Genomic DNA, 72089 nt, shown 5'->3' on the forward strand with positions numbered 1-72089 from the left:
TATAACTACATTGGAGAAGCTACTGTTTAGTAGTTAAATGATTTTTTTTTTTTTAAGTAGAGTTGTCATTCTAATTTCTTCTTTTTGTTGTACATTAACAAAAGTATTTGAATAAAGTGCGCTTTACTTCAAAATGGGTAGTTTGGCTGATCAAATTGCATCCAAAAATTATTTTTTTCTTATTTTAAAGGCAGATGCTGAGAATTGAGTTTATGCTACCTCCTTCGCATATTTTGAGGGGGGGGTCCTGGTCTGGTCCATAATATCAACCATTTTTTGATGTCATGTCATGTGAATCAAATTGTCTGTAGGAGTATAGCAGTGATGCTTTATTCTCAGCAAGAGGCAGAGATCGATCATCAACTTGGCACTTCCAGTTGAAGATGTTTGCAAATCCTTCAAATGTTTTCTATTTTTACACAAGTGCTTGACCTATTTCACATGCAATTTCAGAGATCTAACCACACCTGGTTTGGCCATGTGTGTATATTTCAAACCTACAACCATCTCATGCACACAAAATGATTGTGCTAGTTTTCTTCTGATAGTTAAGCACACATTTCAACGTGCAATGGTGTCATAAGCATAGTCTTTTCTCTGGCCATATATTAAAACTTACTGCATAGTTGCCACATTTGAGCCAGGGTATTTTCAATGCCCGAAATAACCTCATGGCAGAAAGCAGGTGCTGGGAGGTTGTGTTATGCTCAGCTATTTAACTGGAACCAAACTGAAGGCAACTTTGGCTTGTTGAAACAGATGCAACTTCACTTTATGAATGTTTGATAGTTTACATCATTCTTGCTGAAAGTGTCAAACGTGCAGGGGTGATATTCAAATGCTCTACATAATGGTATTAATGAAAAATGTATGATGCTACTGCTGTAAATTAGCCCAAGTTAGAGTAAACTTTATTGACATACAATACAATTCAAAACGAATAATAGGTCTCAAGGATTGGAGGAGGAGGGAGCAATGCCTTGTGTTCTATAACATGACAAAATGCTACAAAAAGGTCATCCAAATCCGAGAACTATACAGAGCCAACCCCGAGAATGATCCTGTCTTCACATTAATCACGTGGTATTGTTCATGAGCTACAGTGACAGAAATGATTTTGAACAGTGGTTTAAGTTAATTAAGGGCATAGAGAACTGGACCTGTAACTATCTGTTTGAGATAAATTGAAGCAACAGAATAAAGAGAATACAGGTGTGAGGCTATAAAGCCTCATCAGAGGGTTACACTAGCATGTTTACCCTCTGTCTGAAGGCAGACAAGAGCTGGACTAGCTAAAGCCAAAACACATTTAAAAAAGATTGGCGATCAGAGATAATGGGAACTGCAGATGCTGGAGAATCCAAAATAACAAAGTGTGGAGCTAGATGAACACAGCAGGCCAAGCAGCATCTTAGGAGCACATTCTGCTTGGCCTGCTGTGTTCATCCAGGTCCACACTTTGTTATCTTAAGAAAGACTGAGGTGCTCTGAGGGGAAAGGTCAGACTTTAACAGAATGAAATCCACGAGGCTCAAAAGACCGCTTCATTCAATCCTATTCTGCCATGCACGAAGCAAGATTGGAGTGAAGACCTAAATGCTTGAAATGTACAGTGAAGTCTGATAAAAGACTCCAAATGAAACAATCATGTCCAGTCAAATATCAAATAGCCTGCTGTAAATTCCTAACTTTAACTTGAGATTTGCAATTATTTTGTTGAAACTGCATAATAAAAATAAAGTCCCAATTTCACAATCAGCCATGAAACAACAATACTAGCCACCGAACTTAAAAAAAAAGTTGCCCGCAAAAATTGACAGTGGGTAACCCCCATATTGATGTTACGTTAATTCCAATATCAACTGAATGAAATTTCTGGCATCCTCCAGTGATGCCATAAAGCAATCTAAGCACACAAGCACACACTGATAATGTTTCACCTTCTTGTGATTTTCTAGAACGTGAAATAAAATACACATACGATTAAGGTATAACCTGAAACATCAAAACTTTAAACAATATAAAGCTCTGAAGAGTATTTAAAAAAAAAAGTGGAACTCTACAAATATAAAATAGGCTGTATTTCAGGGCTAGAGAGATGATTCAGCAATAAATATAGATATTTTGAATCCACTTGTTCAGACATGTCAAGACCCACCTCTGGAACAAGCAGGATTTGAACTCAGGCTTCAGGGCCATGAGCACTGTGTCATGAGAGCCCTCAGCAAAATTATAAACCTAGTATGCTGTTAAAAGTCCAATCGCCCCTCTTTAACAAGGCATAACTTTTTCCAAGGGTTTTATACCAGGGCCAGTAGCAAAGACCGCAATAATTTGTGTAATTTCAAAAACATTCATGTTATGCGTTCACTCCTTGGAGGAGCTGACTGATTAATTTATTGTTGTCACTGTGAAAATTGCCAGTTTGCATGCTATACAAGCAGATCGTACCATCCAAAGTGCATCAAAGTGCAGAATACAGTATTACAGCTGCAGAGAAAGAAAAATCAAAATTAACATTTGAGAAGTCCATTCAAAAGTCTGATAACAGTTGGGAAGAAGCTACTGTTGAATCTGTTTGTATGTGAATTCAGAGTTTTATATCTTCTGCCCGACCATGGGAGAGTCTTTGATCGTGTTGGTTGCTTTCCGAACGCAGTGGCAAGTACAGTGGAGTCAATGTATGGAAGTCTGATTTGTGTGAATGACTGGGCTGTGGGTTTGCAACTCTCTAGGCTTTGTTTTGCAAACTTGGGAACAGCAGTTGCCACACCACACTGATACATTCAGACAGGATGCTTTCTATGGTACATCTATAAAAATTGGTCAGAGTTCTGTGGACATGCCAAATTTCATTAGCCTCCTGAGGAAGTAGGGATGTTGTTATGCTTTCTTGATCATCGCATCAATGTGGGCAGACCAGGACAGATTGTGAATGATCTCCACTCCCAGGAACTTGATGTTGTCAACCATCTACACCCTCAGCTCCACTGATGCAGACTGGAAGGCCCTCCATTCCACTTCCTGAGGTCAATAGCCAGCTCATTCACTTTGGTTGGTTTCTACATTTAACTGTGATTGTGCATATACTAGCTTTTACAGTTATGACAATGGTAAATAATAATAGCTTCATTGTTTACAACTGCAAAATTCAGGTTCACATTTCATTGAAAAGAAAATTAAGTATGGTTTCTTGTACCTGAAGGGCATTGTAATATTATACATCACAGCACAAGTGATCTTAGTATAACAGTGCATTTTAGATGTCAAAAGTATATTTAACCCTATGCTTAAAAAAGTTAGCCAGGCCTTCTTCAGCTAATAAATGCGTGTTCAGCATAATACTCGTAAAAATAGTTGGCCTCAGTTTGTATGCTCAGATATATACATTATGGTTACATCTGCCTTCGAAGTGAGTACTTAAGATCACCCATGCAACAGTTGCAGGGACAAATCACAAGACGACAAAGATCAAGGTGACACTAGCCTGGTCAAATATTAACGTCTCTGGCAATTTTCAACAATAAAACTATTCTGAAAATCATGTTCTCCAGTGGGGTTTTTATGAATGTCCATAAAATAGATTGATTTTTGAGGACACAGGGAATTCGCAGATAAATAACTCATGCACTAAGTATCCAGTTGATCTATGCAAAGAATGTGGCTGATGAACTCTTGTGGCACAGCCGTAGCACTCCTACCTCTGGACTAGAAGGCTCAAGTCCCAACGCTTCAGTGGTATCATGTCTGAACAAGTTGATTACCAATATCAAGGATGTCATTTGTTAATGTGGGGCATGTTCTAACCCCACACACACTTGACGAGATAAAGAGAAACCTGTTAAGAAGTAACATTCAAAATGTAGCGAGGGCTCTGTCATTCACAGCTCAACATTTGGATGTGTATTTTGACATGCCATACATGGATCACATTCACACCAGGTGAAATTGGTGACAAGCTAAATGGAGTGAAACAAACTTCTGTTTTCACAGAGAGTAAAATTAGGCATTCTGCTCTGCATGACTTATTCCTTCGTTTTTGGTACAAAAGCATGGAATGTTATTAATGTACGAACTACGATTAGATCAAAAATGTCAAATATCCTATTCAAGAGATGAAAGTGATGCTGAATAATCCTGGAAGGATGATTACAGAACTAAAAATACAATTTCTAATCCAGAGTTGGACCCTCAAAGATATCATAGTCAATGTAATCCAAGAATCAACTCAAACGAAATCTTTGCACTAGATGTCTAAGACAATAATTATACCATTTTTATAATGTACTGATCATGGTTCAAACTAGTCTCATGAAATTATATCATTAATTAAAAAGTGACACTTTGGTGTTCATTCTTTATTTCCATTTCAAAATGGTAATCACCTACACTAAAAATGGCTCAAATTTTATTCTTGAGTGTAAGTCAGCCCCTGAATCACGGTTTCAAAATATTGCCTTAGATGTCATGATCTCCATTAAATCCACAATTACATTTATAGCACCTCTGACATATTGAGACATTCAAAGACATTTCATTGCAGCATTGTTAAACAAAATGTGATGGTGAACCACATTGGATATTAAGGCGGCTGTTCAAAATGTTAATTAAAAAGGTAGGTTTTAAGGAATACATTAAAAAAGAAACAAGGAGATGGGGAATTTTTGGGAGGGTATACCAAAACTTTAAGCATGCAAGTTAAAGAAATAGCCATCAATAGTGCAGCATTGTGCAGGGAGGCAGACTAGGAGAACTGCAGAGATCTTGCAGCATTATAGGATTTGGAATCATGACAGGGGTAGAGAGAGAGAGAGAGAGTGAAGGAATTGGAAAACAAGGAAGAAACTATTGATAATGCTCAAACGGGACCTGATGCAAGTCAGCTTTACAAGAACAATGATGATTAAACATTACTTAGTTATGTGTTAAACTCATTAAAACAAACACTGCCAATTGTATCCTAAGTTTATGGAAGATGGAAGATCAGTAATTGCTGACAAAATCATGGTATTAGTAGAGGAGGCAGTCATGCCCCTTACATGTGGTCCAATGCCAACTCTTCAATGGAAGACATCATTTAATGGGGCGGCACGGTGGCTCAGTGGTTAGCACTGCAGCCTCACAGCGCCAGGGACCCGGGTTCGATTCCGGGCGACTGTCTGTGTGGAGTTTTCACATTCTCCCCATGTCTGCATGAGTTTCCTCCGGGTGCTCCGGTTTCCTCCCACAGTCCGAAGATTTCAAGCTAGGTGCACTGGACATGCTAAATTGCCCGTAGTGTTCAGGGTTATGGGGTTATTGGGGGATGGGCCTGGATGGGATGCTTCAAAGGGCGGTGTGGACTTGTTTGGCCGAAGGGCCTGTTTCCACACTGTAGGGAATCTAACCTAATATCCTGAAGTATATTGAATAGGTAGTATTACCTTATGAATATCCAGTTGGAGAACAAAAGGGTCAAGTTACACAGACAATAGTGTTAAGCATAATCCTAAACTAAAGATTACATTTAAAGATCTAAACTGATGCTATGTCCATTCTCTCGAGCTGATATAAATGTTCCAAACTTCCTTGTTGTACAAGAGCAGGGGGAGTTATACCTCAATAAATATGTGTAAAAATGTTATAGATGAGGACAAGTGAATTTACATTGGAGAACAGATAAATAGCAAAGAAACTAGTGAATATATTGATCTCCCAGAAACAATCGGCCATTCAACTAAACAGTGCGTGACTGCAGAGTCAAATGAAATCAGTGCTATTTTAACAAGAAAGTAATAATGAAGAAATCAGCTGGATCAAGGATTGATAAATCTCCTGGATGAGTTGAACTTTATCCCCAACTGTTGAAGGCAGTAACAACAGAGATAATGGATGTATGTGTGGTCATGATTCAGAATTCAACAGATTCTACCTAGCTTCCTGCTAACTGGTAAGTAACAAATATAACCACATTATTTAAGGAAAGCAGAAGAGCAGAGAACTAGAACCCGGTCAACTTGACATCTGTAGTAGGAAAAATGGCAAGGGTCCATGATAAGTGTTAGGTTAATTGAATGTTTAGTTGAATGGCCAAAAAGGGCAGAGACAATACAGATTTGTGAAAAGGAAATCATGCTCAACAATCTTTGTGGAGTTTTCTGACTATGTTACTTGTAACATTGGTAACAGTGGATGTGGCATTTTTGAAAATTCAGAATGCTTTTGATAAGGTACCACACAGTAGGTTAGTAAGTATAAATTAGAACGCATGAGATTGGGGCAGTATACAAAGATGGATTGAGAATTGGGTTGAAGACAAGATGCAGAAAGTAGGGATAAACTGATAACTCTCATGATTACAGACTGTTACTAGCAGGGTACCATAAGTGTCAGGGCAAGGTGTGCAATTGTTCAAAATCTGTACAGATAATTTAGAAAGGGTATCCAATTTTACTTTTTCTAAATTTACTAATTACATCAATGAATGGAAATATGTGTTGTCAGGAGGGCGCAAGGGCTACAAGGGACTTGAACAGGTGAAGTGAAGGGGCTGAAACATGGCAGATGGAATGGAATGCAAGTCTGTATGCAATTATTCATTTTAGTCAAAAATAAATAGAAAGCAGAATATTTCTTAAAACGGGGAAGAGGTTGGGAGGTGCGGTTGTCCAAACAGACCTGAGTATCCTTGTTCACAACTCTTTGAAAGCTAGCATGAATGTGCAGCAAGCAATTAGGAAGGCAAAGTTGTGTTGGCATTTATTTCAAAGGAATTTCTGTCCATAAATAAAGATAACTTGCTGTAGTTTTATAAAATCTTAGTGAGATCTCACTTGGATTATTGAGCACAGTTTTGATCTTCTTATCCAAGGAAGGGTGTACTTGCCACTGGATAATCAGAGTCCGAATTATGACCTACAAGCCACATTTATGGCTCACCAGAGCCAAATTTAGACTATTTATATGGCTACCATAATTAATTACATAACCTTACCCATGAAAGATCATAGACCAGGAAAAGAAATTACGTAAAGTGGAAGTCTATTGCTTTCTTTTTATTGCCTTCATGTTTTATTTGAAGCTGGAGTTTCAACTAAAAGTGGAAGGTTTTGCAAAGATCTGCTCCACCAACAGTGTTCAAATTCGTCCCATCCCTTTGGAAGAAGAATTTGCTGCTTCCTTCTTGTTTTTTGGGTTGAAAAGGGCATGTCAATCAAGTGAGCAAACGTTGCCATATAACAGCTAGTTCAAGATTAGCACTGGAACAGACCTTGCAAAATTGGCTGTTAGCTAACAATGGTAAAGGCAACATGGAGGAGTTATTTGCAGAATGGAAACAAAATGCAAGCAATAAAGAGGAGATAATGGGAAGATATGACAAATTTAAATATAAGGATAGCTTAGTGCCTGCTTCTTGCAAATATATTACTGCTTCATGGGAATATTGCGATTCTGTCTGGAAAGAGAAGAGGGGCAGCTCATAGGGCAACCTGGATGAATGAAACTGGGGGCTTGTCTGTTTTAGCACGCAGGAAGGGAGAAGAAAAATTAAGCAGTAGGATTTACATTTTAGTAGCTTTGAGAAACTAAACAGAATGATTTTCTGCACTTGATGGAAATATTTTGAAAGACAAACCAAATTCATAAATTATGTTTGTCACAAAGCATTAGAATGCACAAATGCAGTCTATCATTTAAATGATAGCATGAATATAAAACTGCAACAACTTTTTACTGATGGAATATTCCAAGTATGAAGCGTTATCTTTGAAACTCAGAATGCGTCAACTTGGCATGTGCAATGCAATGATTAGAAGCTATTTTCCAATTTTTAGATTATAGCTTTGTTGGGCAAGCCAAGATTAGCACCAACTGTTGCACATACTGAAAACCTTTACTTCATGCAAGAGATGTTGGGGATAAACTACTTCTAAATTTTCACACAATTAGTTCAGAAGAAACATTTATTAAATATTCACAATGGAGAGTGCACTCTGTCATTAATTTAAACTCATTCCTAACAAAGGAACAGTTATAATCATCAAATATGGAGGAGGCATTTCAGCTCAGCTTTTCATCACAATGCACCACAATGTGTTTCTCTCTGTGTTGGTACAGTTAATTGGAGATTAGTTATAGTCCAGAAATTCAGGAAAAAGGGATGGACTTGTCTATTAAGTTATGGGGACAGGCTAATAATGCTGAAGAGCAAGAGGGCCAGCAGTTCTGAGGCTGCCATCCTCATGCTTCATTAAGCCAAGTTTCTGCTATAGTAGTGAACTCCTGTTATCTACCATTGTCCTCAGCTTATTGGCTTTATTTGCTATACTCCACATGTACTTTTTAAACCGAAGCAGCACAAAGTTCTGTCGTGGCCCTACTGAGGAAGGTATAGTTATACCTACTCAATCTGGAAAAAAAAATGCTGATTAAAGTAGCCATGAATTAACAAGCTACCACTTCTGCCAGAGCTTATGCACACTGAATTAAGTCTGCAATAAAACTGAACATCTCTTAACTTAAAGCATAATGATTCCTTAATTGCTAAATTAAAGCACAGTCTAGACCTTAGACAAAACATTATCCCTTAAAACTCATACTCAGCAGCTGCCAGAGCAAAACAAGACACTAAGGAAGGCCTCAATTTATTCACAGATTCTCCTTTAACAATGCTATAAGTAACTTCCCCAAAAATCTTCAGATCTTGTCAAAACATGTTTTCTCTCTCATCAACCTTCCCAAATTTGTCAATTTTATTATACATGTACAATCATCATACCTTGATAACAGATTTGAACATTTTCTCTACTACTGATGTCAAACTGTGTAGATCTCTATTCTCCCTCTTCCTCATTTCTTAAATAGTCAAGTTGCGTTTGCTATTTTCCAGCCTTCAGCAACCTTTTGAGAACTTATGAATTCTGAAAAATTATCACCAATGCATAAACTACCTCTCCAGCCACCTCTTTTAATAGTCTGGTATCAAGCTCATCTGTTCCAGGGAAATTTAACAAACTTCAATCCAGTCAACTTTAGTTTCTCAGTTTCACTAGGTCCCTAGCCTTTGAGAGATTTTCTATATCATCTTTATGAAAACTGATACAATATAACTCTTTAGCTTCCCTGCCATTTTTCTGTTCTCCACCTCCAGGTCTCCAGTCCCCATCTGTAATGGGCTCACGTTTGTTCCAACCCCATTAGCATCCATTGAATCAGAGTCACGTCAGAAAAATCTTTGGACAAAAATCCTCAGACACCACAGATTTGCACAGAAAAGGTCAAGCACAAAGATTACAGGCATATGTATTTTAATTATCAATCCACAATCTTTAATCCAAATATTTTTAATGAAACCATTGTGAAAATGGAAATAGCATGATATCAGAACATAAGCCATTTAAAAATACCATATTGATAGCTCGTTTCATTATTTATCTTCAATTGTAGAATACTGAAGACGACAGGAAGCATAAGGGTAAAGGAGGATGTAAACTAACATCCAAGAGAAAACAGAAATCAATATGAACCCCAAACTATTTAGATTATTTTTAAAACGTGCCTTGTTAAAGAATGGTGATACAAATATACTTAATTATGGCCAAAGTGAGTAATCCAGCCAAGTTTTTCATATAGTGCGAAAATAAGTTGTTACATTATTGTTAAAATATTAGATTGCCTCAATAAAGTGAATCCAAGCAACAAGTGTCTGATGAGATCTAAAGGGTGCCACAAAACAAGTTGAATTCCTTCACTCCAATGCAAAGACATAAAAAGGCCAGATATAACTGCCTCATAAACAATGTTACAGAAAAACAGCCCAAACTGACACAAACTATATACAGCGTGAAAAAAAGCTGGAGCTTGCAAGAGAAGTTTCTATTCAAGTACTAATTTGTCAAGTGCTGCCACCTTCTCCCCACATCTTTCTACAACATAAAAGACTTGGAGGCAACATACAAAATAATCAATTTTCCTTCCCATGACTGCTTAGAAGCCATCGATAAAAACGTCATTACATCCACATTGAAAACCACAACAGTTTTTCCACTGATAGGATACAGTGAAAGATTCATTGTTACTTGTTGGCACTTACAGTAAATTCCACAAGTTCAAAATAGAGCTATTCTTCACAGTTCTACAAAATACTGAATCCCTGAACCCCATTACGTAGGAAGAGACATTCTGCAAAACAGTTACTTAGTCACACACTGATCAATGCATTTCTGATGTTTGTGATTTTTTTTCAAATATCAAAAAATGGAACACTCAAAATGAAAAATAAATTGCCGCTGAACTCACTCACTGCACATAACCATTATGAAGTAGCTATTTGCATCCACTTTGTGTACACACAGAGAGCCAGTAACCAAATATTCCAGTGTAAATTATGTCTACTTTAGTAGTGGGGAATCATTTTTCCAATTCCACGGAAGGGCACGCTCTCATCACCCTGACAGAATTATAAAATTTATCTGTCTATTCAATATGGGCAGTCACTCTTAATTATGTACAGAAACAGATGATTCAAATCACAACAGAAAAGCAGCATTTTTTTTACAAAAATTAAAGAGGGACATTTCTCCCATTTCAATTTTTCAAGGGTTTGACATAAAGGTGAAGATAGGCTGATTGTAGTCAAGTTTGGCACAAATTTGATCGAGCAGAGCTCCTCATTACTATGGCTTGGAATACAGACTACATTGCCTCAGGTTTAAATATGTATGTCAGTTAAACACTTTCAGTCGTTCATTTTCTTCCTTTAAGGTCACATATTCTCCCAACAATTCTTCACTGACTTTTAAGTGCTTAAATACTGCTTCACCAATTGCATGCTGAAAACAAAACAATCCAAGTTAGTAAACAGCTGCTCCATGTTCCAGAGGCTTTTCATACAAATGTACCTTGTCTATATTAAATGATTGAATAGTTACTCAATAGCTCATAGGACAAACGTCATTCCAAAAATGATCAATATAAGAAGAGTCCTATGAAGAGTTCTGCAAAGGTAAACTGAAGCTAGATAGAGTTTTTACATCAATATCAGCCACTTGATGGAAAGGTAATTATCAAGTTTTACAACAAACACACTTAAATCTCTACAGAAATAGTTCTCAGGTTCTAACAGATTGTATAGCTTTGGTTTCCTTTACTGGCTGATCCAGGAAGCAAGTTCATGAATGTAAGCTATTTAAATGAAAATTATCTGGACTCAGCATTTTGAAAACAATAAAGATCATTGTGGAATTCCTCATGCCAGGTCAGGGGCACAGAAGATGTACAGCTAAATCTACTGGGCTTCGAACAATTTTCAGACCACTGGAGTCCTCATCCAGCTCATAGCTATAGGATGAATTCAGGCATGTCTTCTATGAGAAAAAACAAAAAAGAACTGCAGATGCTAGAAACCAGAAACAAAAACAGAAATTGCTCGAAAATCTCAGCAAGTCTGACAATATCTGTGGAGAAAAACCAAAATCATTGTTTCAAGTCCAGTGGCTCTTCTTCAGAACTTAAAAATGAAGTGAACTCTTTTGGAAGATGCGTGACCCAGAAATATTCAGTCATTCTTACAGCTGACAAATGCAATGCCAAATCTTGTTCTATGGAGTCTACAAATTTCACCTTTGTTTTGCAGATTTACCGCAAATTTGGAGAATACACTGATCAGCTTGGAACAGATTGAAAGGAAGAAATTTAAAATTTAAAGCACATGTTTAAGTTTACAGAATTGTTCATTCACATAGCCAGTCATTTCATTGAAATTATTTCACAGACAATGCATCTTTTTTCTTCACACCTTACCTTGAGGTCTCTTTTTCTGCGGTGTATGCCTGATACATAATTTTCATACACCCTCCTCTAAGTCAGACAATTCCTTTAACATAGGCCCTTTCTGCAAATGTTTGTTCCAATATAACCAGTTCCAACTGCGTTTTTTTAAAGAGTTGATAAGTGATTTGAATAATGAGAGACCACTCTACAACATCTCACAAGATACATACATTCTCCAGTCTGTTTCTAGCCTTAAACAGCAAAAATAATCTGTGGATCTATAACTCAGTTAGGTCAGTCTCTCTCATTTCACAAAACTGATTGCACGTATGAACACGTTATGCCTTTGTGGCACCCTAGGTTCATTGAATTGGATTACTTTACTCCACGGACTCAGAATATAATGTGCACAAAGTCCAGAATGTGTTCAAGTGTCAGACTCCCATATGGTCCACTAGTTTTGTGCTGCACAAGTAGAATCCCCATCACCACAGTGTCCTTCAAAGACTAAGAACTGGAGACATACCTGCTGAATGTGAAATTCATGGATCATGGCCAGCTGCAGTCCAACAACTTCCTTATGGTGCTCCTCACTGATCGAGAATAAATTACATGCAAAAAAAAACAAACTGGTAATTTCTGGGAGGATAGTTAGTCAGTTATGGAACTGATGGAGGACATGACAAACACCTAAATTGGTGGTAGGGTCAACAGTGAAAGAGGTTATCTAAGATTACAAAGGGATCATGATCATTTGAGCCAATGAACTGAGGAGTGCCACTTGGAGTTTAATTTGGACAAATGCTAGGTACGGCATCGGTAAAGCAAAAGAGCAGGACTTATATAATTAAAAGTAGGACCCTGGGTAGTGTTGAACAGAGAGAGATTTAGGGGTTCAGGTGCAGAGTTCTTTGGAAAACTCTGGAAAATAATAAATGATTGTGGGATTCACATTGTTATTGCTCATGCCAGGCCAGGGCACAGGAAATGTACAGCTAAATCTACTGGGCTTTGAACAATTTTCAGACCAGAGTCCTCATCCAGCGCTTAGCTACAGGACGAATTCAGGCATATCTTCTTTGAGAAAAATCAAAAGAATTGCAGATGCTAAGAAGTTGCATCATACGTAGACAGGGTGGTTAAGACAGCATTCAGCACGCTTGCCTTAACTGCGCAGACACTGAGTACAGGAGTTGGGACACCATGTTGAGGTTGTACAGGACGTTGCTGAGGTCACTTTTGGAGTACGGTGTACAGTTCTAGCCACCCTGCTATAGGAAGAATATTACTAAACTGGAGGTGGTTCACAAAAGATTTACCAGGATGTTTCCAGGACTAGGCAGTTTGAGATAAGGAGTGGGGCTTTTATCACTGAAGTGTAGGAAGTTAATGGGTGACTTTACAGAGTTTTACAAAATCATGAGGGGAATAGATAAGGTGAATAACAAACGTCTTTTCCCTAGGGGTGGTGAGTTCAGATATAGAGGGGTTTTTTTTCCCCCCACAGTGAGAGGAGAAAGATTTAAAAAAAGAGACCTGAGAAGCAGCCATTACACACAGAGATAGTAAGAACTACAGATGCTGGAGTCAAAGATAACACAGTGTGTAACTGGATGAACACAGCAGGCCAGGCAGCAGAGGAGGAGGAAAGCTGACGTTTCGGGTCAGGACGCTTCTTCAGAAATGGCAAGGGAGGGGTGGAGAGAGGAGAAGTGAGCTCAGAAATAAATAGAGGGGAGGGGTGGGGCTGGGCTGGGGAAGGTAGGTGGGATAGTGATAGGTGAGTACAGGTAGGCACCGGTGGGGATTGGTCAGTGAGGTGGGAGGAGCGGATAGGTAGGACAGAAGATGGACAGGTTGTGTCAGGTCAAGGAGGCAGGGATGAGAGGGAGGGTTAGTCATGGAATGAGGCCGGGGTGGGAGAGTGTGAAGCTAGGAAGGACCACATTCAGACCACTGGGTTGTAGGCTCCCAAGGTGGAATGGGAGATGCTGCTCCTCCGGTTTCTGGGTGGCATCATTATGACACTGGTGGAGGCCCAGGATGGACACGTCATCCAGGGAGTGAGGGCGGCAACGGTTCGCGACTGAAAGGTGTTATCATTTGTCACAAGCAGAGTGCAGGTGCTCTACAAAGCTGCTTTCGAGCCTCTGCTTGGTCTCAATAATGTAGAGGTGGCCACATTGGGAGCAGTGAAAGCAATAGATCATATTGACAGATGTGCAGGTAAACCTCTGTCTGGTATGGAAGGTTTGTTTGTTGCCTTGAATGGAGGTAAGGTAGCAGGTGCAGAACTTCCTGCTGTTGCAGGGAAAGGTGCAGGGAGTGGTGGGGTAAGTGGGGAATGTGGAGTGGATGAGGGAGTCATGGAGACAGCGGTCCTGACCAAAGGTAAATAAGGAAAATATTTCTTTGATTGTGGGGTTGGATTGTAGGTGACGGAAGTAGCGGAGAATAACACGTTGGATATGGAGGTCAGTGGGGTGATGTGAGGGGACAAGGCGAATTCTGTCTTTGTTTTGGTTGCAGGGAGGGGGATGAGAGGGCAGAGGTGCGGGAAACACAAGAGATGTGACGGAGAGTCCTACCACCCTGCGATACTGTCGGGGGGAACGGCCTACCAGGGGAAAGCCATAGTGGCCACATCTCTGGCACTGAGCTTGATTCTGTGGCTCAGAAGGGAATGGGGGAAGAATAGGATAGTGATAATGATAAGGGATTCAATGGCTGGGGGAACAGACAGGAGATTCTGTGGTACCGAGCGAGGTGTATGTTACGTTCCAGGTCCCAGGATCAGTGACATCTTGGATCGAGTCTACAGGATTCTTAAGTTGAGCAGCCAGAAGTTGTGGTACACGAATACCAATGACAAACTCGGAAAGGGGATGAAGACTTAAAAAATGAATATTGGGAGTTAGGCTGGAAGCTAAAAGGCAGAATGAGCAGAGTAGTAATCTTTGGATTACCACCAATTTCACAGGCTAGTGAAGCTCGGAATGGAGAGCAAGTGCAGCTGAACACGTGGCTACAGAGCTCGTGTGGGGAGACAGCTTCAGATATGTGTATCATTGGGATATCTTCTGGGGGAGGTGGGACCTGTACGCGAAGAACGGGTTGTACTTGAACTAGACGGGCATCAACATCCTGGGCGGGAGGTTTGCCAGAGCTCTTCAGGAGGGTTTAGACTAGTTTGGCAGCAGGGGGAACCAGAGCGATGGATCAGAGGATGGGGTAGCTGGTGCACAGGCAGCTACAGCATGCAGTGTCTGTGAGTAAGGATAGACAATTGATAGGGCCAAGTTGCAGTCAGTGCAATGGGTTGAAGTGTGTCTATTTTAACACAAGTTCAGGAATAAGAGTGATGAGCTCAGAGCATGGATCAGTACTTGGAGCCATGATGCTGTGGACGTTATGGGGTTTAGGTTGCAGAAGAAATAGGGAGGGGGATAACAGAGTTGGGGGAGTGGCATTGCTAATCAGGGATGGTATCACAGCTGCAAAAAGGGATGTCGTCGAGGAGGGTTTGTCTACTGAGTCGGAACGATTGCAAGTCAGAAACAGGAAAGGAGCAGTCACTTTATTAGGAGCTTTCTATAGACCCCCTAATAGCAACAGAGACACTGAGGAACAGATTGGGAGGCAGATTTTGGAAAGGTGCAGAAGTAATAGATTTGTTGTCATGGGTGACTTCAACTTCCTTCTATTGACTGGAACCTCCTAAGTAGAAATAGTCTGGATGGAGCACATTTTATCATATGCGTCCAGGAAGGATTTCGGGCTCAATATGTAGATAGGCCAACTAGAGGGGAGGCCATATTGGATTTGGTGCTTGGTAATGAATGAGGCCAGGTGTCAGATCACTTGGTGGCAGAGTTTTTGGTGATAGTGATCACAACTCCCTGGTCTTTACATTAGTCATGGAGGGGGATAGGAGCAGACAGAATGGGAAAGTATTTAACTGGGATAGGGGGAATTACAATGCTATTGGGCAAGGACTGCGGAGCATAAATTAGAAACACAGGTTCTCAGGGAAATGTACGACAGAAATGTGGAGGTTGTTTTGGGAGCACTTGCCACGAGTGTTGGATGTTTGTCCCACTGAAGCAAGGAAGGGATGGTAAGGAGAAAGAACCTTGAATGACAAGACATGTGGAACATCTAGTCAAGAGGAAGAAGGAAACTTACTTAAGGTTGATGAAGCAAGGATCAGACTGGGCTCTAGAAAGCTACAAGGTAGCCAGGAAGGGAACTTAAGAGAGCTAGAAGGTGGTATGAAAAAGCCTTGGCAGGTAGGATTAAGGAAAGCCACAAGGCGTTCTATACTTACACGAGGAACAAGAGGATGACCAGAGTGAGAGTAGGGGCCGATCAGTTACAGTGGAGGGAACATGTGTGTGGAGTCAGAAGAGGTAGGGGAGGTCCTTAGTGAATACTTTGCTTCAGTATTCACCAGTGAGAGGGACCTTGATGGATGTGAGGACAGCATGAAACAGGCAGATCTGCTCACAGGTTGACGTTAGGAATGAGGATGTGTGAGAAATTTTGAATAATCTGAGGATAGATAAGTCTCCTAGGCCAGACGGGATATACCCAAGGTTACTATGAGAAGCGAGGGAAAAGATAGCTGCCCCTTTGGCAATGATCTTTGCATCCTCACTGCCCACTGGAGTCGTGCCAGAAGACTGGAGGGTGTAAAATGTTATTCCCTTGTCCAAGAAAGGGAATAGGGTAATCCTGGGAATTACATACCAGTCAGTCTTACTTCTGTGGTGGGCAAATTATTAGAGAAGATTCTCAGAGATAGTATTTATGATTATTTGGAAACGCATAGATGGATTAGAAATAGTCAACATGGCTTTGAGAGGGGAAAGTCATGCCTCACAAGCCTTAGTGAATTCTTTGAGGATGTGACAATACATATTAATGAAGGTAGAGCAGTGGATGTGGAGTACATGGATTTTAGCAAGGCATTTGATAAGGTAGGCTCATTCAGAAAGTAAGGAGGCACGGGATTCAGGGAAATTTGGCTGTCTCGATACAGAATTGGCTATTGAAAACAAGACAGACGGTGATAGTAGATGAAAAGTATTCAGCCTGGAGCTAAGTGAGCAGTGGTGTTCCGCAGGGATCTGTTCTGGGATCTCTGCTCTTTGTGATCTTTATAAATGACTTGGATGAGGAATGGAAGAATGGGTTAGTAAGTTTGCTGATGACACAAAGGTTGGTAGAGTTGTAGATAGTGTGAGGGGCTGTTGTAGGTTGCACAAGGACATTGACAGGATGCAGAGCTGGGCAAAGAAGCGGCAGATAGAATCCAACCCGAAAAGGTGTGAAGTGATTAATTTTGGAAGGTCGAGTTTGAATGCAGAATACAAGGTTAATGGTAGGATTCTTGGCAGTGTGGAGGAACAGGGAGATTTTGGGGTCCACATCCATAGATCCCCCCAAGTTGCCACCCAAGTTGATAGGGTTGTTAAGGCAGCAGATGGTGTGTTGGCCTTCATTGGCAGGGGAATTGAGTTTAAGAGCTGTGAGGTTATGCTGTAGCTCTATAAAACCCTGGTTAGACCACACTTGGAATACTGTGTTCAGTTTTAGTCGGCTTATGAAATGAAGGATGTGGAAGCTTTAGAGAGGGTGCAGAGGAGATTTACTAGGATGCTGCCTGGACTGGAGGGCAGGTCTTATGAGGAAAGGTTGAGGAAGTTAGGGCTTTTCATTAGAGCAAAGAAGGATTAGAGTTGCTCAGAGATGTACAAGTTGATGAGACGTATAGATGGAGTTGATAGCCAGAGACTTTATCCCAGGGCAGAAATTATTATTATGAGGGGGCACAATTTTAAGGTGACTGGGGGAAGGTATAGGAGGGTTGTCAGAGGAGGTTCTTTACACTGTTGCATGGAACGCACTGCCAGCTTTGGTAGTGGAGTCAGGTACATGAGGGACACATACCTGACCCTTGGATAGGTACAACTTTTTTTTTCTATTCATTTTGTGGGATGTGGGCATTGCTAGCTGGCCAGCATTTCTTGCCCATCCCTATTTGCCCTTGAGAAGGTGGTGGTAACCTGCCTTTTTGAACCACTGCATTTCTCTTGCTGTGGGTTGATCCACAATGCAATTAGGGAGGGAATTCCAGGATTTTGACCCAGCAACAATGAAGGAAATGTGACATATTTCCAAGTCAGGATGGTGAGTGACTTGGAGCGGAACTTGGAGGTGGTGGTGTTCCCGTAGATCTACTGCCCTTGTCCTTCTCGACGGAAGTGGTCGTGGGTTTGGAAGGTGCTGTCTGAGGATCTTTGGTGAATTTCTACAGTGCATCTTGTAGATAGTATGCACTGCTGTTACTGAGCGTTGGTGGTGGAAGGAGTAAACGCTTGTGGGTGCGGTGCCATTCAAGCACGCTGCTTTGTCCTGGATGGTATCAAGCTTGAGTGTTGTTGGGGCTGCACCCATCCAGGCAAGTGGGGAGTATTCCATCACATTCCTGACATGTGCCTTGTAGATGGTGGACAGGCTTTGGAGGAGTCAGGAGGGGAGTTACTCGTCACAGTATTCCCAGCTTCTGGCCTGTTCTTGTAGCCACTGTGTTTATGTGGGGAGTCCAGTTGAGTTTCTGGTCAGCGGTAACCCCCAAGATATTGACAATGGAGGATTCAGTGATATTAACATCACTGAATGTCAAGGGGCAGTTGTTATATTGTCTCTTATTGGTGATAATGATAGCCTAGCATTTGTGTGGCACGAATGTCATTTGCCTCTGATCAGCCCAAGCCGGGATATTGTCCAGATCTTGCTGCATGTGAACATGGACTGCTGCAGTATCTGAGGAGTTGTGAATGATGCTGAACATTGTGCCATCATCGGTGAACATCCCCACTTCTGACCTTATGATGGAGGTAAGGTCATTGATGAAGCAGCTGAAGCTGGTTGGGCCCAAGACACTACCTTGAGGAACTCCTGCAGTGATGTCCTAGAGCTGAGATGATTGACGTCCCACAACCATGATCATCTTCCGATGTGTCAGGTATGACCCCAACCACCGAAGCGTTTGCCCCCAATACACTGATTCCAGTTTTGCCAGAGATCCTCGATACCACAGTCAATCGAATACAGACTTGGTATCAAAGGCTGTCACTCTCATATCACCTCTGGAATTCAGTCTTTTGACAATGTTTGAACCAAGGCTGTAATGAGGTCAGGAGCTGAGTGGCCATGGCAGCACCCAAACTGGGTGTGGCTGAGCAGGTTGTTGCTGAGCAGGTGCAGCTTGATAGCACTGTTGTTGACACCTTCCATCACTTTACTGAGGATGGACAGTAGACTGATGGGGACGTAACTGGCCGAGTTGGATTTGTCCTGCTTTTTATGTACAGGACATACTTGGGCAATTTTCCACATTGTCGGGTAGATACCAGTGTTGCAACTGTACAGGAGTTTGTCTGGGGAGCGGCTTGTTCTGGAGCACAAGTCTTCAGTACTATTGCCAGAATGTTGTTAGGGGTGGGAGCCTTTGCAGTATACAGTGTCTCCAACCATTTCTTGACATCACGTGGAGTGAATCGAATTGGCTGGAAACTGGTATCTACGATGCCGGGGACCACCGGAGGAGGCCGAGATAGATCATCCGCTCATCACTTCTGGCTGAAGATTGCTGCAAATGCTTCAGCCTTACCTTTTGCACTGATGTGCTGAGCTCTTCCATCATCGAGGATGGAGATTTGTGGTGCCTCCTCCTCCAGTTAATGACTGGATGTGCCAGAGCTTAGATGTGATCGATTGGTTGTGGGATTGCTTAGCTCTGTCCATCTTTTGGCATGTAAGTAGAATGTTTGGTGGCTTCACCAGGTTGATACCTCATCTTCAGGTGTGCATAGTGCTGCTCCTGCCATGCCCTCCCACAGTCTTCATTGAACCAGGGTTGATGGTAATGGTTGAGTGGGGGATATGCTGGGCCATGAGGTTGCAGATTGTGCTGGAGTACAACTCTACTGCTGTTGATGGACCACAGCGCCTTATGGATACCCAGACTGGAGTTGCTAGATGTGTGCAAAATCTGTCCCATTTAACACGGTGATAGTGCCACACAACACAATGGAGGTTGTTCTCAATGTGAAGGCGGGACTTTGTCTCCACAAGGACTGTGCAACGGTCACGCTTACGGATACCGTCATGGACAGATACAACTGCAGACGGCAGATGTCTAAGGATGAGGTCAAGTATGTTTTTCCCTCTTGTTGGTTCCCTCACCACCTGCTGCAGGCCCAGTCTAACAGCTATGTTCTGTGGGACCCAACCAGCTCCATCAGTGGTACTACTGCCGAGCCACTCTTGGTGGTTGACATTGAAATCCCCCACCCAGAGTACATTTTGTGCCTTTGCCATCCTCAGTGCTTCAAAGTGTTGTTCAACATTGAGGAGTGCTGATTCATCAGCTGAGGGAGGGTGGTAAGTGGTAATCAGCAGGAGGTTTCCTTGACCATGTTTAACTTGAAGCCATGAGACTTCATGGGATCCAGAGTCAATATTGAGGACTCCTAGAACAATGCCTTCCTGATTGAATACCACTGTGCTGCCCGCCTCTGCTGGGTCTGTCCTGCCGATGAGACAGGACATATCCAGGGTCAGCGATGGTGGTGTCTGGGACATAGTTATACTCACAGAATCATACTTTAAAATGTCAGGCTGTTGCTTGACAAATCTGTGAGATAGCTCCCCCAATTTTGGCTCAAACCCCCAAATGTTAGTGAGGAGGACTCTGCATGGCTGTCTTTTCTGGTTCTTAGGTCGATGCTGGGTGATCCTTCCAGTTTCATTTCTTTGAGTCTTTGTAGTGATTGGTACAACTGAGTGACTTGTAATGCCATTTCAGAGGGCAGTTGAGAGTCAACCATACTGCTATGGGTCTGGAGTCACATGTCGGCCAGATCAGGTGAGGGTGGCAGATTTCCTCCCCTAAAGGGCATTAGTGAACCAGATGGATGTAAAATGTAGGTTATGCAGGGTAGTTTGATCTTGGAGTAAGATAACAGGTTGACAAAACATCATGGGCCAAAGGGCCTGTACTGTGCTGTACTGTTTTGTGTTCTATGTAAGATACATATTATCTGAACACCATTTCCTCAGTTCTATTCTTTCAAATGTGGCACTCGTTCTGCAAAATGAAACACTGTTATCTGCATCAAGAATTGGATATGTTAAGAGAGAACCACTAAAATAAGTTTTAATGTAAAGCTAAAGTTGCCATAATCTTAACAGACCATATGGCTGGCCTCATTAGACAAAGTTGACTAATGGCAGTTTAACCTGGGGGGGGGGGTTCACCATGCCTTGGGTGAAAGGAGAGATTGAGAAATAGAGAAATATACTTAGGTGCCATACACTTGGTAAATGTCCATTTGGGTGCAAAGTGTTTTGATCAAACAGAAGCTAGACAGGAAAATACCATAGTTTAAGAATAGTTACTAGGAGTATGACCATTGCTCGGGATGAAGACAGACCACTTAAACTCAAATATGGCCATATACAGCCAGCTAGGCAAGTAGGCCAGGGGAGGCAATGGCCTAGTGGTATTATAACTGGACTGTTAATCCCGAGACCCAGATAACATTCTGAAGACCTGAGTTTGCATCCTGCCACAGCAGATGGTGGAATTTGAATTCAATTTTAAAAATGTGGAAGTAAGAACCTAACGATGTCCATGAATCTACCGTTAGTCATCAGAGAATTACATCTAGTTCACTAAATGTCCTTTAAAGAAGGAAACTGCCATCCTTACCTGGTCTGGCCTACATATGACTCCAGACCCACAGCAATATCAGTGTCTGCTTGGGTTTCCTCCATGTGCTCTGGTTTCCTCCCATAGTCCAAAGATGTGCAGGGCAGGTGTACTGGCCTTAGTGCCCAGGGATGGTTAGGTTAGGTGGGTCAGACATGGGAATTGCAGGGGTAAGGGAATGGATCTGGGTGGGATGCTCTTCGGAGAGGTGGCGTGAACTCTGAGCTGAATGGCCTTGTTTCCACATTGTAGGGATACTATGATTCAATGTGGTTGACTCTGGACTGCCCCTGGGCAATTAAGAATGGATAAGTGCTGCCTAGCCAGTGGTATCCTCATTCCATTAATAAATAAAGGAAGGGGGGGGGGGGGAGGAGTCTAAATGGAAAGCAGAAGTTCGTCATTGTTACTGCACAATCCAGTTTCAATTCAACAAAGCATCTGCAAACTTCTTCATAATTTGATTCCGAATCTTATGAGTAACACACCTGAATTTTTCCAAGGCATCTTTCAATAAGTTTTGTAGTAGCTGGGTCTTTGGCAAGGATGTTGACCCTTCTTTTGTTCCTCCTTCACCTGCCTGGCCAGAAGGAGTTTTCAACATATCGGCCAAAGTCTCATGATTAAGTTTTTGTCCTATAGGAAACACAATAATACAAATAGGTCAACTGATCAAGGCTGCTACTTTATGCTCGGCCACTTGGGAACATCATCTGCAATGTGTGCTGTCTAGTGTTTATCTGTAGCATTTTATGTCTCAAACTGACCATAAATCAACCACACCAGAATTCTGTTGACGTTATTAGCCAACTAAACAAACAAGACACAATCTGAAGGATGCCAACCTGAAATGTCAGCTTCCCTGCTCCTCTGATGCTGCCTAGCTAGCTGTGTTCCTCCAGCTCCACACAGTGTTATCACAATCAAAGACTACTTCACTTTAGTAGGTACCAAGCACAACAAACAAAACCAATGGAATAGATCAGATTTTTTTCCAGAACGGCAGCAATCGTTCACAAACCAGAGAATACAACAGACAGCAGTCATATCATGCAAAAGCTTACTTCTGATTTCTCTGGCTTGAACCCTAACATTAAAAAAAAATTAATAGACTTGGTTCAACTTGGTCAGGTGATCACAACAGCCATTTAGGGTCAATATTGGTCCTTCATAAAGACAATTTTAGTCTATGAATAGCTTAAGTATTAAAACCAGATGATCACAAAATCCCTACTATGTGGAAAGAGGGCATCTGGCCATCCATTCTGTGTCAACCCTCCAAAGACCATCCCACCCAGACCCAGCTACCCCTCCCTATCCTAGTAAACCCCTTATTTACAATGTCTAATCCACCTAATCTGTGAATGATACAAGCTGAAAATTGATAGCCAAGTGCACAGTACAGCAGAAATAGATGACTGAGGTAACAACTAAATACCATGGACCGTTGTGCAGCCAGAAGAGACTGGAGTAGCAAGGGACGGTGGAAGCTAAACTAAATGACAAGAGCTTTAAATATAAGAACCCTGTTTGATTAGAAGCCAAAGTAGGTCTGCAAGTACAGGGTTAGCTAGTAAATGGGACCTGGTGTGAAATAAAACATGTTTAGCAGTTCTTTCAATGAGCGATTAATGTGGATAACGCTCAAACGTTGGTTGAGATGCTGTCGTGGTCATATCACTGGATTAATAATGCAAGCTAATGTTCTCTGGGGATGGGTTGAAATCCCACTGCGGCAGATAATAAAATTTGTATTCAGTATAAAATCTGGAATAAAAAGCTTGCCTGATGTTGACCATTGTTGATGGGAACATATTTCCATCAGATTCAGTACTGTCCTTGAAGGAAGGAAATTTGCCATCCTCACCTAATCTGGCCTTCTTTCAACTCCAGACCACAGTAATATGGTTGACTCTTAACTGTAGCCTGAGCAATCAGACATGGCAGTAAATGCTACTCTTGACGGTGACACTCACATCCCATGAATAATCAATACAGAAAATATCAATCTTAGGAATAAAACAAATAACCAAAATGTTTCAGCAAATAAACTAAGATAGGGTGGTATTACGAGACATCACCGAGGTGGAATTATATTGTTTTTGCAATGTTGCAAACAACTTCTATGACGGTTTGCTGAGAGCTGTTTCTACTGCCTTCGCAATGGACAAAATACGTATACTTCCTTAGTTGGACACGGGCACACAAGTAGGAGATGGAGTTAACCTTGAATTTTCCATGTGATTAAACAGTTAGCCACCCACTTCAAGATTTTCATGTCCACTAATATATGTTGCATTACACGTGGGATCTCGGGTGACTGAAAAATAGGCCATCCTATTTAAAGGTTAATTGCATATGCAGGATGTTTGAAATTCATATCACCACTCAAAACAGAGACAGGATATTATTGCCAATCAATATGGTAAGCAAGTCATCTCCTACCAGTGTCTGCTGTAACTGTGATCAACAGTTCAATAGGCAGTGAGCAACAGTCAGTTGATCACAGCCATTCTGATGCTTATACACAATTCAATGCGTACAGTTATGTTGCAAATCACCACAAAAAGATTGTAGTCATTTGGTGCACAATAATTAGTAGCTTTAAAGGTAACAGTGATTTAAAAAAATAAGTTTATTGATTTATCCTCGCTTCTCCTCGGTTTTAAAAATAACAATATCTTTACAAAGTATTTGGTCAGATTGGTTGCTTTTCTATATGGCAGTTCTACTCCCTCAGACCTCTGGAACACATCAGTGGTAGATCATATTTTTGATACATACATCAACAGCAGGGTTCAGTGGCCATTTGCAACGCTATATAATTTCACATTCTTGGAAATGTTTTAGTACAGAAGAATAGCTCCCAGTGGAAGCTTTCTTATATTTTGATAACAAGTTTTAGGAAGAATTTTGATCATTTAGAACACTGAATATCTTTTTTTTTTAAGTAAAGCAAGGAAACTGAAGAATACATTTCACTATTCTCTAGAAACGTTTGTAGTGATATTGTGTATTCTGCATGCGCATAACCCATTGACTGACGAGTCAATTTTCACCCCAATTATATTGTTAGAACATAATTACAAGAGTCCATCTTTGTACACTCTAGGTACATTGATTATTGTGCTCCTGTATCAGTATTGTCAGTGTTAGATGAATTGAAAGCACAAGTACAACCTACCAATCATCTTCTGCTTTGAATTACAATTGTGGAGGTTCTGCACTTGGTCAAATCTCTCCGCTGTCGAGCAGGTATCTTCACTGAACTAAAATGAGAAACATTTTTAACTTGGTTAGAAAGGAAGTAAAATGACCCTTTGTTTCCCCATCATCATGCGAGTGCTATGAACATCTGAAAGAGTAGGCGTAGGCCATTTGAATCCTCAAGCCTGGTCTACCATTCAGGAAGACTGTAGCTGATCAATTGTAGTGTCAACTCCAATTGTTATATACATCAAACACAAATTGTCAACATGAAAATGTAATAGCAGGCAAGTTTCTGTTGGCTCGTGAATCATTAACAATGACGCACAAATTTCAGAACAGAACAAACAGCATAAATGTGGAAGTTAGATACCAAAATTCATTAGAACTTGGAATACATAGTTACAACTTGGAATGCAATTAAAGCTTTTGAGAAAGAATAAAACAAGAGGAAAAATATGAAAAAAAAGGGTCGGAGCAGTCATACACATGATTAGTTGTGAAGCTACCTCTGCAACAGATATAATGGGTTGAATGGTCTCCTGTGCTAACATTTCTATGTTTCTCAAAGTCACCAACTTTCAATTTCTAAGATTTTGGGATGTAAGTGACACAAGTGACTTATTATATTGCCCATCCAAACTGCTCTTTAAAGATGGCAGTAAGCCTTCTTCTTTGGGAATTTTTTTTTGTAGTGAGACTACTTCCACAATGATGGGGAATTTAAATAGTGAAACAACAAAGGACAGCAACATTTGTTTGAGTCAGGACAGTGGGACGTTTGGAGAGCAACTCAAGATGTGTTATTCTTGGTGTCCTTGGTGACTGGGGGAACAAAGATGTTGACAGTTCATGACCTCTTCAGGATTATACTAACACCATCGAGATAAAGCCAAAAGACTGAAACACTTCTCAATTCCAGTTTAATTATTATTAAGTGATTTTCTCCATTTACAAATGAGAACACAATTTCAGTATTTTGACTTCTCTTAAGTAAATTTCTAAAACCAAAATCCTTCGATGACTTGTCTGAATGTCAAAATGTGACAACATCAAATAGACATGATGTGTTAAGTGGGATTTCAGCTCAATGCCTTTGCATTCTGCTCGACAGTTCCTTTATAAGCAGGCACACAGTGTCTCTGCATTTATATCAGCAAAGCTTTCATCCTCAGGATTTATGACAGGCACAGAGATAGCTTAATATATCAGAGCATTGTACCTTCTTATTAAAGTCTTGATTGCCAGCAAGCTGATCAAATTCAGAAACATTTACCTTCTAGACAATTAAATGGAATTCTCAAAGATAGCAAAGGGTTAAATAAATGGCATAAGCTGACATTGATGAACATTTCTGTGCATGGTATGAAGGAATTGGGTGGATCGGGGAGAGAAGCAAATACTCATGTTAACAACAGAAGGGTATTTTACTTCTCAAAATCAGCCAGGACAGCATTAATATGGCAGATTAATATATAACGTGTCGAATATAAATGCAGATTTTATTTGGGGAACTGCCTCTGGGAAACATCAAGGTGGGCAGTGCAAACAATACAAGTAAACCCAGCTCCTCCAAAAGTAATAAAAAGGCCTTACTAAATTCTGCTTGACAGACCCACCTCTCCTGGCAAATCACTGCAGCCACCTAGCCCATGTGGAGGCAAGCACCGAAGTTTGGCTTGGAATGCATTAAGGAGCAGTTACACAGAACCGCAACATCTAATGCATGCAGAGGGAGGCCAGAAGCTGTACAAATTTTCCAAACACCAATGTGACAACTTGAGCAGTCAGTTCTCTGAATAGGCATGCCGATCTCACATTAAGCTATCAGGATCTACAGAAGATACAGAAGTCACTGACATCTTGGACCTAGTCAGATAACAAGGTTTCTATTATCCTTTGATAGAGTTAACAAAGCAAAGTTTCCCCAAGGAACTTCTAAATAAGCAAATGCAAGACAGGTAAGGAGGAAATATTTCGACAGGTGACCTGATAATTTAGTTAAGAGATTGGGAGAGGTGGACTGCAGACTGTGGGCTTGGGGATTAAATTTCAATCAGAATATTACACCCCAGAAGGAAGACAGTCATTCAGCCCAGAACTAGCAACTGCACTACTTTAAAAAAGAGTCTCACAGTTCATTCCAGTCCCCAACCACTATTTTACCTCAAGATCCCTGCAACTATGTTTCCTTCAGTATTTATCTAATTGCATTTCAAAAGTTGGAACTAAAACTTATTATTCTATCATGCAGTGCCTTCCAAATCCAAAGCCATCACTGCACAGAAAAATTTTAAATGTTATCATTGATGACTTTGACCGTTATCTTATATCTGAGCTTTCAGGTTATTGTCACTTCAGCAATTTCACCTTACTTACTTGATCCATATTCATGATTTTATGATTCAACATCCCACAGGCCTTACTGTTTGTGCTTTTTTTTGATTAAAAAAAAGTCCCTCCAGCCTCAAAGATTTGAGCACTTCAAACCTTTGCTGTTCTTGCATATTTAAAATTTACCATTTAGCTCTTGCTGCCTCATTCTTCTACCAAAAAGGTATCAACTCACACTGTTTCACATTGAATTTCAACTGTCATGGAGCGACAGAACTTGGCAAACTGAAGGAGGCAGTGGTGTAGTGGTAATGTCACTGGATTATTAATCCAGAAGCCCAGGCTAATTCTGTGGCAGGAGTCCAAATCCCAGCACGGCAGCTGGTGGAATCTAAATTCAACTAATACTATTAATATTTAAAGCTATTATTAGTAATTGACCAAGACAACCGTCTGTTATGGCTAAAATCAACTGGGTTTGCCAATGTCCTTTAGGGGAAGGAAATCTGCCATCCTTACCTGGTCTGGTCTAGATATGACTCCAACAATATGTCGAGCAGTTAGCTGCCCCTATGCCATGGCCCAATTCAATTCAAGAACTTTCGGAGATAGGCAAATGTTGGCTTGGACAGCGACACCCACAAACCATGGAAGAATACAGATACTGCAGGCGCACTCAGTGACCAACAGCACAGTAAGTTAACATAGAGGATGTGCATTTGGAAGAGGCTGCCAGAGCAATTCTCTTTTATCACACATCAGCAGGAGACACAGAAGTGGAATATCTACAGCCAACATTAAGAGGTTTATAATATTTAGTCAATTCAATTGCATTGAGTTGCCACTTGCCAAACTTTAGGCATTATGCAACATAATGCCCACCTCAATAAATATTTGTCCCTCTCTCACAAGCTTGCAAAAGGAAAAGAAACATACACAGAAATAATAGGTACTGCAGATGCTGGAGAATCCGAGATAACAAAAAGTGTGAAGCTGGATGAACAAAGCAGGCCAAGCAGCATCTCAAGAGTACAAAAGCTGACATTTCGGGCCTAGACCCTCCATCAGAAAAGGGGGATGGAGAGAGGGTTCTGAAATAAATAGGGAGAGAGGGGGAGGCAGACCGAAGATGGATAGAGAAAATAGGTGGAGAGGAGAGTATAGGTAGGGAGGGGACAGGTCAGGTCAAGGAGGCGGGATAACCTCCAGATACAACGCATCATCCCCCGACACTTCCGCCATCTACAATCCGACCCCACCACCCAAGGAACAGCAACTCATTCCGCTTGGGAACCCTGCAGCCCAATGATATCAATGTGGACTTCACAAGCTTCAAAATCTCCCCTTCCCCCGCTGCATCCCAAAGCCAACCCAGCTCATCCCTGCCTCCCTAACATGTTCTTCCTCTCACCTATCCCCTCCTCCCACCTCAAGCCGCACCTCCATTTCCTAGCTACTAACCTCATCCCGCCTCCTTGACCTATCCGTCCTCCCTGGACTTACCTATCCCCTCCCCACCGCCCCACCCATGCTGTTCTCTCTATCTTCTCTATCCATCTTCAGTCCGCCTCCCCCACTCTCCCTATCTATTTCAGAGCCCTCTCCCCATTCCCCCTTTTCTGATGAAGGGTCTAGACCTGAAACATCAGTTTTTGTGCTCCTAAGATGCTGCTTGGCCTGCTGTGTTCATCCAGCTCCACACTTTGTTATTAAACATACAGAGAAGTTGCTTCAGCTTTCAGCAATTCTAATCCTCTGATACAAGTGACAAAATGTGTCTTCATCAACTCCAATACTTTGCTTACATTTCCCACAGCTAACCTTGCAAGGTTAGCTAGCTTCTCAACATGGAATCCACTCTTACTCGGAGAACAGCAATTTGAGGCACAACTGACAGACGTTGAGCTGAACTCAGTGGTTGAAATGTCTGTATGGTTCATCTCTAAAACGGAAATAAACAAAAACAGTGAGTGAAACTAGGGGAAGTCCCAATTAGCCCCTATAACTGGCCTCACATGGTCACTGACCTACTCTAATGAGATACCCACTGCTAATTTCACCGGGGGAAAAAAAAGGGGGATGTTACCTGCAAACTGGCACACCAGCTGCAGCATGAAACTTAGTGCCTGCCCTCCTCTGTACTCACCTAAAATTCTGCTTGTTGACTGTCTCTATCCACACAAGTTGCCAGAACTAGCATTTACTATTTTTTTTTCAGATTTTTGTTTTTGCATTTTGTTTTTACAAAAAACTGAAATAAGGCTTCAGGGCATGTTCCAGTTCCGCATCACATGTCTACCTACCCACAACTGAGTGCAATGAACTTTAAATGTATCCCACTCATTAAAATTCTAGCCTGCTCTTCTACCCCACCTATTAAATTTGAGCAGTGCCTAGCAATTATTATTAAATAACACTGGCAAATTAGTAGACTGAGCCTATTAATGAACGGTCATCTGTTGCTTCCATAAAAATTGCTACCCTGAACATTTTAAAAGGGTTTACTAGTCAAGCTGAAATAGCAGAGGAATGGCAGGTGAAACTGTGAAACATTTTGCTTGAAGAAATCTAACTTCATGAAGCAACCATTTAAAAATATTTGTATGTGATGGAGGGGAAAGGTAAAACGTGATTAAACTTTTAATACGCAGGGATGCATTCAGCTAAAAAGGTAAATGTAGCTTTAGAGCTTAAAACTACACTAAAACCAGATAGGTCTTAATGGACCTCTGTAACCAACTCAGCCAACACTGTTAATATAAGGAACTAGCAATGGAGCTCACAAAGTTACAGTTGTAATACATGTCAATCATTGCTTACCTGATCTGATAGGTGAGAAGACTTCTCCAAAGCTGTTTCTTGCAAGAAATATTGCCTTTCTAAATTGTGGAGAGGGTTTGGTTACAGTGATGGCATTGACCTGCAAAGAAGCTGAAAAAGAAGTTCCAACAGGGGATTTATAACTTCTTCCCATCAAGGTTTTACAAACCAAAAGGTTAACACAATATGTAATGGTCACAAAAAAGTGAATCAAAAATTAAACGATGGGTCTGAAGTCAGAGCTTGAATGGAAACAGTGGTAATGACAGGCATGGGGGGGCAAGAAAGAAATGGTAGCAACTGGTGGGAAAGATTAGGAAGATATCACCTCTTATTACAAAAAAAAAATGGTCAGATGTAATAGTCATGAAAAACTGGTGATCTTTCAGGCATTGCTACAAAAAAAAATGTGGCAATACTAATGTTATTGCTTTCTTCATTCTCTGAGCAGGTCAATCAACAAACACAGAATATCATTCAATGCAGAACATTATCTGTGTGTTAAAGATAACCCCAGAATCTGTGTTCTTTTCAACACTGTTGCAAAAGTGGATCAGCCTGGATTGTCTCCAAATGAGGAAACAAAATGTGAATGGATGAGCACTGGGTAAATGTCTTCAAATTTGCTTTCTATTCTTTCATGGGGTATTGTTGGCAGAGTCAGTGCGTCTCTTTTCCCTGATTGCCTCTGAAAAAGAACGGCAGTGAAAGACACACTTAAATCATTGGATTCCACCCATAGGGGTACATCCAGTTTCAAAATCTCCCCTTCCCCTACTGCATCCCTAAACCAGCCCAGTTCGTCCCCTCCCCCCACTGCACCACACAACCAGCCCAGCTCTTCCTCCCCACCCAATGCATCCCAAAACCAGTCCAACCTGTCTCTGCCTCCCTAACCGGTTCTTCCTCTCACCCATCCCTTCCTCCCACCCCAAGCCGCACCCCCAGCTACCTACTAACCTCATCCCACCTCCTTGACCTGTCCGTCTTCCCTGGACTGACCTATCCCCTCCCTACCTCCCCACCTACACTCTCTCCACCTATCTTCTTTACTCTCCATCTTCGGTCCGCCTCCCCCTCTCTCCCTATTTATTCCAGTTCCCTCTCCCCATCCCCCTCTCTGATGAAGGGTCTAGGCCCAAAACGTCAGCTTTTGTGCTCCTGAGATGCTGCTTGGCCTGCTGTGTTCATCCAGCCTCACATTTTATTATCTTGCCATTAGGAAAGCCAGGTTATCGACTCAACAACAGTTAAGAAAAGGGAATTTAGTTCCAAGCCAGTGTGGCGTATAGATTGGAGGAGAATTTGCAGGTGGCAGTGCTCCTAGTGTCTGCGCTTATCAAAATAAGCGGGTAATATTTACACAGAGAAACTGCATATTTTAAGAAGAGGATCATCATAATAATACAAAGTCAGACCTACCTTATAAAGGGGAACAGATCCAAATCAACAATTGCAGTGAATTTAATTTTCAGGCCAAACGGTACAGAATAAAAGCACCAAAAATGTGGTACAGTGGTAGTGTTCACACCACTAGGACTGGTGGTCTAGGATCAGATCTTACCTGCTTCAGAGGCGTGATATATCAGGTTAATTATGATAACTAAAAGCATGAAATAGTTTACAATATTGAAAGTTTGTGGAAGGATTGACACTAACTCAGTTGATTATCTTGCTTCAACAATGAACATGATTGCACACAAGGCCATGAACTGAATGCCATGAAATAAAAATACACTATGTTACAATAATATTGAAGCACCAATATTATGCTTAATTACTCTTTAGAAGGGCATGTCAAGTATAAATCCGGAGAGAAATTTTGTTCTCTCCTCGACCTCCCCTTAATCAATTCCAGGAAAGGGCCAATCTTTGCTCTCGTTATTCTGTCTATTGATTGCAGAGACACAGAAAGCATAATGGCAGCAACTGGGTTATTTGCCTCCTCTGTTACTTGTAGATGGTCATCAAATTATGTCAAGGGTTAGGCTGGCATGAAATGAAAGGTGATGTGAAACAAAAGAAATTCCTGAGCCAAACTTGATTACACTTACAGGGGTCACTGGGCAAGGTACTGACAACATTGTTAGTGTTATCAGTTGTTGTTGCACTGAAGACTCCCCCTTTTGCTTCATTCCAAACAGTGGGCCAAGAAGCCTGTGGGCAGAACAATAAGAACTCACATGTGAATTATACAAAGCTCAATGCGTTGTATTAGACAGTACATGGTCATGCACCTAAGGATTTCCACTGTTTTATTGATGGCTATATGTGCAATGTGCACTTTAAGCTCATTGTAACAATCAGCAACAACTCATATCACATTATTACCAAGGACTAGACATTTTGAAAAAGTGTGGGTTAAAAACAAAGTGAAAGTCTGTGGTAGAGCAGAAGACAAAGCATGGGAAGTGTTGGTAAAGATCTGTAACTGAGGTTGTGGATGAGGCTGTTGACTTGCTCAGCGAGCTGGCTTGTTTTCGTTCAGACGTTTTGTCACCATGCTAGCTGACATCAGTGGAGCCTTCAATGAAACGATGTTATTCTACTCTGCTTGGAATTTATACTGTCGGGTCCATTATGCTGAGTAGTGTCATACAAACCCATACCAGATCAAAACCAGGTTTGTATACCACATACAAACGCAGATAGATCAAAACTGGAGATGGCACTACTCACCATAACGGACCAGACAGTATAAATTCCAACTAGAGTAGAATAATGTCAGTTCATCAGAGGCTCCATTGATCATGTCACCTAGCACTGTGACAAAACATCTGAACAAAAACTCGCCAGCTCAGAGAGCAAATCAACAACCTCAAAGCATGGGAAGGTCAAGGCCAAAGAGCAGCAAAGGGACAAGTAGAGAAGAAAACCTCATGGGTCTAGAAGTGTGAATGGCAGAATAAATCAACAGCTGCCCACCTGAAAACAAAAAAAAACTAGTAACTTGATTTATTCAATCAACTTTACCTTCCCGTCCATGGGACATTGACCAATTATGCCCAATGCATTTCCCACTCTAATGGATTCATCCCTTTCCCAGAACCACAATAGGATTTGCTATGCCCTCACTTTTCACATGACCAACTTCCATATTCATTGGATAAGGAACCACCATTGCTGCTGCAGTAGAGGATTCATGTAAATCATGATGTAACTATAGGATTCTGACATTCTGTTGAAAAACGGGTGAGGTGGTGAGAAACACTACTCTAGAGACTGAGATTTGATAACTATGTACAGAAGTAAATAAGGAATACTAACTTATGTAAAAGGTCTTTAAGCACTCTACATGGTCTGTGATAGGGATACTACCCCTGCCTATCTCTGGTCCAAGAGGTCTGGATTCAGGTCCCACCTACTCCATTGCTGAACAAGTTAATTAGAAAGTATCTACATGCAGATGCCCAGAGGCAATCCGGACTGATATCTCAATAAGCAGGGAGCAGTACTGGCTCAAATCAAGGTGTAAAGCATCTGCCACTCACATCATGATGCCACCACCAAACAGAGCTCCTCACATCCTCTTTCAGCACTCTGAAGGGACTGTTCCATTCATAACATTCTGGATCGTTCCTCAATCATATCGTTCCTTCCCACAATCAACAATCTGTGCAAGGACAGGAGATGTAACCCTTTAACCGCTCCTCCCAATTCCAGACTCCACGAACTCACTGTGACTGAAGCAACCATCTGTATGTTTGATATAATGTATTCACTGCTCACACTACTGTCTCCTTCACACTGGAGAGACCAAACATAGACTGAGTAACCATTTTACAGAACGCATCCATTCAGTTTGTAAGCCTAACTCTGACATTCTAGCAAGTCGACATTTTAATTCTCTAACTGGCTGTCTGACTTTGGCCTACACCTGTGTTCCAATGAAGCTGAACATAATTTAATGATCAGCACCTCAATTAGGCACTTTACCACCTTCTAGATTCAACATGGAGTTCAACAATCTCTGGCCATGATCTCCATTCCCACATTTTGTCTCCTCTGTATGTCCATTGGTTGGACTTAATCATGTTTACCTCATTTTTGGTTTGGATGAGAGCTGATTATTCTATCATACTCTCTGGACTAGTCCTTTGTTTCTTCTATTCCATTTCCATGCCTTTTGGCTCTGTTGCACCAGTATTTCCGTACTCTGCTCTATCACAGACCTTCCTTTTTGTTCTTTTCCCACCAGCCCCTTTATGCCCCCCTCAAGAAACTGCCGCATTTCTTACTTCACATTCTGCTGAAAGGTCACAACCTGATACGTTGATTCTGTTTCTCTCTCCGTAGATAACTTGCAGGTCGAAAATGAAAAAAAAAAGTTGTTGTTGTGTCAGAAACACAGCAGGTTCTGGTAAAACCGGGATGTTTGTAGGAGCATGTTTATAGGTTTCTTGAGAAACCCTGAGGGATGTTCAGGTCTTTAATTTCGATATGCAAACAGCCCTTAATAAAAAAAAAAGTGATCCATCCAAGTGCCACTTTTGCACATGCCTTTGTCTGTCTTTATGCTCCTGCACAAGCCTAACAGGCTGCTGCATGGTTGGTGGAAAATTGCTAACTTTCAGCTGGCAGGAAGAGAGAAGGTGATGATCGTGCACAATGGCCTCAGAAGCCTTGTTTACCTTGGTTGAGAAGTAACAGCAAGGACACTGTGGCAGAGTAGCATTCTGGAAGCCACAAGTGTTGCCTTCTAAAGAAAGGACAGCAGGTTTATACACCAAAGTCACAGGAAATTCCCCAGGCCATTGCCTCAATACTGGAGTGTGGAGAAAGTCTGCAAGTGCCCTTGTTGCCTGGAATGTGCAGCGATAAGCAGCATCAGCCACAGGCTTCAGGCTGCTGAACGCAACTCTCATAACTTCATAGTTTACACTGTAGCATCAGGCTACACAAAGACATAAACCACTGAAGGCTGGATTACAGATAGGTCCACAAGCCCTGTCTGGTCGTTGGGCTGGCTATCAATCCAGTGCTGGGGAAGATGTACTCCCAGTTTGCATCAGTCTGGAGCTGGTCTCTCTTCTAATGTTCATTAACAGTATAAGAGGCTGCCAACGCACTCATCTCTCATTGCACATTCATCAGCATTCTTCTGTAAAATTATGATATAGGCCAAGTCTTACTTAGAGTCCTCTGCAACAAAGCTTGACATGACTGCACCCTCCAGTGAGCTAATATACAAACTACCTTTCTCCCTGCCCTGAATAAATCTTACTCGTGCCCTCGATTCATCACAGGCCAATCTTAACTCCAATGTTTGTGCAGTGCACAGTAAGCAAGCTGGTGACTGCAAGTGTTAGATAAAGTGGTGATGTTTCATCAGAAATCTCCAGTCCCTTTATGACAACACTATACCGGCTGGCCAGGCAGCACCCCTTCACTATCTATCAACACACTATACATTGAGGGCCAGAGACGGAGTACAAAGCAAGAGATCCATAGTCACACCATTACCACTTGCTCTTTGTGCTGGTTAGGAGGATGGTGAAGTGGGATTGAAGCAGGGACAGAAGACTGAAAAGATGTTCAGTGATGTTGGATGCATGAACCTCACTAGGAAATCGGTTATGTGACGTGGAGCATCATCTCCCTCAAACGACTCAGCTAATGGTGGAACGTCTGCTGTTCAAGGGTTTGTGTTACACCCTGCAGTTATGGGCCACCTCCTCCTGCAAGAGATTATGAATGCATTTGTTGCCATGTGTTTAGGTAGTCTGTCTGCTGTAGCTGAAGTACTTGGAAGTTGAGAGATGACAACACTGGTGCATTTGAGATATTGCGGCAAAATGTTGGGATGAGTCGTGAGTACAAATGAGTGATTGAGCTAAAGTGCATTGAATGGTGCGAGGTGATGCCCAAAAGGAAGGATGAGGCAACCACGGCTGACAAGAGAAGCCAGGGACAGCGTAAAAGCAAAAGCAAAGACATACAATGTGGTGAAGGTTAGTGGGAAGCCAGAGGAGGGGGCGAGAGTTTAAAATTCGAGAACAATTTTAACAGCAACAAAATGGGGAGATGAAGAAGTACAAGGATACGCTAACTAATCTTATCAAAGGCAACTACAAGAACTTGGATTTAAAGCTATGTAAAAAAGTGATAAAGTCACAAGACGGTGAAAATTGAGTCACTGGAAAAATGAAGTTGGAGAAATGGTGGAGGAACAGAATAAGTACTTTCCATCAGTTTCCAAATTGGAAGACACCAGCAGAATACCAGAGCTTCAAAAGAAGAAAGGTGCAGAAGTGAATGTAGTGGCCATCATAGAAATGGCAGTGCTGGAGAAGATGAAAAGGTCTGCAGGTGGACGAATCAGCCAGACTAGATGGAGAATACAAAGACTTCTGAAGAAGATAACAGAGTAGAATGCAGAGGCATTGGTGGTGATCTTTCAGGAATCATTGGAGTCATGGGGGGTCCCTGAGGACTGGAAAATGGCTAACGTAACACCCTTGCTTAAGAAGAGAGGGAGGCAGAAGACAGCAAACTCTAGACTGGTTAGCCTGACCTTGGGTCATTGGTAAGTGTTAAAAGTTTATTCTTAAGAATTAGATTGCGGAGCACTTTAAAGTGCATATTAATTATATTGGGGAATCAGCACAGCTTTGTCAAATGGAGGGGGTCACGTCTGACAAGTCTGTTAGAATTATTTGAGATGGTGACGAGCATGTCCGACAAAGGACTGCCAGTGGACTTGATTTATTTGGATTTCCAGAAGACCCTAAATATGGTGCCGCATAGGACGCTGCGAAGTAAGAGTCCATTGTTATAGTGGACAGGTACTAGCATGGATTCAAGATTGCAAGACTGGCAGAATGCGCGGAATAAAGGGGTCTTATTCAGGATGGAAGCCAGTGACAAGTGGAGTTCCACAGGCACCACAACTATTCAAGTTACACATTAACAATCTGGATAAAGTAATTTACAGTATTTGTGTCAACTGGAAACTTGACAACAGGATAGGTGAAGAGACTGTTTCAGGAAGCTGGGAGGCTGCAGGTCTTGGGCAGGCTAGGAGAGCAGGTAAAAGATGTGGCGGATGAAATACAATGTGGGAAAACGTGAGGTTTCTACAATTTGGTAGGAAGAACAGAGGTGTAGACTATTTTCTAATGGGGGAAAGCTTCAGAATTCTGAAGCAGAAAAAGACTTGGGAGTCCTAGTTCAGGATTCTTTTAAGGTTAACATGTAGGTTCAATTGGCAGTTAGGAAGACAAATGTGATGTTCACATTTATTTCAAGAGGCTGGAATACAAGGGTAGGGATATACTGCTGATGCTGAAAAAAGTTCTGGCGAGGCCACTTTTGGAATATTGAGACAGTTTTGGGTCCTGTACCTAAGGAATTGTGTGGTGGCCTTGCAAGTGTCCAGAGGAGAATTACAAGAATGGTCCCAGGGATGAAGGGTTTGCCATATGAGGAGCAGTCAAGGACTCTGGGTCTGTACTTGGAGTTGAGGAGGAGGAAGAGGAATCTCATTGAAACTTAAAGAAATTGACAGGCCTGGATACAGTGGACATAGTGGAAACATTCTCTCAATTTGGAGAGACTATGACCCAACAGCACAGCCTCAGAGTGAAGGGATGACCCTTCAGAACGGAGGTGAGGCAGTATTTCTTCAGCCAGAGAATGTGAATCTGTGGAACTCACTGCTGTCGAAGGACGTGGAAGCCAGGTCATTGGGTGTATTTGAGACAGAGATTGATTGGCTCTTGATTATCAAGTGGATCAAGAGATATGGAGAGAACACAGGAGAATGGGGTTTAAAAAAAAACATCGGCCATGATAGCAGAACAGCCTCGTGGACCAAGTATCCTAATTCTGCTCTTATGGCCCAAAAGGCAGCTTCTGGCAGATAGATATGGAGAGAAAAAGTAGATTTATGGAATTGGACTATAGATTACAAAATGGCTTAACAGTTCCCAAGGGCAAAGCAACATAATCTTGATTCAGGCTGGAAAACAACCTATGATCCCCATCAATTGTACATTCTTAAAATACTTTTAATTGTGATTCAATAAATCTATTGATTATTAGTTGCCAAAATTGCTTTATGTTCTAACGTGCCCAATCCTGTTCTGCCATATCTGTGTAAAAATAATCAATTTTTGAATCTATATGCTAGAGAAAAATCCACACTAACAGAAACAGAAATAGACATCTCAAAGGCGTTAAACAATTCTGCAAGAAATATTTCAGAGAAAAAAATTCCATCTTTTTGGAATTACCCTAAAATAAGACAGACTAGGAAGATTTGTAAAGAACGAGGTGCATTAATAAAAGGCATCACACAAAATGTACTTGCAACATTCCTCAATGACTATTTGATGAATTCCTGCAGGGCATGTATGCAAAAAAGTAATGTGCATTTATACAGTAGCCAAAAAATCTCATGAAATGACAAATCATCTTGGACTCAATTAAGTACATTTGAAGTATGGTTGATGCTTGAGCGCAGGCAAATTCAACAGCCAATTTACACACGGCAAGATTAAAAGATCAACCAGCCAGTTATTTAAAATGTTATTTGAGGGTTTTGTTGAGTGCTTTTTAAGATGTCAGATCTCAAGGGTCAAGTTTCTCTCTCTTCCTTCCCCCCCCAACAAACTTTCCTCTGTACTGTTTCATGGAAACAATTATTTTCTGACCAAGCTTTCCAGCATAAGAAACACAAGGAGATAATGACCTTTGCATGCACATTGTTTGTTCCCCCTCACTGAGATTCACATATTACTTTATGCCTTAATTTTGTCCATACCTCTGAGATATAGTGCTCAATGCCTCGTAATGACAGTTGAATTGGCACTTTCATTATTATGTGCAGAAACAATTTTCTATCTAAACACAAGGCAAAGAAGAATATATCGATCAAACCAATTCCTCACTTGGCAGAAACGAGGAGCAGAATTTAAACCCCATTCTATTTTCTACACTGTGAAGGATTAAAGATCTGCCAAGTGTTCTATTACTCAGCAGGCATTTGTACCATTCAGAATGAATCTCCAGGCAATGAGCTCAAGGGATTTTTGTTGCATTATCTTCCGATATACTGCAGTACCTTTTCGTGCATGTGGAAGAAAAAATACAAAGACCTATTCTGAAGGTCAAATAATCAAATCAATCAATCTCAGTACAACTGTTCATTTTCACACAAAGATGAGCACATTATCTTTAGTTATGATATTCATTAAAAATAGAGACAAGTGGCGAAAAAATACTCTGTTCTTTCTTACACTGAAGCATGAGACAAGTAGATTTCAAAAGGGAATCCTCCACTTACAGAGTACATGCTTCACAACTTTAATCCTGAAAGTGGTGAAATACAGCAAGCACCACCCATGCCAAATTATGCCAAAACATTGCTGTAACAAAATCAGAAAACGCTAGAGAAACTGCAAGACTGGCAGCATCTGTGGAGATAGAAACACAGAGTCAACTTAGTGCCCACATGAGTTCAGATGGACTACTTTGCCCTTTTAGGTGATGAATGTGGAGGATGAATTGTTCTGAAGATTCAAAACATTAACTCAGTTTTGCTCTCCACAGGTGGCGCCAGACTGTTGAGGTTCTCCAGCACTTTGCTCTCACTTCCGATTTCCACCATAAACTTGCTTTTATTTCCATTTAAATAACCCAAGAGAGGTCAAGTAATTAAACATTTTTCCTTGTAACTACTTTCCTCTCAAAAGATTTTAACATTTAAAGGAAATAGAATACATTAAACTGAAAGTAGTAAAGTCATCACCTCATTATGACCCAAAATAAATCTCATAATTTAATGGCTTTCATCCCTCCTGTGGGGATGGATGTTAGAAAATAGAATGTCCTCACCTTTATCAAGTTGGCATAGCATTGCGAATATTAGAAGCTAAAGTCCAACACGAAGAGGCTCAGCTGCACTTTTCTGAACTCCATTACTCTGTTCTACAATTTGAAACAGCTGCTTTTGCTTAATATTTGTTTGCAGCAATTGACTTTTCCAGGAACCCTCTTGGTTGGTGTAGTGAACATAACACATTGTGGAAGTTACTTCTTTTCCCTCCATGCATTTCAAAGGCCAGTTAACATCAAGGTATCTATGTAGCACTGTACTTCTGATATGCTTGTCAGAAACATCAAGTTCTCTTTGTGGTGACAAAGTGTGGTAACGAGGCCTGTCTGTTCTTTTTTGACAAATGAAAACTTGAATTAATGCAGTTAAAGAAATCTTATTTTCCTAAATGGTCTAGACTGTGTTACTAGCTTCTATCTGCATCTACAGCAGTGATAATTCAGGGAAAAAGGTAGGCAAAAATTCTTATTCTTATTCTCAAACACACTTTTTAGTAGGCATTATCACTTGTTTCTAAGATTTGTCTCACACACCAATCATTATCACATCTTGAAAGAATTTTCACTGGGACAAGATACAAGACAATTATTAAACAAATAGAGTGATTACTTTTAGAAGGTATAGACAGAAATCTAGCAGAGCTTGCCCTACATGCCACATATAGCCAATCAACACCACTCTAGAAAAAGGCACATCACCAAACCTTAAATTATGGTGACAGCACTTGATCTATGCACAAGAACAATTAAAAGGAACTCTACCAGTAACATATCCTCAGAGATGTGTCTTGATTTTTCAGATCACACTGACTTTGCTTGAGCACCAAACCCCAAAAATTCTTCCATTCACTTGCAGAGGACAACTTGTAGTTCAACCATTGCCCAAGACCAACATCCATTGCCCAAATGAATAAGATAAGATTCTTAGTCCAATACTTAGCATAAGGGCATGTTCTGCTTGTCACTCTCTATAATGTGTGCATGTGAGACACATAATTCACTGGTATATGTAAGTCACACAAGAAGATGGACAAGCATAACTTCAGTCCTACACTGCGTTCAGAATCATTACAGACAATAGATTAGAGTGTAAATGAAAGAAGACCCAAATTCTTCATACTTCTTCTGGGGTCTGGGAAGTAGCAATGTTATTTTGAGGCAAAAAGTGTAACTTTTTTTGTAAGCATTTGCAAGAGAAAATAAAGCAAGCTATCATTCAAATTCCAGATCCCAGAGTGCATGTGCATACTGTATTATCACAACTCATTATTATTCACGAGTTGATCAGGCCTCAAGATAAACCAATCAGCAGAACGAAGGTAATGGGAACTGCAGACGCTGGAGAATCCAAGATAATAAAATGTGAGGCTGGATGAACACAGCAGGCCAAGCAGCATCTCGGGAGCACAAAAGCTGACGTATCGGGCCTAGACCCTTCATTAGAGAGGGGGATTGGGTGAGGGTTCTGGAATAAATAGGGAGAGAGTGGGAGGCGGACTCGTTCTCACACACCACCCCACCAACCTCCGGATACAACGCATCATCCTCCGACATTTCCACCATCTACAATCCGACCCCACCACACAAGACATTTTTCCATCCCCACCCCTGTCTGCTTTCCAGAGAGACCACTCTCTCCGTGACTCCCTTGTTCGCTCCACACTGCCCTCCAACCCCACCCCACCCGGCACCTTCCCCTGCAACCGCAGGAAATGCTACACTTGCCCCCACACCACCTCCCTCACCCCTATCCCAGGTCCCAAGATGACATTCCACATTAAGCAGAGGTTCACCTGCACATCTGCCAATATGGTATACTGCATCCACTGTACCCGGTGTGGCTTCCTCTACATCAGGGGAACCAAGCGGAGGCTTGGAGACCGCTTTGCAGAACACCTCCGCTCAGTTCGCAACAAACAACTGCACCTCCCAGTCGCAAACCATTTCCACTCCCCCTCCCATTCTTTAGATGACATGTCCATCATGGGCCTCCTGCAGTGCCACAATGATGCCACCCGTAGGTTGCAGGAACAGCAACTCATATTCCGCCTGGGAACCCTGCAGCCTAATGGTATCAATGTGGACTTCACCAGTTTCAAAATCTCCCCTTCCCCAACTGCATCCCTAAACCAGCCCAGTTCGTCCCCTCCCCCCACTGCACCACACAACCAGCCCAGCTCTTCCCCTCCACCCACTGCATCCCAAAACCAGTCCATACTGTCTCTGCCTCCCTAACCTGTTCTTCCTCTCACCCATCCCTTCCTCCCACCCCAAGCCGCACCCCCATCTACCTACTAACCTCATCCCACCTCCTTGACCTGTCCGTCTTCCCTGGACTGACCTATCCCCTCCCTACCTATACTCTCTCCACCTATCTTCTTTTCTCTCCATCTTCGGTCCGCCTCCCCCTCTCTCCCTATTTATTCCAGAACCCTCACACCACCCCCCTCTCTGATGAAGGGTCTAGGCCCGAAACGTCAGCTTTTGTGCTCCTGAGATGCTGCTTGGCCTGCTGTGTTCATCCAACCTCACATTTTATTATCTTGGATTCTCCAGCATCTGCAGTTCCCATTATCCCAGAGATCTTTGTGTTCACATTGGTATTTAAAGATGAGTCTTCAGGTCATCTGACTTAAAATTTAATAATTTGAAGGTTGAAAGCAACCAAAATATTGTTTCCATTACCATGTGTTCTGCATGTCACGGCTTTATTTAATATTAATGCCATAAACCAGTTTGACTAATACAAAGTTCATAAGAACAGAGAAGATGAATCATCTTAGTTTAATAAAATTTAGTCAGGAGAAAACGTACATTGGAGTCAAGATAAATAGAAGAACAGGGCTGTCAGTCCAACACAGAACAAATTATCAGACTCACTGTTTGAATGACCACAACTGAGTCCAATATTTAATAAAGAAGTGAAGAGGAAGTGAACCATAAAAGAACTCTCTGCATGGGAACATCAAACAGATTGATGTGCCTGCTATACAAAATAGAATAGACTAGTGCGAGCCACCATTTTCTTAAGTGAAATGCAATAACTTCTAACCTGAGTTTAATATAACAATAAAAATAAGAATAGACATTCCCTGATTGGACTTACAGATATATTATCGCTAGCAAGCACAATTGCCACATATAGCTTGAGATCTCTACCTGATGTCTTGGCAAGACTGCAAATAGCCTTGAAACTGACAGGAAACCAGGATCATTGATCTGCCGAGAACAAATCTCATCTAGTGAACAAACTTAGCAAGTGTGTGACTGATCAGCCAATTTAAACATCAGACTTAAGAGAACCATGTTATAAAGAAGCTAAATACTGTGGAAGCCAGAGGTCTGGAGTAAAAACAGAACATGATGGAGAAAGTCAACAGGTCTTGCAGCATCTGTGGAACAAGAAGCGTCAAAATTCTGAATCCAATGTTCTTCAGAATTGCTTTATAGCCAGGCTTCAGTTCTTTCCAAGCTTTCAAAAAACTAACTTCTGGATATTCATGAAGAGCTTGAAGTCTAAGAGGGCCACACAGTAAATTTTGTTCCGTTTATATACTCTAATCCATAAATCTGTTTCTCTTGAAAGAAATAAGGCATGCATCTCAGCAACCCTATCCAATGTGTTTATTATTGAGGTAATGAGTAACGTAAAGCAGTGACCTCCAAAGAACTAGCTCCAGCTGTCAACAAAGTACCAGAGCAGGTTGAATTGCCACATATCAGACATTTAATCAGACAGTTCTATTTGATGATTCGGAACTCCTCAGAATGCTAAAGCTTTCTTCACCCTAATTTGTAAAATCAATCATCAAGTTTTGAAATGGATTTGTGGTATAAAAGGGAAATGTTTACAATGAGGGAGGACTTAGAACTTTGGATGGGATGCATATGTGCTGTTTGACTTTGGGCCATATATGCCAAGAAAGTTGAAAATTAGAATCATATTGTACAGTAAGTTAATGCCCACGACGAGTGTGGGATATTCAATGAACTTGTTTTGAGCTATCAAGGGGAAATGTTACCAGAGTTCAATATCCTGATTGCACACAATACTCACATGAAGCACTGGGCATTACCAGGATTGGTCTTGGCTGAGTAGCCTCTTGAATTGTTGAATAGGCTAGCAATATTCACTAACATAAAAAAAGGCTACTGATATTGTGTTGACTGAGTCCTGGGTTCTGAATATTGGTGACAACACCAGGATTGCTGCCCATTCCTAACTGCTTCTGAAAAGACGGTGGTAATCCAACTTCATGAACTGCTACCTGTTGTATGAGGCATTTAGTGCCTGAAAGGGTAACTGACATGCAGAACGAAGGTGGTGTCTTTATGGAAAGATGAACCTATGGAAGTTTACTGTTTTCATGTCACTTAAGTCAGGTTTTTTGTTCTGTAAAGTTCGATTTCATTATGGTACTAAGATTCTTGATTGACATGCAAACAGGAGTGAAACAAGTTTCAATTATTCACAGTTACTCCACCAGACAGATTTAATGTTTTGTTTGGGTAGTCCATAAAACACAATAAGCCATCGATAAACCAGCTGGCCCACTGCGGTGTCAGCTTATAGGTAAGACAACATTAGCTTCTGAGCCAATGATTTTATAAATAACCTATCCTTCAAATAATGGATTAAGACTGCAAAAGAGCAACAAGACAGCCATCACTACAACTACTTCCCTGCAGGATCAATGTATGAACTCAAAAGGAAATAGAGGCATATATGTCTTGCAATCCAAGTCCTCATTATAATATCCCCTTTGAGAGTCGTCAACCATGCAAAAGTAAAGAGCTCATGATCATGAAACATGAATTCCAGATTATAAATTTAGTGTGCGCAACGTAATATTAATCCTGCACTTTCTGAAAATAAAACACTCTGACTTTTCATCATAATTCAAATTATAGAGGTCATTCAAGATCTGTCTAAATTCTATAACCCTGTCTTCATCAATAAACCACAGAATATAGACACTGACATTAGCTATAAATTAATTAAAGATGATGGATTTCAAATACTGAAATAAAACTTAAGCTGACCAAAACATGGGGTAAAATCGGAACTGAAATAAAAACATAAAATGCTGAAATTATTTCGAAGGTCTGGCAGTACCCTTGAGAAGAGAAGCCAAGCTAAGGACTTGGATTTTGTACCATTACAAATGGTAGGCAGGACCCAAGTAAAGGAAGTTCACTCCCATTTTCAATAAATTACATTTTCATGGTTAAGGGAATAGGGCATGATTCAACTTGAAGGAAATGTGAACTCAGGCAGAGGCACTGCATTAAACATTGGAGTCCCTTAAAAACTAAATCTTGCTAGTATTTATTGCGTGGCAAGAACTTCCCATTTAACAGTTACTACAGCAGTAATTAAATTCCCAAACATTCTAACATGGGAAAACAAAGAGAAGAATTACCAAAAACACAGATGTCCTGGATACACATCAAATGAGCTTCAACAGTTTATCTAGTGCCAAATGTACCCTTTATCAGTGTACTGTTTTCAGGAATAAAATAAAAAAGTGTTTTGCTCCGAGAAAGAATGAAAGCTAAACTTCAAATGGAGGCAAGAAAGAAAACAATTGTCATCCAATGTCATGAGTAGCTGCCCCATGGCCATTGGTCAAAAGGGTTCAGACAACACAGACTGCCCTGGAAAATAAGCTGTCCTGGAAATCTGTTGCTCAGGGTCAAAAGGGAGTTCTCATTAAGACAACTTTGCACGCAACAGTTTTCACTGATGGTCCCCATAGAATTGTCCTTAAGGAGCAGTCCTCGTCAAGCAAATGGAAGATGGACCAACAGAAGAGGAGGAAGACACAGGGAGGAGTTCTTTAACATCTCAGCTAGAGTACAGGATGCTGCCACAACCACTTTAACAAGACAAACTCATTCTGCACCAACAGCCTCAGAGATAGTAGGAACTGCAGAAGCTGGAGAATCTGAGATCACAAGGTAGAGAGCTAGATGAATGCAGCAGGTCAAGCAGCATCAGAGGGGCAGGAAGGCTGATGTTTTGAGCCTAGACCCTTCTTCAGAAATCACCATTTCTGAAGAAGGGTCTAGGCCCAAAACGTCAGCCTTCCTGCCCCTCTGATGCTGCTTGACCTGCTGCGTTCATCTAGCTCTCTACCTTGTTGCACAAACAGCCTGTTTGCCTTCTGGTATCAGTGAAACATCTCCATCTGTCACAGCTCCAAATTTTCTTTATCTGATTAAATAATATCTCATATCTAAACTGCCACTTAACAACTTCAATAAACTATCACAAAATTACTGAAAAATTGCTCACTACCTCTATTAGATAAGTGCATTCAAGAACACCCTAAAATCCACAGGAGGTACCCAGTGGGGACTTCAATTATCCCGCTTTCAGGTGCAACAACCTCAGCCACAGACTGAATTTTAAGGTCTGTAGAAATGTCATGATAAAAATTATTTATACCACTATTCCTGAAAAACTAAGTTAACAGCTTACCTGTACCAGCAACATCTACTGCAGCGGTAATAACAGCTATTTGTTGACATTACCACAAGGGCTTTCATTCGATATCAATAGTTAACATACCTCTATCTAAAACAGAGAACCTAAATTCCCAGTTAAATTGACAGCACAAACGGGTGATTAAAGAATCTGTTGGGTTTGATGTTATGAAAATATGTTTTCTTCGATAAAAAAAATTAAGAACCACAGGAGATCAAAATGGGTTTTCATGATTAATAAAAGAAAATAAAAAAATCTACTGAATGTTTTAATAGATATTTAGACATTTACTTTCTTCCATCTTTGCTTGGCATCTGAGGCTTGCCATGCTGGATATTGGGAGAGGTGATCTGGAAAGTGTAATGGCAGATCATTAGGGGAGGAGTGGCTTGGCGTTATTGTCACTAGACAGTTAATCCAAAGACCCAGGTAATGTTCTGATGCCAGTGTTCAAACCCTACCACAGCAGACGAATCTGTTATTGACCGTTGGGGGAACCCATCTGGTTGGCTAATGTCCTTCAGGGAAGGAAACTACTATCCTTACCATGTGACTCCTGACTCACAGGATGTAGTTGACTCTTAATTGTCCTTCAGACAGTTAAGGATAGGCAATAAATGGACATCCACAAATTAATTAAAAGGAAGTGGCCATTAAGTTGGCTTGTGGGCTACACAAAGCCGAGGTGGGGGTGGGGGCATGGATGAGACATAGAATGGCATGAGTTGGCATTTAATTAGAATGGGAGCCATATGGGGCAAAGGGATGGCTGCGGGAGGAGGATTTGATCAAAGTTTGGCATGGGGAGTGATCGAGCTGTACTAGGATGTGAGGAAGTCAGAGAGATGGATGTAAGGAAGATGATTATCAACCACCTCACTACCTAGCAAACCATCGCCACCTCCAAACGAAGGCAAGTGGTGACTACCCTAAATCTATCCTGCATCTGCACCTCCCCAGTGAAGGGCCTGCCGGCTGGAAATCAATTCTCAGTAAAGATGGGTCACTCCGAAACATTGGTCTGTGTATTTCTTTCCAAAGTAGGGAACGCAAATTTGGAAATTTTTCAACACACTGACACTTCAGGAAGGAAAAGCTAGGTCAACGTTTTGTTAACTGGCCCTTCATGAGAACTGATCCAAGAATGGGTGGCTCAGTGGTTAGCACTGCAGCCTCACAGCGCCAGGGATCCGGTTTCAATTCCAGCCTCGGGTAACTGTCTGTACGGAGTCTGTGCGGGTTTCCTCCGGGTGCTCCGGTTTCCTCCCACAGCCCGAAGATGTGCAGGCTAGGTGGATCGGCCAAGCTAAATTGTCCATAGTGTTCAATGGTGTGGGGGTTATAAGGGAATGGGCCTGGGTGGGATGCTCCAAGGGGCGGTGTCAACTTGTTGGGCCAAAAGGCCTGTTTTCGCACGGTAAAATGAGAATTCTAAAATCAAGGTGCTTAAAACATGGAGTGAGTATAGGTCAGAGAGAACAGCAGTGATATCACTAAGGACAATGACAGCAGAGTTTCGCGTGGGATGAAGTTTAGGAAGAGTAGGCTATGAGGAGCCAGCCATAAGTGAAATAGAATACTGAAGACTGAAAAGGTAGCAAAAGCATAGACAAGAATTTACACAGACGCATCATGTAGGGACAGCTTGGGCAATGTGACAAAGTTGAAATAGGTAATTTTAGTGTTGGCACAGATCACCTGAACATTAAAACTGACATCAAGCATGCGAAGATAATGAGACAATAATTTTGGTTTTCCCGTTATTTAATTGTAAGAGGTTACAATTGCCCAGTACTAACTGCCAGCCATGCAATAGTTAATCAAGCTGGGGGCACAATGGGAGGTGGCGGCAATGGTGAGGTACAGCTAGATGTCATCAGTATCCATGCGGAAAATGCTTTTGTTTCAGATGTTGCCCCTCAACCGTAACATGTGGATAAAAAATATAAACAGAAGCAAGGAGCGCTCCCAAGGGGAATATCAGATAACGGTGTAGGGTTTGGAAGTAATGATTCTCCAGCTGCGATTAGAGACATGAATGGAAGCAGGCAAGTCCAATCCCAGTTACTGTAAAGTCAGCTGTTGGAAGTGCATAGTGTGGGTCAACAGTATTAAACCATTGGAATTGCAGCTGAAGTTAGCACATACCATGGATTGTGATTGTGACCATAAAACTAAACCATAAACTACAAAGTGGTGGTGATACCTGCCGAGTTTGTTGCATTTTGACATTGGGGATTTTTGTTGCCTCCTTGAAGTTATCTCAATTCAGCAACGTTTTTTGATTGTTGCTGGGAAAATATGACAAGTATTGACAGAGAAGGAATAAGGGCAAGATTTCAAAAGGAAGTTCAATATCTCTGGCCCAAGTCAGAAAGGAAAGATGAAGATTACCTGTTGAGCCTCCTTGTTGTTTATCGACCTGAGTGAAGCTCAGATTGATTGCAAACTGTACGCAAATCTATAATGAGAATATTGCAATTACCTTACAGGTAGGAACTAAATAAATTGAAGCTTTACCACACAAAGTTTGCAGAAGTAGGTTGACGTTAGGAGCAAATGTCTTCAGCTTGCGAAAACTAGAAGTGAGTCAACAAGACAGGTTCTCTGGCACTACAATGTGGCAGTATTCAGTACTACCTATTTATAACAAAAGCTGTGAACATTTCTACCTCTCTACTGACATGAAAATGAAACCGCATATAGTTTATGAAAAACACAGCTGAGGAAAAACGATACTGACCTGAAACTTGCCTCTCACAGCCTGAAGTTTAATACATCGTACAGCACCGTTGTGAGCCTTGGAAGATTTCACTGGAAATTCCATGTTTCTGAGGTCATACAGGTTGACCTTTCCCCAGGAGCTTCCAATCAACAGAGCAGTCCCATCTGGTAGGAGCTCAAGTGCAGTTAGTGGACAATCTGCTCGAATACTGTACAATACACTGGAAATATAATAAATTAAGGCACTGGCAGAGGGGATGATCACAAGTGAGATAAAACCTAGCACAGGATAATAATCCTCATGTCCAACATAAAGGCAAAATAATGAAAACTCAAGATTTTCTTAAGGTTAATTGATTTATTATCCTTTTGGTGTTTGCTTCTGCTTTAATTATATCAGCAAAGACTAATATCTGTATTTTGCTGACATTTATGAGACACACTACAACAATCTCAAACATCATTAATCGCTGCTGTCAATAAAGCAATGGCCGTATCTGGGAAAACAGGAGGCATTTAATAGGCATAGATGAGCTGAATGAGTGGCATGTGGAATAGGTTAGTTAAAAATGTAAAACAGAAACTATTTTGAGGTTAAACAGGAAAAATAAATATACCTCAAATGTTAAACATTTTGTTAAAAACGGAACAGCACACAACCCTTAGCTTTCAAATACAAAAAGGTCAAAACATGTCAGCACAAGTAATGAAGACTTTAAACCTTAACGATGATTTTAAGTTTGCAAATTTAAAACCTAAGAGAAAAGGGCAAATTTGCACAAAACAACAGTTAAACTGAAGCTTGGGTACCAGAGTTTTAAACATCTTGTTACAGGAAGACATTAAAAGACATTTTTCCAACCTCAGGCTACTGTGTGGCATTTGCACATTCTCCCCACGCCTGCAAGGGTTTCATCCGGGTGCTCAGTCCTCCCACAGTCCAAAGATGTGCAGGCTAGGTGGATTGACCATGCCTAATTGCCAGTGTCCAGAGATGTGCAATAGGCAGGTTAGACATGAGAAATACACAGTTACAGGGACTGGGTAGGGTGGGCAGAGCGGGCAGAGCAGATGTGGGTAGGATGCTGTTCGGAGGATTGATGTGGACTTGATGGACTGAGTGGTCTGTTTCTATACTGTAGGGATTCTAGGACTGTATGATTAAAAAAAAGGAAACAGTTGAGTTTAGATTCACTAAGATGTCAGGAATGAAAGGCTCCAGGTACATAGGATTAGTGGTTCAAGTTTCTCACACTACAGCTGAAGTAGTAATTTCATCGCGATCTTAAAGACTGTTGAAGGTAAATAATAAAACCACACTGAGCACAAATATAAATGGACACAATAAGAATTAGAACCCAGAAGTCTCTGTCAGAAAATACTATGGAAGAAAATTCTAAAACTTGATTAAAAGGGAATAAGACAGCAGCTGATAAAAAACTGCAATATTAAAACATGAGCAGCAAGGTGGAGAGTGGAATCAAACATGATGATGGAGAAAAAGAATTGAATGAATACATAAGCAGAATGCTGGAGATGCTCGAACCTTGAAATAAAGAACAGAAATTATTGAAGGTACACAAGCCGTACCTGTGGAGATAAAAAGAGACTTAACCCTTCAGATCAATGACCCTTCACCAAAATGGAAAAACCTAGCAATGCAATAGATATTAAGTGCAGAGCCAGATGAAAAGGATGAGGATGAAGGAGAACAAAAAGGAATATTTATCATAGATTGGAAGACTAAAGAAGTTAAATAACAAAAAGCATAATAATGGAATGCAAATGACCATGGTAATAGCAGATGGGAACTGTCTAGCACACCTAATTATATTTGAACATTTATTTAGGGGAGAGATTTGAGGATTATATACAAGTAATAGCACCTCCAGCTATGCTCTGCTGTCTAAGCAATAAATCACGCTGGTCTACACCTTTACAGGCTTAATTCGTAAATGCAGGTGTCAACTGGATGAATGCAGGAAGGTAATTTTGTTCCAGAGATAGTTACTATTAAATTGAGATTAGCCAAGGTGTAACAAGCTCAAAAATAACACAAGCTACCTATTTCATCTGTTGTGTAGCTTCTTCCGTGCACTAAGAACGAATGGGCCACTGTAAAAGGAACTTGGACAACTGAGCTCTGCAGACATTAGACGAAACCAAATGTTTGGAAGCTCTCTAGTGTGCACGTGCAAAAAAGAAAAAGGCATCAAATCAAACAATAATGGGAGCTCCATGTTACACTTTTTCAGCTACTATGCTGCTGTTTGAGGTCAAGCAGAAATTGCTAATAGCAAACAATTAAAAAACAGATCTTACTAGTGAGATGCAAGATGGCACACCATAAACTGGCACTGTAACAATGCGCCAAGCTGAGATTTTGTGCACACTGTGACCAGTTAATTTATTTCAGATCCAGAATATAATACTTCAACATTATTTCTTTGTTCAATCTAAACTTTTTAAAACTATTGAAAACCTTATCCCAGTTGAGCCAAGCTCTTCTTCAAAAAGCTTGCAATCACATAGCAAAGAAATCCCTTTTCTTAATTCCAGTCCATTAGAATAAACTACAGCACACATTTTCAAGCCATACGAGTGAGCATTCTCATTTTAAGCATTAACTACAGGTCTTTTAGAAAGGCACAACATAAATTTCTGAGCTCTAACAGCATGAGTAATTTGGATTAACTTCAATAAATATGTAACCATCAATAGAGAGTGCTGTTAATGAGCAAAGGAGCACTGAGTGAGAGCTATTGAGCCTAAAACAGAATGAAAACTACCAGAAATCATTAGCCCACGGATTATATTTCAGCTTCAACGCGATGTCATCTTAACTGCGTTTTCTCCCATTGCTGGATTCATCGACTGCTACTCAGATTCTGGTTTTGATATTGAAGCAAAACAGCTTTAAAAAGAGAGATTTTGTCTAAATGACGACTAGATTTTGCATTAAGAAGCACCTATGGAATTATTGCTGGATATTGAATACTTACGATTTGGTCCGAACATCAAAAGCTGAGATTTGCTTATCAAGGCCAACTGTGATAATTAATGGTTCAATCACTGGTGAAAAACCTAGAGCTGCCACAGGGGCTTTGTGTACATGGTCAAAGCTATGTTGCATCTGTAGGCTGTTTATGTCCCATATTCTAAGACTGCCATCATCTCCAATGCTTCCCAACAGCGACTTTTGGAAGTAAGAGATCTTCAGGTCACGAAGGGGCTGAAATAAAAATCAGAGAGCAGTTCACAAAAGAATCCATCACCCAAAAAGTAAATGATTTCACAACTTTTAATGGTGTCCCAAGAAATGTGTTCCTACGCCATCTGTTCAAATGAATAGGTTATGTGCGCAGTATTTTGTTTCACGACTGTAACACAAAACACTTTACAAATTTTACTAAGAAAAAATATTTTCCCTTTTACCTGGCGTTTTGACAGTGATTTTTCTGAGCTGCAAACAATTAAACAAAATCCTAAAGAACCAGCTTTTAACTATAGTTACGCTACTTTAAGAGTTATTATCAATCCTTGGTAAAGGTGTGGGAAGATTAGAAGAACACCATCACCACACCCTCCCCAGCCGACACTTGCATTTTATTTCACAACTTCCACCTGTTCCTTTCCAAATACCCATGCCTCTTTCCTAAGCTTGCTCACAAAACATCTTGCATCTATTGTGCATCTTTCATGACCTGATGATCCCAGAGCCCTTTACAGCCAATGAAGTAGTCTTAAAAGTGCAGACACCATTCTGATATGGGAAACATGGCAGTCAATTTGCACATAGCAGGTTCAAACAAAATAATAATGATCAGCTAATCTATTTTCATGATGCTGATTGGGAGATAAATATTAGGCTGGGAACAACTCAATTCTTCTTCAATGTATTAACAATTCTTCTACACCAAACTCCAGTGCAAACAGTGGAGTTTAGTGTCTTGTCTGAGAATGTGGTACTCCCTCAGCATTGCACTCTGTTTGATGAACTTCTGTACTCAATTCTATGGATGAGAACTTCAATCTACAATGCTTTAAACTCAATTGTGCTGCTCACTGAACCACAGCTGAAACTATCATTGCATAATATGTCAGAAAATTCCGAGTGCACTATAAGAAAGCACAATCCAAATGATGTCCAACCACCATGTTTTGCCATCCAAACTGTGACAGTGATTTTAATCATAATCACTACTGCTACACTTCAGCAAATTTTTAAAATGTCTGGCTGCGTTGACATTTTGTTCCACCCTCTCCTGAAGGCAAGAACTCCTGTTGGTTATGATTTAACAATTCAGCAGCTCTTGAACAAATTCATTTTTAATGGGACAATAACTAAAGACACAGAGCTTTTCTTCATGAAGAAGGTTTAGCGATTTGTTCAGTCTCGCAGCTCTCATCCAAAATTTCCAGTGTCCTAGCAGTCCCTCACTTGCATGAGGTTATTTCAACCAATTTATTTGGATATGCTATGACACATGGATCTAGAAAATTAATAACCACTACCTATTTCTCTGAACAGTAACGCTAACATTAGTAGGGCTTAAGATGATTGATAAGATATCAACATTACATTGTTGGCTACTGTTCATGGGAGCACATGTATGAACAGGATAGACAGTAGAGTAAGGAGTGTTAGACCACAGATGTAATTCAAGTGTGCGCACAAGAGTTAACTATCAAATTTACTCAAAATCAAACATTTTGGCAACTTTCAGCGTGGATCACTGGAAAGTTTGATCCAAACCTGGCCCAGTAGGCTAAAAATCCTGCAAAAACTGATCTGCAAAATTGGAGACAGTCGATTATTGTCACCAAATGCAAAATACAATTTCACAAGTGCAAGCATAGATTATACACAGTTACAGCTAAATAACCCAGAATCTCTACAACTGAAGTTTGAATGTGCTGTGAGGGAAAATAGCCAAATTGGAAAGAGTCATTTACAATTTGTCTTTGCCATCTTCAAAACTGTTCATTGGAAACTGTAATTCAGCTGTGTTTCCCTTCCACAGAATGCAAGGACTTCAATGCTTTTTAACCATGATACTGAGATCCATCTGCTCCAAAACACAAAGCTAGCAGACACATTAAACTAGAGAAGTGCCAAAAGATTTACCAGGACAGTTCCAGGATGGGGGCTTAGGAGATACAAAAATGGGACCTTTCCCACTGGAGTACAGAAGGTTGAAGGGTGGCCCTTTTTGAGGTTTATATAATCTTGAGGTGAATGACAAGGGTGGGGAAGTTTAAAACTAGGTGGCATATTCTTGAGGTGAGAGGAGAAAGATTTCAAAAAATACATGAGGTGCAACTTTTTTCTAAAGCACACAGAGTGGTTTGTGTGTGAAATGAACTACCAGAGAAAAAGTGGTGGCTATAGTAACAACATTTGGATAAGTTCATGAATAGGAATGATTTGGAGGGACAGGGGCCAAGGGCAAGCAGGTGGGACTAGTTTAGTTTGGGAACAGCGTCAGCATGGACTGATTGGGCCAAAAGGTCTGTTTCCATGCGGTATGACTGACTCCATGCAGCAGGTATTCAGGAAGGCTAATGGAATATTGGCACATGGATCAGGGGAGTTTCAAAAGGAAGGAAATTTTGCTGCAACTGTACAAAATTCTAGAGACACCACTTCTATAATACTGGGAGAAGTTTGATCCCCTTATTTAAGGGAAGAATATTTCATTGAAGGCAGTTCAGAGAAGATTCACTGGGATGATTCCTGGTGTGGAGCGATCATTTTATGAACCAAGGTTAAACCGATTGGCTCACTTATTATTAGAATTTAGAAGAATGATAGCTGATCTAATTGAAACATCTAGAATTTTTAAATGGGCTTGAATGTAAATGCTGAGAGTATGTTTCACCTTTTGGGCGAGTCTAAGACCAGAGAGCATAGTCTCAGCGCAAAAGGGTGCCAGTTTAAGACGGAGGGGAGGAGAAATTTCATCTCAAAGGATTTTAAGTCTTTGCCAGAGGGGTATGAAGGAAGAGTCCTTGCATATATTTAAGAATGCAATACATTCTTGATCAGTATGGGAAATCAAGTGTTACTAGAATGGGCCATGAAAGTGGACGTGAGGAATGTTGGATCAGCCATGGTCCTATTTACTGGGGGAGCAACATTGAGGGGTAGAACAGTTTATTCCTGTATTTCTTTCTTATGGCCTTATGGAGGCACTTTGGATGATCTAATGCAGGAGAGAAGTGTGCAGTAAATGGCAGGACCCTCAGTAGTATCAACTCAGGGATGGACCTAGGCATACAGGTCCAGAATTCCCTGAAAGTGGAAACACAAGTGGATAAAGGTGGTCAAGATGGCATATGGCATGCTTGCCTTCATTGGTCAGGGCATAGAGTATAGAAGTTGGCAAGTCATGTTGCCGCTGTTTTGAACCTTAGTTAGGCCACATTTGAAATACTGTGTACAGTTCTGGTCACCACAGTACAAGGAGGATGTGGAGGTTTTGGACAGGGCACAGAAATGGTTTGCCAGGATGTTGCTTGGTTTGGGTGGTATTAGATACATGAGGAAAGATCGGACAAACTCGGTTTGTTTTCACTTGAATAAAGGATGACAGATGCCCTGATAGCAGTTTACAAAATTATAAGGGACATGGTTAGAATGGATAGTTAGCGTCGTTTTCTCCATTGTAGAAATGCCAATTACTAGGGGACATAGCTTCAAGGTAAAAGGGAACAAGGTGAAAGGAAAGATAAGAGGCATATTTTTTTCCCCGACACAGAAGGATGGTAAATGCCTGGAATGCATTGCCAGAGGTAGTGGTGGACCTGAATATGATGGCAATGTTTAAGAGGCATCTTGACAGATACATTAATAGGCAGGGATTTGAGGGATACAGACTGTATAGAGGCAAAAGTTTTTTAGTTCAGAAGAGGGATCTTGTGTCGGCCTAGTCTTGGTTGGCTGAAAGGCCTGTTCATGTTCGTTAAATCTTGTTAACAACTCCAGAGCATAGTTACAGACTTTTGATCTTCAAGTGAGTGCACCAGACAGAAGTTTCCAATTCTTGAGTAGAACCAATTAATGGATTACATAAACAAGACAACAACATAATTTCTCATCAACAGGCAGTGTTAGCGAACAACATGAATGAAAATAATCTACTCTATGGAAAATTTATTTGAAAATAAAAGGGGGTCTGTTATCATCTTGAATGACAATAAGAACAATGCATTTCAACAGCTGTGGGCTAATACAGGCTATCAGATTTATAAAGGGTAATGGATTTCACGTTACATTGTATTTACATGTTAACGTTTGATACCCACGAGGTGTTGCTGTTACACCCAAAAGGAATGGCAGCAGGTAATCAAGTTATTTGCCAAGTTGTAGATCACAAAAGGATTTTAATTTTCTTCTTTAGAAATGTTTTCGACACAGCAGCATATGAATTACTCTAATTTAGAAAAGCTAGTAGATGCCCCAAAAAATAAAAGAAACCTTATAACATTCCAAGTATCAGAGCTCCTTCATGTGGTCATTGAAGGCACTGTACCTGTTGACTATGACAGTAAAACCCAGTGGGAGCTTCATCAGTCAGCATGCTGTGCAGAATTATGTCACCACTCAGTGACCCCGAGAGAACGCACTGCTCATCCCAATCAGTGGCGAGGCAAGTCACTGCAGCCTTGTGGCCCTGTTCAGAAAGAAAAGGAGATTAAAGCTAAAACACCCAACTACTCCTTGATCATGCACACCAATACCAGCCGTGAGATTATACATATGTCCCTAAAGAAGAAATCAATGTTGCACCTGCTTATTCTCTAATTCAGAACCACACTCTTTGTATAAAGCTAACGACTTGTGCTGGAATGTAATTCCACAAGTATAAATAAACATTTGTGAAAAACGAGTGCTAACTCAAGTCTTTTTAATAAAAGCATGGTTATTGGCAGTATGGAGAATTCTGAGCAAATGCACATAACTACTGTTCAATCATTGAAATGTGGAAATAAAAGCCAAGCACTGGATATAACTTCACTCATCCAAACTGATCAATAACATTTAGGTGATTTTAAAGTCTGAACCAGAAGAAGTTAAAGAGAACAACACAGCTTTATATTTAGCTACTGAAGACTATTTAGATTCTTGTTGTTTAAATCTTTACTGGATCAATATTGTTCCTTCCAACATAAAGAAAGAAAAAGTATTAATTGATGATTGCAGCATTCAACACCACTTGCAGTTCTTCAGATATCAAACATTTTGACCTGGACAACATCCAGCTTTGGGCTAATAAGAGGCAATAATATTCACGCCAGACATGTGGCAGTCAATGGCCATTTCCAACAAGAGGATTTAACCAGCAGCCCTTCATATCCAATTGCAGTATCATCACTGAATCCCACATTTCCAAATTCCTAGAGGCTCACTAACCTGGATGCCAGGTAGTCCACTGACCTATGCGCCAGAAAAGGCAACAGCGGAAACAGCCCCATTGACCCTGCAAAGTCCACTTTATTGAACAGAATCACACTATACAGACAATATCCCAGATACCACCATCACCATCCCTGGATATGTGCTGACCCACCGGCATGTAGTTGGGAAAGAATTGCCCTGGGAGTTCTCGGCAATGACTCCAGGCCCCATGAAATCTCATGCCTTCAGGTTAAACAGGGCAAGAATCCCTTCTGATTACCATGTACTGTCCTCCCTCAGCTGAGGAACCAGTACTCCTCCATGCTGAGCAACACTCAAGGTGGCAAGAGCGTAAAATGTACTCTGGGTGGGGGATTTCAGGACCCACCATCAATAGTGGCTTGGCAGCAGCACTATTGATCGAGCTGGTGGATCCCAAAGGACGTAAACTAGAGACTGGGTCCATGGCCCGGGGGGGGGGGGGGGGGAGAACCGAAAAGGAAAATCTAAACTTGGTCTCATCCCTTACTAGTGTACCAGCTGTATCAGCAACAGTGATCACTGCAGAGACGAAGTAGAGATAAATTCCCACTTTCACATTGAGAATACCCTCCAGTGTGTTGTTTAGTGCTGTGATAGCGCCCATAGGACAAACTTCTAACAGATCTCGCAACTCGATACTGGGTATCCATGAGGTGGGCACCAGAACTGTACTCCAGCACAATCTGTAACCTCATGGCTGGCATATCCTGCACTCAACCATTACCAAACTAATGGATCAACTCTAGTTCAGTAGACAGTGCAGGAGGGTATGCCAAGGCAGACCACAAAGTGAGGTGTAAAGCCAGTGAAGCAACCACACAGGACTATTTGCATATCATGCTGTACAAGCAGAAAGTGATTGACTGAGCTAAGCAATCCCACAACCTGCAGGTCAGATCCAGGCTCTACAATCCTGCCACATCCAGGAATGGTACTGGGCAATTAAATAACTCACTGAAGGTGGAGGCTCCATAAATACCTCCATCCTCAATGATGGAAGACACCAGCAAATCAATGCAAAAACAAAAATAAGGCTGCAGCTTTTGCAGCAATCTTCTGCCAGAAGCGCTGAGTGGATGATCCATTTCAGCCACTTCCAGTCATCCCCAGTATCAAGATACCAGTCTTCAGTCAATTTGATTCACTTCATGCGACATCTAGAAACAGGTGAAGGCACTGAATACTCTAATGGCTAGGGGCCCTCACACCACTTCCGCAATAATACTGAAGGCTTGTGCTCCAGAACTTGCTGCACCCCAAGCCAAGCTCTTCCAGTGCATTTACAACACTGTCATCTACTGCTGGCATATAGAAAATTGCCCAGTTATGTCCTGTACAAAAAGCAGGACAAATCCAACTCAGCAAAACTACCAACCCTAACAGTCCACTCTCCATCCTCAGTGAAGTGATGGAAGCTGAAATCAACAGCACTATCAAGCAGCTCTTGCTCAGCAATAACCTGTTCAGCAACACCCAGTTTGCGTTCCATCAGGTCCACTCAGTTCATGACCTAATTACGACATTAGATCAAACACGGACAAAAGACCTGAATTCCAGAGGTAAGGTGACAGCCCTTGATATTAAAGCTGCAATCAACAAAATGTGGCATCAAGGAGCTGTAGCAAATCTGGAATCAATAGGTACCTGGAGTCAAAGCTAGCACATAGGAAAAGGTTGTATTATTGCAGGTGAGTCATCTCGGCTCCAGGAAATCCCTGCAGTAGATCTTCAGGGTAAGTATCCTAGGCTCAAGCATCTTCAGCTGCTTCATCAAATAACCTTCCCTCTAACGAGTCAAGAGTTAGGATGTTCAAGAATGGCCACACAGTGTTCAAATCCTCAGATACCGAAGCAGTTCATGGTCAAGTGCAACAAGATCCAGGCTTGGGCTGATAAGTGGCAAGTAATATCTGCACCACATAAATGCCAAGCTATGATGTAATGGGATACTCTCCACTCTCCTAAATGATTTCAGCTCTAACACTGAAGAAGCTCTACACCTGTTAAGACAGAGATTAGCATCATACCTTAAACTTTCAGTGCATTCATCATTTGCATACTGGCAACAGTGTGTGCTAATCATCGGTTGCCCTTACCCAAGTTCTTTCAACAGCACTTCCTAAACTTCTAACCACTAGAAGAAACATCACTACCACTTGCAAATTCCCTTCAAAAGGTAAATGTTATCCTGAGTTGCAATTAGAATAGTTGTTTCTTCACTGCCAGAGTGTCAAAATCCTGAAAATTCTTTCTAGCAGCACTGTGTTTGTTTCCAGATGACAGATAATGCAGCAGTTCACCTCCACATTCTCAGTAAAGCACTAAAGGTTTTCCTGGCCAATGTCGACCACATCCTATGAGCTTTCAGAAATTCTCTTATCTATTGGTTTTATCCTATTCAATTTCAGTTCCAACCTGTCTAAACGCTTTGCTCTGATAATTCAGCTTATCGTACCCCATTTGAGTGTAAAGATATGTTTGAGATGCATAGTTTGAAGTAACAACTTTGATTTATTTTATTCTAGCGTGCTTCTGATTAACATTACGTATGGACAATTTTTAATTGCTGTCCGAAAACCTTGCCAGACTAGGGAAATTACAACAGTTGTAAGGGTGTAAGGTTCAGGTGTATGAGCACAGACTGGCTTATACACTAACAGGCCACACAACGGTACCAACCAATTATGCCACATGTAATGAATCACAGGAATAACAAAAATAATCAATCTAGATTTGGCCTACTAGTTGAGACAGGAACGCGCTCACCCATAAATTTCCTGGAATATCATGAGCCTAACCAGGCAAGAAAACCTTCTGCTTGGCATCTTGTCCACAAGACTAGGCCAAAATACATCGATATTTCAAGCTCAAACTTCTGGCAAAAGAGGGAGGTCGACTGTCGAACCACGCTGAAGCTTTTTCCTGCAACAACTGCTGAGTCGGCAACATTTTACCAATATATCTGTTACTACCTCCTGCCAGGGCACTGGGGAGTTTCAGATAGCTGGCGTCAGGGAATCGATGCAATGAGGCCACGCAATAGGATCACCCAGTTTGCGTCTGTACATCACTGGCTGAGCATTACAGCCTTGTGGCTGTTGTAGCCTCCTTAGTCTAGGAGGTTTTCTAATAGTAATGAAGAATAGTCCACATATAACGTTAATCATGAGCATTCACAGTTGTTGCTTTAAATTTTGCATGCAATGGGCGGCTGGCTACAGGGGTTGCGTGGGGTGGCATCAGTGCCCTTGGGGACTTGGGCTGTGTGCATGCGTATCAGCATTTTTTAAAAAAAACATTTAGTCAGGAATTAAAGGAATTGAAAACTGCTCTAACTTTTCATGAGCTAATGGGAACTGCAGATGCTAAAGAATCCGAGATAATAAAGTACGGAGCTGGACGAACACAGCAGGCCAAGCAGCATCTTTGGGGGATTTTCACAGAGGGTCTCAGATGCCAGGTAATTATCTTTTGGAAATTTATAACATCCTTGGCCACTGAAATAAAGTCAGCTGCATCAAAACTCTTACATGGTCCTAATATGCAACTCCAGTCCATTCTTCCAACTCAAAATCTTAGGCCCCTGAGCTGACGTAAAAAGTTTGAGAATATTTTTTCCACCAGGTGTGTATTTCTACATTTAATGAACCTGCATTTTCTCTGTGCTCAAAATTGCAATCATGCAAACATATCTCTGGAACTATTATGCACAAACACCCCAGCAAGTTTTCAGGACTATGTACCTTGTAGGATTTGTGCAGTTTTTTGGTTTTCAAGTCCCATATGTTGACAGCAGAATCCATTCCTCCACTCAGAATCAAATTCATTGTAGAATTCAGTGAGACACAAGTCTGTCCTCTCTTCACGGAACGAAACACAAAAAAAAGTCAGAGGTAATGGTCATTTTTTAAAAGAGAATTAATAAATAGCATTCATTTTCTGTTCCAAAGAACAGGCAATTTAAAAGTAAATTAAAACAAGAATAAGGGTCTAGGTTGGCAGTAAATGGTGAAAGGGAAAACTGCACCAGGCAATCTCAAAACATATTGAAGCATTACAGTTCAAAAAAAATGAGCAAGTAAACAAGTTTAAACAAAAAGGAAACCACAGAACACTGGGGCATAAAAATGTGTCATCTCGTCCACCATGCTTGTGTCAGCCTTTTGGAAACTACATCCAGTTAATCCAGTTCTTCAAGGACTGCAGCTTCCACCCTGCAGTGGTTGAGAATACCCTCGACCGTGCCTTCTGCATTTCCTGCACCTCATCCCTCGCACCCCATCCCCGCAATAACCGCCCTAAGAGAATCCCTCTCATCCTCACATACCACCCCACCAACTTCCGGATACAACACATCATCCTCCGACACTTCCGCCATCTACAATCCGACCCCACCACCCAGGACATTTTTCCATCCCAACCCTTGTCTGCCTTCCGGAGAGACGACTCCCTCCGGGACTCCCTTGCCCGCTTCACACTCCCCTCTAACCCCACCACAGCGGGCACCTTCCCCTGCAACTGCAGGAAGTGCAATACCTGCCTCCACACCTTTTCCCTCACTCCCATCCCAGGCCACAAGATGACTTTCTACATCAAGCAAATGTTCACCTGCACATCTTCCAACGTGGTATACTGCATCCGCTGTACCCGGGGAAACTGGGGAAACCAAGCTGAGACTTGGGGACCACTTTGCAGAATACCTCCACTCGGTTCGCAATAAACAACTGCACCGCCCAGTCACAAACCATTTCAACTCCCCCTCCCATTCCTCAGATGACATGTCCATCCTGGGCCTCCTGCAGTGCCATAATAATGCCACCCAAAGGTTGCAGGAACAGCAACTCATTCTGCTTGGGAACCCTGCAGCCCAATGGTATTAATGTGGATTTCACAAGCTTCAAAATCTCCCCTCCCCCCACTGCATTCCAAAAACCAGCCCAGCTCGTCCCTGCCTCCCTAACCTGTTCTTCCTCTCACCTATCCCCTCCTCCCACCTCAAGCCGCACGTCCATTTCGTACCTACTAATCTCATCCCGCCCCCTTGACCTGTCCATCCTCCCTGGGCTGACCTATCCCCTCCCTACCTATACTCTCCTCTCCACCTATCCTCTCCTCTATCCATCTTCCATCCGCCTCCCCTTCTCTCCCTATTTATTTCAGAATCCTCTCCCCATCCCCCTTTTCTGATGCAAGGTCTAGGCCCGAAACGTCAGCTTTTACGCTCCTAAGATGCTGCTTGGCCTGTGTTCATCCAGCTCCACACTTTGTTATCCAGTTAATCCCCTGTTCTTCCAGTATGGCTTTGTATAAATTTTTTTCGCCCTTTAAGAACAGAAGGAATTTTAAAACTGTAAATGCAAGCAAGTATAGGTTTAAGAAAGCGCTAAAAGAAGTTGCAATTGAGACATGGCAATGCCAACATTTACTCAATTAGATAGGTGACTGGGCAGGGAAAAAACTAAGACATTTGCTCACATGAACTAAGCTGAGCAGAAATCACTCATAACCCTGCTGTTATTTCTATATAACTCCATTGGGGCTAGACATTACTACATACTGCACAGGTAACCACTCAATATTACACCATGTTGCATTTATAATTCATGCCAAATGACATCTGTAATAGAACATATTAATTGGCAGTATGCAGTAAATACATATAGTCGACTTTGAGGCACAAAATATATCAATTACTTTCCCAAAATTGATGTATTTATAAAAGAACACTTGACAAATAGATTGGTGAAGAGTATCCAGAGAAGGTGGGAGATATCGCTAAAGAAGGCATACAAGAAATGCTGTCACAGTATGCGTTCTTAGGAATTCACTGGAACCAGTCAGAGAGAGCTGAATGCCACACACAAGTACTCTGTTTAAGAGTGTATTATAAACATATAAATAACAATAGCAAACTTATAAACAGACTCATAGCATGTAAAACACTGGAGGACACAAGAGGGGGGAAAATGAAACTTGAAGTCAGTACGACTTAGAGCAAATTAGTTTGGCTCCATGTGAAGGGAGATAAGTCAAATAGCTTTTGAATTTCTTGGAAAGGATAATCAATTTGTCAATTTTGTGAAATGGGAATCGACAATTCATTTACACATTTTTCAGATTGCCAACTGGTTCCTAAATTCAAAAGGCTTATAAATGGAATGGGGGGTGGGATAGATCCTGAAGGTAGATAAAAATTGATAGAAATTCATTGCAGTTCAAGGAGCTGAGCAAGTAAGTATTGCAATAATACCTCAATAATTACAGCTTGGATCATTCTTGCTGGCATTACAGAAAATAATTTCATTGGGGTAAAAGAAATTGCCTGATGCTTATGCACAAACAGCAGCTTACCATATCCACAGGATTCCTTGAAACACTTCACAATCAATAATTTAAACTGCAAATTCTAATTTTAAAACGTGAGCATCATTCTCAAGATGAATGTATCTGGCAACATACAGTATCATACCATACAACAGCAAGTTTAATGATTTATATTATTTGTTGAGGGATGAATAGATCCAAAACAAACAAAGTTAACTCCTTATTCAACTTAAGCCACCATCATCAGATTTTTCATGCCTGCTTAGACAGACCATTGCAACCATGGTAGAAAGTAATAAAGGAGAGAAATGATAGGAACGACCTTTCCCCTTTCTGCTCACCACTCCGTTGTCCACAACAAGATGCACATTAAAGAGACTGTTGCAATTTTCATTAACAAACACAGCTATATCAGCAGAACCCCCCAAAATGTAAACAAAATGAGCCTACTGACTCCCTCATGCATAAAGGCACACAGGGGTAAAGATGTATGCTTGAGATTAGCCTGCAACTCAGATTAACAGAATACAAGGAGTCAATGATATGGAGGTTGTCTTTTAAGGCGTGCATGGTGTAGGTCTTGGGTGTGTCTGCTCTCATCGTTCCTTGGAGAAGAAACCTAGACACCTTGCGATTTTCAACGACAAGTCTCTCCAGGGGCAAAGATGAATTAGCCCCCACCTGACAAGTAGGGGCTGTTCTGCTACCTCGGAAGAATCACAAATGTTATTGAACCTTGTGACATCGGGAAACACTATCATCTTCTGCCCTAAGAATGGAGGCAAGGTCGTTGATGAAGCTACAGTAGCTGCCTAGGACAAGGACACTACCTTGAGAAATTTAGGGCTCTTGTAGCAGGGTGGCCGTGTCCCTATCCCTGAACTAGGAGCACAGCTTAAAGTCAAATCTACTCAAAGGGTGTGTCGTTAACATCTGACTTAGTTGATTTAAAAATATCTACATTTTGGAACTTCTTCAATTATTTTCTGGGACTGAGATAATTAGTTTCCAAAAATCAAAGTCATCTTCCTTCATATTAGCCTCAAATCCAACATGGAGAACTTTACTGGTTCCTGCTGACTTCAATTTTGCTTGGCTTGATTCCACACACAGCGTTGACTTCAAGAGTAATTGCATGCAGCGCACCTGTAAAATTATTTCTCTATGTTTAAGCCAAGGCTGTCATGAGATATGGAGTTGATCCCAGGACCCAAACTCCCAAATTTGCCCATCTGTTTTCCTTTTCATTAACTAATTTACTTAAATTACAGGAATGAAGAAAGGCAACTCAGGCATCAGGGACAGATAATGCAGGCCTTATAATTTTACAAAAAAGTTGAACCTTACAACTGCGGGTACAACGGCTCAGTGGTTAGCACTGCATCCTCACAGCACCAGGGACCCAGGTTTGATTCCAGCCTCGGGTAACTGCCTGCGTAGAGCTTACACACATTCTGCATGGGTTTCCTTCGAGTGCACCTGTTTGCTCCCACAGTCCAAAAGATGTGCAACTTTAGATAGATTGGCCGTGCTAAATTTCCCATGTGTCCAGGGGTGAGCAAGTTAGGCATAGGAAACATGACATTTTTAGGTGGGGGGGGGGGGGGGGGGGGCAGTGAATGGAATGGATCTGGGTGGGATGGTCTTTAGAGGATCAATGGCCGAATGGTCTCTTTCCACAATAGAGATATTACGATTCTATTCACTCAGTTTACCCCTTAGTACTGAATAATGTACTTTATTCTACCTGATCTGATCACCCTCCCCTTTCCAAGTTGTTATTTCATTTGAGGTTTTGTTTGCCACTTCGACATTCCATTTTGAAAGTGAAAGAGACTCTACAGATCAAGTTAATGTTTAAAAAAAAAACCAAGGGCATGTTTATAACTCAACCGATGTTAGAGAGCAGCTATAACCTACTAGTGGGACTGAAATTGCAGGGATGGGATATTCTTACTTTTGCTTTCCTGGAACTGTAGAACATTAGCAGATAATAAAAATTAAAAACAAGACGTCGGTTACTGTACCTGTTCTGCAATACTCCAAAGGTGTACTGGCTTGGTTTTACATATGGACATGGAAATCCTATCACCTCCACTGGCAGCACTGACTAGAAACTGATGTTTCACTAGTTAAAGAATAAAAAAGATCACAAACGCTCAAGTACAACATTGAGCAACATTTGGTACAAGGATACAAGGAACGTTAAAAATGCATGATTGAAATAAAGGGTTTTTTTGTGGATGGGAGGGAGCCCACTTTCTTCATTATTTTATAACAGATCAGTGTAATCATTTGCAGTTTCTCCCAACTGTTTTTGGTTCTGCATCTACAGTAAAACAGGAATTTCTGGCACTTGTCACTTGTAGTGTCATGTGAAATACCATACAGAATGTTTACCATGTTCTCTTGTCTACGCGAAAATGAATTAAATGTTTGTTACCAGATTTGTTTACAAACAAATGGTTTCACTCAAATTAACAGTATAATTTGTACAATAATCAAACTGCTTCAAACACAAAGCTTGCAGATTCCTGATGACTACTGATAATGATACATCAGACAATAACCAATAAAATGTAATATTTTAAAACTAAACCAGCTGTAAACTGTACATTTAAAGATATATTGGCAACAAGACCTTATCTCATTCTCGCACTTGGGCTGCTATAATGAAATGATGAATTACTTGAACTCCTCTCACAAAGCTGTTCCCTCAACAATTCAGGCTTTTAAATCAGAAGTCAGCATGCATGCTCTAATGTTTTCAACAATAGTCAGCAATTGAAAACCGTTTAGACTTATATCCAGTGCCAGGTTTGCACATCAAGGATCCTCAGTGGAACAATATCATTAGGACTCAAAAAGAAACTTTCACAACATGGTTTCAACCACTGGTCACAAAATCTGCCTGTCTGACTAACAGACAACTGGGATCGCACCAAGGCTCAATTTTAAATTTGTATTAACAGAACGCAATTTGCTACCTTGAATCAAATTGTTTCAGCAGAGTGAAATATACACCTTTTTTTCATCCAATTCCTGGACCAAAACTGCCAGTAGACTGATTCAACACGAGTTGATTCACTTGATTTAGCTCGGTATTTTAAATAGTTGGATATTTCACATTAGGTCACCGTGGTACAAATTAACTGAATCTTAAATTTGAAGCTACAATTCAATAAGAATGTGAATTCTGAATTTTTGGCTATTTTAAAATGAAGCATAATAAAACATCTCCTGAGGTCTTTTTCATTAGACATCTGAGCACATGATGTACAGTCTGTTCTGCTATAACACGTGTTCGGGCAACTCGAATTGGCTGTAACACGACTGACAAATAGGGGAACATTATTTCTAAAATGCAAACTTGTGTTGGCTTTAAAGAAGCGGAGAATGACGATGTCGAAGAGTTGCTTGAGTCACACTGTGAAGACCTCTCTACGGCTAATTTACATCAACTTGTCGCTGAGGGGGGAAGTGTAGGCTAGAGACGAAGATGAAGTCCAGGATGCAGCACCACAAGAGCTTTCCACTTCTGTTTTGTCTTCTAACCTGAGTGAAACTGAGAAGCTGTTGCAGCTTTTGGAGGTCAATCACAATGCAGAAAGCAGCAGGGTAGTGGTTTGTGGAATGAGATCTAAATTTGGCAGCCGATGAACAGCTTTCTCATGAAAGAAGAAAAAGGGCAAAGCAACAAAAACTGGATGTTTTTTGTAAGCCGACCCACAAGAAACAGTCAGAAGACAATGAACCACAGCCATCTACTTCTGGATTAATTACTTTTCGCCCTAACGCTGCAATCACAACTGCACTTGAAGGTGATGACGATGACAATGCCCATCAGCTCCTGCATTAACAGTGGAGCAACCTCAATACCTCCTCCCCATCAATTCATCTTGACAGTTTTTCAAAGCAAGGGGTTAAATTGACTTCTTTTTCATTTATTCACACTGTGCTATAGTTCGTGTTAGGCTTTGGAGTGATTTTGAGTGATATTTTTTGGTTGTCTGTCCCTAACCCCGCTTTTCCCATAGGTCCTTTTATTTCTATAGCACGATTTTCAATTACACCATGTTGCACAGGAACGCAACTATCGCATTATAGCAGAACCAACTGTATTAAGATGGATAAACACATTATTCATTGTTAAATAATAACTTACTTTTTTTAAAGGGGAACTGTAACGGTTTAGAGAACAGCTCTTAAGCAAATTCTCAATTCAACTGAAAGTCAGACTGGATCCTTCCGTTAAAATGTGATCTCCATAAAACCATATAACATTACAGAAGGAACACAGGAACAGAAGTAAGCCCTTCAGCCCATGAAGTCTGCTCTGCCATTAAATGAGATCATGGCTGATCTGATAATCCTCAAATCCACTTTGCCACGTTTACCCCCATAACACTTGATCCGTTACAGATTAAGTAAAAAAGTCTCCCTGCCTTGAATGTGATTATTGACCCAGCCTCGACAGCACCTCTGTGGTAACAAATTCCACTCAAGGAAACAAAGTCTTCATCTCGGTCTTAAAGGAGACCCCTTTCTGAAATTATGTCCTTTAGTCCAGACTCTCGCACAAGGAGAAACAATCTTTTCAGTATCTTCACTATCAAGGTCACCTCTCATTCTTGGAAAACTTCAAGGAGCACAGGCCCAAACTATTCAATCTCTCCTCCAAAGACAATCCCTCCATGCTGGGATCAATCGAGTCAACCTGCTCTGCACCACCTCCAACACCAAATGTATCTTTCCTCAGATAAGAGGGATTAAAACTGATCACTGTATTTCAGGCATGATCTAAGCAGGGCTTTTCAAAGTTTTAAGCAAGCTCTCACTATTTTTAAAATCTGTTCCCTTTGCCCTTCCTATTACTTGTTGAACCTGGATGCCGCTTTTGTGTTTTATGCACAAGGACCCCGAAATACCTCTGCACTGCAAACTTCTGCAGTCTTTCTCAATTTAAATAATATTCAACTCCTCTCAACTTCCTGTCAATTAGTATGACCTTACATTTCCATCAGCCAAATTTTTGCCCACTCAATTAAGCTGTCCATGTCCTTCTGCAGATGTTTTGTCTTCCTCCCGACCATTTTTCAGTCATGAACAAACCTGGCTACAGTACCTTCACTTTCCTTAAAGTCATTAATATGTATTGTAAATGTAGCACTGAACCCTCTGGTACCTCACTAGTTACTGGTTACATCCCAAGAAAGCTTCACTTATCCAAACATGGCCTTCTATTAGTGAAGCATAACTTTATCAATGCTAATAGATTCCTCCCCCTCCCCTCCCCACCCCACAACACAACACCATGGACCAGCTTATTAAACAACTGAACATGTCATAGTGTGGCAAAAAATTTCTGGAAAACCAAATAATACATTCCCCTTATCTACCAGGCACATTACCTTTTCAAAAGAATTCTAATAAATTTGTCAGGCATGATTTCCTCTTCATGGAGTCAGGTCGACTCTTTTATTTTATTTTGCATTTCTAAATGTTCTGTTATTAGTCCTTTATAGTCGATGCTCACATTTTCCCCAATGACAGGTGTTAAGTGAAATAGCCTACAGTTACCAGTTTCTGGTTTCCTTCCATTTCTGAATATTGTCAGTTTTTCAATCCTCTGGGAATTCTCCAGAATCTTTTGATTCTTGAAGGTTACTACCAGCATGTGCATTATCTCTGCAGTTCCTTCCATTAATATCCTACGATACATCCCATCAAGTCAATTTTCTCTAAATGATAATTATTATATTTATCTGCTACCCACCACCACCCACCCCCACCCTCCACCTCTTTTGCTCAGATTATGTAATCATTCTGGAATGGTATTACTGCTTTCTATTGTGAAGACTGATGCAAATTACAGTATTCAACTCCTTTGTCACTTTCTGGTTCTCAATTCATATTTGCCCAATTATTCCACCCTCATGGCCCCCCCCCCCCTACATTTTTAAGATCTATTGTCTGTTTTATATAATTTCTTAGTTTACCCTCAGCTTATTTTCTCTGTATTTTTTGTGTTTTGGTACTTTTGATGGATTGTAAACTTTCCCAGTGGTTTACCATTAAACTTTGTTTTTACATATGCAATATGATCCTTAACTGCTTTCGTTAACCATGTTGGTTTATTCCCTTTCTAGAATCTTTCTTCCTCACTGGGATATATTTTTGTTGAGATCCATTAATTATTTTTTGAAACATGTCATAGTTTCTCAATTGATCTTAGATAATAAATCACCTTTCCAAGTCCATTCCAGCCAACTCTGCCCTCCTTTTCTTGCAATTACCCTTATTTAATTTCATCAGAATTGTTTGTGACCTACATTTCTCTCACTCAACCAATGTTCTCGATTCTATCATGATGTGATCACTACTTCCTCGGAGATTATTCATCTTCAGACCATTTGCCTTATTACCAGATCCAAAATAGCAAGATCGCTAGTTGGATCCACAATATATTGTTTAAAGGAGCAGCCCTCAATACACTCCATGATTTCAGTCTCATGGCTACCTCTAGCAACTTGATTTTCCCCAGTCCACATGATGATTAAAGTCACCCATGATTAAGGTATTGCTTTTTTTTTAAACCACAGACCTCATTGCTTCCTGATTTATACTCTATCCTGCCATAAAGCTATGATTAGGGGCCCTACAGTCTACTCCTATGGGTAGCTTTCTCCCCTTGTTATTTTTTGACTTTTACCCAAAATAGATTCTATACCTTCCAGTCTCAGGTCATTTCTTGCTATCATTCATGTTCCATCCAGTACTGACAAAGCTATCACACCACCCTTTCCTTCCTACTTTTCAAAAAGTCACATATCCCTAAATATTTCGTTCTCAGCTTTGCTTGCCTTGGAACCATGCATCCAAAATAGCGACAAGATCAGACCCATTACTTGTGCCATGTATTCAATTTTTAATGTACGTTGTATCTGGGACAAAACAGGAGCTTTTTAAGCAAAAAATGTCCCTCCTTTGATCCTATTTGCTGTTATTTTTAAGTTTATAAGTGCAATTAATATGAATCTGGTAATGAGACAGTTTAAAAAATGGTCTGAGACTGAATAATCTCTTTGAAAATAGTGACCTGATGTTTACTGTATTTATGTAAATAGGTTAAAAATGGGTCTTGGTCAAGGTGAATAATTGCCATTTCTAAACAGGAGGAAGAAAAGAATTCAATACGAGTGAAGATAATGAGCTGGAAAACATTGGTGAGACAATATCAACACAGTTGGTAGACGATTCAATAAAGAAATAAGATAAGAATTAACAAGGGGAAAACAAGGAAGGAGGAATGCAGTTGTGATATACATCCGACTAACCAAAAATATTTTGGAGGAAGAGTTTATGGAATGCATTGGAGACTGTATAGGAACAACATGTTGTGGAATCATCTGGGGAAGAGTTTTGTTTTATGTAATTATACAAGATTAATTCAGAATTTCACAATAAAGGAAAATGGTTGTAATGTGATGAATCTCACATTGAGCACAGGAATGACACACAAATCTGAAGCTAAAGTATTAGTCTCAATGAAAGCTAATAACAGTTTGAAGACAAGGTGTCTAAAATGGATTGGGAAATTATCTTTAACGTTATTACACTAAATGAGCAATGGTAAATACTTAAAGGAATAATCCAAGTCACAATAAATACGTATTTCAATGAGAAAGAAAACCATAAGAGGGGTGATCCATCCACAGTTAACCAAACAGGTTAAGGATAATGTTCGATTCAGCAAGTTAAAACACTGACAGGGAGAACAGAAAACCTAAGAAATGGAAGGATGTGAGTAACGAGTAAAGGATAACCAGAAAATGATAAGAAGAGGGCAGAGATAAAGAATGACAGGAAATTAGCAAACATAATTGTAAGCACTTCTGGAAGTATGTAAAGCAGAGTAGCAAAAGTAAATTTGGGTCCATTCGAAATGGAGATAAAATAATTTATAATGGGAAATAAAGAATAGGATCAACGTTACAAAGAACTGATCTATCACAACAGGAGACAAAATAGGGAACCAAGTGTCTGAAGAGCTTGAAGTGATTAATGTCATAAGGGAAAAAATGTGGATAAATAAATGGGACTAAGCAATGTTAGCATGGCTTTTGTCAGAGGCAGATATGTCCATCAGGTCTGATTGAACATTGAAGAGGTGACTAGGTGTATAGGTGAAGGCAGTGCAGTTGACATAGTCTACACAGAATTCAGTAATGCTTTTGATAATGTGTTACATGGGAAACTGGTCAAGAAGGTGAAAGTCCATGAGCTCCAGAACAATTCGGTAAATTGGAAACTAAATTGGCATAGCGGCAGGAAGCAGAGGATGTTGGGTTAAAAGCATCTGCGTGACTGGAATCCGA

The 72089-nt window shown here is 40.9% G+C and overlaps 1 protein-coding gene across 1 annotated transcript; it reads right to left on the reverse strand.

Annotated features, from left to right (window-relative positions):
• Nucleotides 1-10703: 10703 nt before the first annotated feature.
• Nucleotides 10704-57991, reverse strand: LOC132210195 (protein NEDD1-like). The gene is made up of 11 exons (XM_059649617.1): nucleotides 57875-57991; nucleotides 56480-56620; nucleotides 51947-52176; nucleotides 48964-49165; nucleotides 31948-32050; nucleotides 29894-30004; nucleotides 28879-29015; nucleotides 24717-24801; nucleotides 22021-22168; nucleotides 12278-12344; nucleotides 10704-10811 (listed from the first exon to the last, which is right to left on the reverse strand). Exons 1-11 carry the CDS (start codon nucleotides 57989-57991, stop codon nucleotides 10704-10706), a joined length of 1449 nt encoding a protein of 482 aa, XP_059505600.1.
• Nucleotides 57992-72089: the final 14098 nt, after the last annotated feature.

This window comes from Stegostoma tigrinum, chromosome 11 (assembly GCF_030684315.1).
Source record: "Stegostoma tigrinum isolate sSteTig4 chromosome 11, sSteTig4.hap1, whole genome shotgun sequence".
NCBI classification, from domain to species: Eukaryota; Metazoa; Chordata; class Chondrichthyes; order Orectolobiformes; family Stegostomatidae; genus Stegostoma; species Stegostoma tigrinum.

What these genes read in the sequence shown, in the direction of transcription:
- LOC132210195 (XM_059649617.1), bottom strand. Translation starts at nt 57,991, where the DNA reads ATGGGCGCTATCACAGCACTAAACAACACACTGGAGGGTATTCTCAAT. An exon ending in TTCAAAGCAGAAGATGATTG is followed by an intron (nt 22,169 to 24,716) that starts GTAGGTTGTACT and finishes TGTTTCCTATAG; the next exon opens with GACAAAAACTTAATCATGAG. An exon ending in GATGCCTTGGAAAAATTCAG is followed by an intron (nt 12,345 to 22,020) that starts GTGTGTTACTCA and finishes ATTCTCGATCAG; the next exon opens with TGAGGAGCACCATAAGGAAG.